We start from the raw sequence: 72,089 nt of genomic DNA, 5'->3' as shown, positions 1-72,089 counted from the left end.
AATCAACTGCGGTCTTAGCCCAAAGGGTATTATCCATAATTGTGTCCGGTAGTGTTCTCCTCTCATGCTGAGGAATGGTATTGACCGGTAACTGATACGAAAGCCAACTCTCATCCATCATATCGGGCACGTGAGGGGGTTTATCAATATGTCGACATAATATGCCATGTGAATCGGGCTCTTGAACGGTGGGAGGAGCCCTCTTGAACGATGAGAGGGGCCTCTTGAACGGTGGGAGGGGCCTCTTGAACGATGGGAGGGGTCTCTTAAACGATGGGAGGGGTCTCTTAAACGATGGGAGGGGTCTCTTGAACGATGAGAGGGGCCTCTTGAACGATGACAGTTGAATCGGGATTACTATTACGCAGTCTTTGAACTATCGGGGTGAAAGGAGACGTAATGGCACGTCCACGACGTCTGATGCGTGAACCCCGTCGTGCAAGAAAAATCCGACGTAAAGCATCTACCTTATCGGGCCGCTAAAAATAAATTAATACATTAATCAGTAAATAAATAAATAATGCTGAAAAAATGTTTTTTGCATTTTTAGTATTAAACAAACTTACCTTATTGCGTAGAGTATGAACCTCATTCTGCAACGATGAAACAATATCACGTAGAGCGGCTACCTCATCACGTGAAGTAGATACCTCACCACGTAAAGCACCGTTGTCATCACGTAAAACATCTAACTCACCATGTAAAGACTGTACCTCATCACGCCATGCACCATTGTCGTCACGTAAAGTACCGACCTCATCACGCAAAGTACTGACCTCATCACGTAACTCCCCTAACTCATCCCGTGGAGGTAGAGAACAGGGAGATAAATGTCGTGGCATCTTTGTCGGTCGCCTATCATGAGGTGATGGTGAAGAAGAGGCTCGATGATGTGATGGAATAGGTGATGGCTCTCGTTGTGGAGGTGTATAATCGACTTGATCAGGTGATGACTCTGGGTGTCGAGCTGTAGAATCGGCTCGATCAGGTGATGGCTCTCGAAGTGGGGGTGCTCATCATCCATCCCATCAAAAAAACGCTTATTAGCTTGCCACCAATCTGTAGCAAGCTTAGCCTCTGTGGGTGTCAGCCTCTGTAATGGATAGTTGGCCTCCTAACAATATAAAAGCTCAAACAAAGTTAAACGTCTACTAGTAATAACTTGTTTATATATAGTAGTATTTGTGTTAACTTACATCATTCATCGTCGTATATGGTAGTAAATCTTCCCAATCCAACAATCGGATCCTCCTCCAGGTAATAGCCCTAGGAATATCATTTGATTTTTTGATTGCATATGTCTGCATGCTGGGAAAAGCCTCAAATATCCAAATCTACAAACAATATAATACACAAACATTAATTTTAGTAATTATTAAATTTAATTATAATTTTGGAAACATTATATAGAAATTCTTACCTTAAAGGCCCAAATAAAGTCTACCAAAGTGTATTTGGAACCATGGCCATGCAAACTACGACGGTACTCAAAGGCAGATGACAACTTTTTCCAGGTAGTTTTCCATAGATATGAACCCCACGGAAACACGTTCCATGTATTTAGGTCATCTACCAATAATATTAGGTCCTCAGAAATAGGTTGTCTGGCCTCTTTGCCTAAAAAGCCGGCATGCAAAAGCAATAAAAGACATACTTGGACAACATTGAGGTCATTCATCCGAGTAAAACCATCTTTAAGAAGTAATCTTTTCAAGTCGTCGACGTGTAAACTGGGCTTCGCCTTTGCGTGCTTAGGAAAAACCCGAGATAACCATGATGGGCGGGCGATATTACTAGTGTACCGACCTACTTCATTGTGTCCGAAACATAGACCAGTAATTAAACAAAACTCCTCCCACCCAAAATAAGTATACGCCGGTGGAAAATGAAATCATATCTCTTCATCACCACGTTGTATCCTCTCAGGTAGATCGTTAGTTATGGTCTGAAGAAACAAATGAGTCAACATAGCATCTCCACCTGGATGTTGTACTTTCATCCATGGCTCGAAGCAAGTATCCTCAAACAATTTTCTTTTTACAGGTGTAAGTGTCGACGCAATTGTAGTGGCTAGGCTTAATTTATTCCTTAGAGTCAATGAAACCGAAAAAAATTTCTATCAAAAACAATAAACATACCAAGTTAGATATACCAAAAACTACAAATTATACACTATAAACAGACATGATATTAAACAGTGAAAACAAAGCTAAATATGTTTCAAACTAGCACGATATTCACCCAAGTCATTATTCTATCATAGTTCACAAAATGCATCAGATAACATTCTAGAAGTAAGCACTTATATAAACATTTAAAAGGACAACATATAGGTTTAGTGCAGGTTCAAGGACAACATAAAGAGTAGTAGTTTATTCTTGAAATTTAAATTCGCAACACTGTGAAGTTAGTATTTTTCTTTGTTTTTTTGTTGAAGTAATTCAATTCATTCAAGTTTCAATTTGCAGAAGAATAGTAGTTTCTAAAACTTAAAATCACAACGCGAAAAAAATCGCAACTCGTAACACGAAAAAATAGCGTTGCGATTTTCATTTTCGCGTTGCGAATTTAAGTTTCAAAAACTATTATTTTGCAAATTGAAACTTGAATGAATTGCATTACTTCAACCAAAAGATAAAATAAAAACAAATACTAACTTCACAGGATTAAAGACTAAACAGTTTAGCAGTATTGGCAGCAACCAAATGAATTTACTAAGCAATCTAAGTGAAATGGTTAATCTATATATTGAAATTACCAGTAAATTTATCATCAATTTAAATATGAAAAATCTAATAATAATACAAAAATTTCAAAATAAAAATAATTAAAAAAAACTAACCCTCGGTGATTGATTTTCCATTTGTGGCCGTGAATGGTTGTGAGGGTGGCTCTAAGAGATGGAGATAGAGGGGGGTCGCCGGATATGGGGACGGATTTCACCGGAGATGGGGACGGATGTCGTCGTAGAGAGTGAGAGATGGAGATGGGATTGAGTTGCGAAATTAATATTGTGTTTCGAATTCGAAAATAAAATTCGCGTTGCGAAAATAAACGCGCTTTGCGAATTTGACTTCTGTGTTGCGAATTAAAAATTAACGTTGCGGTTTACATATTCGAGTTGCGAATTTAGAAAATCGCGTTGCGGAAAAGAAATTCGTGTTGTGAATTTCAAAGTTGAGTTGCGAAATTGGAGTTCGCGTTGCGAATTTGTTGGTCATTTTCGTAAATCCAAAAAAAGTTGGTTAAAATCGTATATTATAAGGCATTTTCGACCACTGAAATTATTTTCTCTTTTTTTAATGCATTTGTCATTCAATTTAAAACAAACTTCCCCTGTTAGTGCTAGCAACCAAGCAGCCTTCATTGATAGCCATGGGAACCGAGAACTCTCTTCCATTAAGCAACAACAGCCCATCAATTCCCACAGAAATCTGCATGTACCTGATCGACATCTCACAATGGAAACCCCTTCCTATATATCTACCTTACGAACCTTCTTCTCGCCAAGGAAGTTACGGATCTCGATGGATTTGTTATCATTAGTGATGGAGGCGTTGATCGGAAAGTGAGCATAGATGAACCTCATTTTGTAACGATGTCCCTTAACATTCGAGCTTCCGAATAGGTTATGTATGGCACCAGTATACTGCGCAAATTTCACCACATCTCTCTGACCATACGGCCTTGCAGATTGGACAATGATGTCCCGAGGATTCTCGATAGCAACACTTAAGCGAGCAATAAGCTGAAGTTTCTTCCAGGTCTTGCCATGGTTGATAATGTAGATTCCGTCATTGCGAGGCTTAGCTCTTCGGGGTCGACGGTCGACGTTGGGGCTTAAAGTTTGGAGAGTATGGCCGGCCGCATGGTTAGAGAGGGAGAGTATCCGAGAAGATGAACGTGGGTTTTGTTTGGGAATAGAAAAAATGTCGAGATTCCGAGCCACCCCCAACGACGAATATTGCCATCATTCAAAGTCCTAAACATGGACTTGTAGGACGAATAAGGTTTCACCTTAATCTTCTTCAGTTTGGAAGTACGTGGAGTCATGAGCTTCCTCCTCTTTTGCTCGCTCCCTTGACGAAACATGTCAGACTTGGACCAAAGAGAGAAGCAGTGGTGAATAAGGAAAGGAGTTGATGGCTAGAATAGGTGATCCGACATTGCTATTCAGGAAGGGTTTAACGCTCCATTTGGTGGAACAAAAATGGATAGGAGGAGTGGAGTAATGGAGAAGGTGATGAGAAACGGAAAGAGAATGAATATTTTGGGTGGATTGGAGAGCCAAACAGCTGTGCTTGGTGCCCCATCTCTGTATCGTTTTAATCCCTGGTCTCTCCTTTTGTGCAGCCCCCCATTTTAAATGAAAAAAATATGGGAAGTGCTCCCCGCTTTTTTGGCATTTGTTGAGAGTGTTTGGAATATGGAAAGCTAACCACCAGGTGATGTCGTGTTGCTGGGATAGTTGGGGACAACTTGCAACCACCTTTGCTGCATGCTCACGATAAAATAGGATAAATGGATGATATGGACCTGAAAATACAAATAAATAATATTAATGTATATATATATGTTAAGTATATTATATATAAATATTATAGATGTATAATCGGACGAAAATGAGTTTCTACAGTATGCAACACATTTTATCTATTTATTTACTTTATAAAGTAATGTCAATTCATTCAAATATCAATAGTGTTAAGAAGTACATCATTCCTTGCAAAGAAGAATAATCAATAGAGTAAAGGTATGTTGATCCATCAAAGTCGCAACTTCCTCCAGCTATTCCTTGCAGGATGGAACTATCAAGTGCATAATCGAGTTGCAGAGACCAGACATGGAAAGAATGGACTGAGACTTTGGACAGTTTTTAAGTGCATGGATGAGAGCTTCAGATTCCATATTACACATTGGGCACGTGTCACTGCCAAGGTTTACTGCAACAAGTTTATCCCCGGTTGGCAAAGCGTTGTGACAAACCCGCCATCCAATGATTTTTATTTTTGGGAGGGTGGGAAGGTGAGTCAGTTGTTTCCGTATTTTTTACCGATCTCAAGCACTACCCTTTATCATTAACAACCAATTGTAGCTTGACTTCGCCGAGTAATACCCTGAATTATGATGCTCCCACACAAGACAATCGTCTCTAATGGGGGAGATGAGAGATCCAAGTATAGTTTTTGCATCGGCTTCGAGGAACACCAATCGAATTTGAAGCGTCCCAAGAATGTCTTTCTCCGATCATGAAATCTTTGCACCGAATTGGGGAAGAAAGACTATCCACATATGAAGATATAAAACGAACCGGCTTGGATCCTCCCCACCAATCAAAATGTATGCGAGCTTCCCCATTAAACCCAATTCTCCAAAAGTAACAGTCTTTGAGGGCCTCCATTGCTTTGAAAATGCTAGTCCAAGCATAGGAGGGCCTCTCCCCCAATTTGGCATCGAACCAATGTGAACGTGGAAAAAATTTTCTTTGAAAACTCGGAAAAGAAGTAAGGAAGGGTTATGGACAAACCTCCACGGCTTGTATACAAAATAGGCCCGGTCTTTTAATTCTATGAAAATAAATAAGTGTTTAGTTTAAAACATAGACAAGTTTTTATTTTATAAAAAGTATATTAATGAATAAAACATTTTTAATATATATTTCTTTAAAATTATAAATATAAAAATATTATTCATCAATATTGAAAATCAAGTCAAATTTGACTATAGCAGCCGGCTGCTTTTGAAAATTAAATAGCATGCTTTTGTGGAAAATTGGCAAAGGTCAATTACTAATTTAGTCACTATAATTTAGGATATTTACAAGATTAGACCTTAAGCTTCAACTATAAATACCCTAACCCATTTAGCTTCAAATTCATCCCAAAGCAAAAACATTCTAGCTTTCTTCCAATACTAGAGAGAATTTAGAGAGTTTCTTGAGAGTTGTTTTCTCCTTTTTATCAAGAGAGAATTATCATTGTTTTCTCCTTGGTAGATCGAGAGAAGTTGTAATTCCTATTTTCTCATAGTGAAATTCTTCTACCGTTGTCCGTGGTTTTTACCCTATATTATTTAGGGGTTTTCCACGTAAATTTTGTGTCTCTTTTATCTTCATTTTTATTTTCTCAAATTATCAATTACGATTTTGCTCTATCCGATAGTCGTCTTCCGTAATAATTGATATCTAAGCCAGATTTGAGTGTGTAATATCTGCTTATTGTCTTTGTGGTTACCACCAAAAGGTGGATCCTCCAACATAAGAAAGTAAGAAGTTATTACCCATTCTTTTAAGGTTCCAGAGAACTATTCACGATAGTGAAATAGTAGGAGCTATCCGTAAAAGAAGCTATGGAAACGAAATTTGATATTGAAAAATTCAATGGGAGAAATTTCTCATTATGGAAATTGAAGATGAAGGCCATCCTGAAGAAAGACGGTTGTCTAGCAGCTATCAGTGAGGTGGATTTCACATATGATAACAAATGGATCGAAATGGACGGGAATGCTACGGCAAACTTTCATCTAGCATTAGCAGATGAAGTATTGTTAAGCATCGAGGAGAAGAAGACAGCTAAGGAGATATGGGATCATCTCACCAAATTGTATGAGGTCAAATCGCTGCACAATAAAATTTTCCTTAAGAGGAAATTGTACACTCTCCGGATGCCAGAATCTACTTCAGTGACGGAGCACTTAAATACACTGAACACTTTATTTTCTCAGCTTACATCCTTAAGCTGTAAAATATAAGAACAAGAACGTGTTGAACTTCTACTTCAAAGTCTACCTGATTCATATGATCAACTCATCATCAACTTGACAAACAATAATGTCACTATTCTAGTCTTCGATGACGTTGCAGTTGCTGTTCTAAAAGAAGAAAATAGGCGCAAGAACAAGGAAGACAGACAAGTAAATCTGCAACAAGTAAAAGCGTTGACAACGATTAGAGGGAGATCAATAGAACGTGGCCAAAGCAGCAGTCACAAACATGGTAGATCAAAGTCGAGAAGTAAGAAGAATTTAAAGTGCTATAACTGTGGAAAGAAGGGTCACTTGAAGAAGGATTGTTGGAGTCTGAATTAAAACTCCAATCCACAAGGCAATACCGCAAACACTTCAGATGATAGAGATGCTCTATGTTATGAAGCATCAACCACCGTGGAAGGTAGAAAGAGATATGCAGATATATGGCTCATTGATTCGGGAGCAGCATATCACATGACCTCAAGAAGAGAATGGTTCCATCATTATAAACCTGTCTCAGGAGGTTCTGTCTATAGTTGCAATGATCATGCCTTGGAGATCGTTGGCGTGGGAACCATCAAATTGAAGATGTATGATGGAACAATTAAAGTTGTTTGATATGTGCGACACGTGAAAGGCCTGAAAAAAAATTTATTATCCTACGGATTGTTGGATAATAATGCAAGCAAGATTGAAACACGGAAAGGAATCATGAAGGTGTTTCGTGGAGCGCTTGTGGTACTGAAAGGCAAAAAGATAGCAGCAAAATTGTACATGCTGAAGAGAGAGACTTTGCTAGAAGCAGAAGCCTCTGTTGCCTCATGTAGTTCAGATTCTGCAATGCTATGGCATCAGAAACTTGGACACATGTCAGAACAAGGAATAAAAGTCCTTGCGGAGCAAAAGCTACTTTCAGGCTTAACAAATGTATCACTTACTTTGTGTGAGCATTGCATAACAAGTAAGCAGCACCGGTTGAAATTTAACACATCAAATTCTAGAGGCAACGGTGTTCTGGAATTGGTTCACTCTGACGTATGGCAAGCAACAGTTACTTCCCTAGGCGGAGCAAAATAATTTGTCTCATTCATTGATGACTACTCCAGGAGATGTTGGGTGTATCCTATTAAGAAGAAGTCAGATGTGTTTTCAACTTTCAAAAACTTCAAAGCACGGGTGGAACTTGATTCTGGAAATAAGATCAAGTGTTTCAGAACAGATAATGGAGGAAAATACACAAGTGAAGAATTTGATGACTTTTGCACGAAAGAATGCATCAAAAGACAGTTCACAGTGGCGAACACTCCTCAACAAAATGGAGTGGAAGAGCGGATGAACAGAACCTTGTTAGAAAGAACAAGATCAATGTTGAGGGATGCATGCCGAGAAAAATCATTCTGGGCAGAAGCAGTCAATACCGCTTGTTATTTGGTGAATCGAGCTCCATCAACTGCAATAGAGCTGAAGACACCAATGGAGATGTGGACTGGTAAACCAGCTGATTATTCAAACCTCCATGTATTTGGAAGTATAGTGTACGTGATGTATAACTCCCAATAAATTTCAAAGTTTGATCCAAAATCCAGGAAATGCAAATTCTTAGGGTATTTTGATGGAGTAAAGGGGTATCGCTTGTGGGATCCCACTGCCCGCAAAGTGATCATCAGCAGGGATGTTATCTTTGTAGAAGATAAGCTACAAAGAAAATAAGACGATGATAGCACTGAAAAGTCAGAAACTACACAGATACACGTGGAAAAGGATTTTGAACAAGGAGATTCTTCTGAAGCAGAACCAGCACATGATGAACAAGAACCAGAGAGTTCTGAAGCTCCAACAAATCTTCAATCACATCGTGTGAGAAGACGTCCCAATTGGCACTCAGATTATGTTATAGAAGGTAATATTTCATATTGCCTTTTAACAGAGGACGGTGAGCCATCAACATACCAGGAGGCAATAAACAGTTCAGATGTTTCACTGTGGATGATAGCGATGCAAGAAGAAATCGAAGCCTTTCATAAAAATAATACATGGGACCTTGTGCCACTACCACAAGGAAGGAAGCCAATTGGTAACAAATGGGTCTTCAAAATCAAGCGAAATGGTGACGATCAAGTAGAGAGGTATCGTGCAAGACTGGTGGTCAAAGGATATGCTAAAAAAGAAGGTATTGATTTCAATGAAATATTTTCTCCTGTGGTTCGACTAACAACAGTTCGAGTAGTCTTGGCAATGTGTGCTACATTGAATTTACATCTAGAGCAGCTAGATGTTAAAACAGCTTTTCTTTATGGAAATCTTGAAGAAGAAATTTACATGCTCCAGCCTGAAGGTTTTGAAGAAAAAGAAAAGAAGAACTTAATTTGCAGGTTGAACAAATCTCTGTATGGTCTAAAGAAGGCGCCGAGGTGTTGGTATAAGAGATTTGATTCCTTCATTATGTGCCTTGGATACAACAGACTTAATGCAGACCCTTGTGCTTATTTCAAGAGGTCTGGTGATAACGATTTTGTTATATTACTGTTGTATGTGGATGACATGTTGGTTGCAGGACCCAACAAAGATCATATTGAAGAATTGAAGGCATAACTAGCTAGGGAATTTGAAATTAAGGACTTGGGATCAGCAAACAAGATTCTAGGGATGAAAATTCACTGAGACAGAAGTAATAAGAAGATTTGGCTTTCACAAAATAATTACTTGAAGAAGATCTTGTCAAGATTCAACATGCAAGATTGTAAGCCAATTTTTACCCTTCTTCCTATTAACTTCAAATTATCCTCCAGTATGAGTCCTAGCAATGAAGAAGAGAGGAAGGAGATGTCTCGAGTACCGTATGCATCAGCAGTGGAAAGTTTAATGTTCGCTATGATATGCACAAGACCAGACATTGCACAAGCAGTGGGAGTGGTTAGTTGGTACATGGCGAATCCAGACAAAGAGCATTGGAATACAGTAGAGAGGATCCTGAGATACATCAAAGGGACCTCAAATGTTGCATTATATTACAGAGGATCAAACTTACTAATCAATGGGTATGTAGATTCTGACTATGCAGGGGATTTTGATAAAAGCAAATCTACTACAGGATATGTGTTCAAAGTTGCTGGTAGAGCTGTAAGCTGGGTTTCAAAATTGCAGTCAGTTGTGGCTACATCCACAATAGAGACAGAATATGTAGCAACTACATAAGCCAGTAAAGAAGCAATTTGGTTGAAGATGCTTTTGGAGGAGCTTGGGCACAATCAAGAGTATGTCTCTCTATTTTGTGACAGTTAAAGCGCCTTGCATCTAGCAAGGAATCCAACATTTCATTCAAGGATAAAGCACATACGAGTTCAGTACCATTTCATTCGTGAAAAGGTGGAATAAGGGATAGTAGATATGCAGAAGATTCATACCAAAGACAACATAGCAGATTTCATGACGAAGGCAATCAACGCTGATAAATTTACCTGGTGTCGATCCTCCTGTGGCCTGTCAGAGACATAAGCAACATGAAGGTACAAGGTAGAAAGAATGGTGTGAAGATATGATTGTTCCATTCAAATCTTCAAGTGTGAGATTGTTGAAAATCAAGTCAAATTTGGCTATAGCAGCCGGTTGCTTTTGAAAATTAAATAGCATGCTTTTGTGGAAAATTGGCAAGGGTCAATTACTAATTTAGTCACTATAATTTAGGGTATTTACAAGATTATACCTTAAGCTTCAACTATAAATACCCTAACCCATTTAGCTTCAAATCTATCCCAAAGCATTCTAGCTTTCTTACAATACTAGAGAGAATTTAGAGAGTTTCTTGAGAGTTGTTTTCTCCCTTTTATCAAGAGAGAATTATCATTGTTTTCTCCTTGGTAGATCGAGAGAAGTTGTAATTCCTATTTTCTCATAGTGAAATTCTTCTACCGTTGTCCGTGGTTTTTACCCTATATTATTTAGGGGTTTTCCACGTAAATTTTGGGTCTCTTTTATCTTCATTTTTATTTTCTCAAATTATCAGTTGCGATTTTGCTCTATCTGATAGCCGTCTTCTGCAACAATCAATATGTACTATCGCTCAAAAAATTATCTTAAAAAAATATAATCAATATATTTTAGTATTATAAATAAATATAAAAATCACTCATGAAAATTACAAGGCCAACTAGATATTAAAGTTTTTTATTTATTCTTCATCAAAATCGCGATTGTAATATGAAGCCTTCCAAAAAAAGTAATATCTATATATATCTATTGAAAGCATTCGAACATGAACAGAATTAGAAATTTACTGTACCGGTGGTTAAAGTATTTTTTATTTTTCATGAATTTATTTTTTAATTGAGAAAGACATGGTAAAATTTTCTTTATTTGTTTTTCAAAAATATATATTTTTTCAATATTAACTAACACTTAAAATATAATTGACGAGGTCAAGGTTCCATTCTCATGATGTTCCGCCCATGAATTCGAACCGATATATGAATTCTCAAATCAATCGATTGAAGTGGAGGGATCCATAACGTTACTCGTAGCTTGACATATTATAAAATTTTTGTCACATTCTTTTATATATATATATATATATATTAAGAAATTGATTCTTAAAATATATTTTGATTCCTATATTAATTCTTTTAAATGTTTACTAATCAATATACAATGAAGTCAGTTTACCAACTAGATACTGATATATACAGAACCATCAATACTAGAATTATTGTGAGTTATGGAAAAGGGACATTAACATGTTTTCATGGCAACCCTGACCTCTACCTCGTAACAAGTTAACAAGATGCTAACAAGTTCAAATACATGTATGTATATGTGCGACAACTTAAAGTCAAATATATAAAATTCCATGAAACCATTAAAAAACATAGAGGGCCAAACCCTAATTCCAAAAGGAACTTGAGATCAAAATTCAAATGTATGGTGCAACCATGAAAAACTAAGGTAAAACTCAAAAGTATTTATTAGTTTTGAATGGAGATCTACACAGAGGGCAATCCTGTTTCCTCTTAGCCCACATGTTAATGCACCAATAATGGAACTTATGGCCGCAAGCAGCCATGGCTCTGACTTCCTCACCTTTCTGCATATCTTCAAGACAAATCCCACAAGCTCCGACATCTTCATCTTCTATTTTCACACCTTCACTTCCGGCGAGCGCGGGGTCGATAGCTTCTGACAAGATTTTAGCAAGTTCAATCGCCACCTCGAACTTGACTTCCATGAACGTAGTTTCAAAGTCTCGGCTGGTCAAACAAGCCCTCGACTTGGCCAGCCTCCTTTTCATGTAGTCAACCCGCATGAACTCCTCTCGTCCGTCGTTAAATTATATATGAAGTCGGCGTTGTTGGATCGTCAGAATCTTCATCGGAATCGGGAGTTGAGATTAATCGACCCCAGTTGCTTAACAGGTCCAGGGTTTCGGCTTCGAGTCTTGCTATACGTTTCACGAGATCCATGGCGGCGATAATGGTGAATCAAAAATCGATACGTTAATCGAAAGAGTTATTGAAGAAGAAATTGAGGAAGGCTTTAGAAACAAGAAACGGGTTGTATTTATAGGTATTGGCATCTGTTCTTAGCAAGCGTTAATTACAAACCGGCATTGGCAAGTTGACATATACATATATTTTCTTATCAAAAAATATATACATATATTTTTTTATAAATATAAACATACAAATTTTTAATGTCAAATGGATAACAATTTGATATATTTTGAGTTTGAATTCTGTCATTTATTATTATAATAATAATAATTTATTTTAATAATTATTTAATATTTTTATAATCACTTAATACTTGAGTATTTAATCTTTTTGATAAAATAAATATTTAATTTATCAATTAATTAAATTAAATATTAAATGCTATTTTAAAAAAACCTGACATTGCACTATAATTTACATGTTATGCTATATTTATACTAAATTTTTAACTTAAAAGAAATATTTTTGAAAAGTGGATTGTTGATCCCTCAATAGGCTTGGACATGAGAATTCGATTACCAGATTAAATATAATATTAAAGGATTAATTTGATAAAAATATAATTTTATTGTTAAAACGAGGAATTAAAGTTATATGAATATTCTATTGAATTATAGATATGATTTAACATTGATAGAAAATAGTCTCTCTCTCTTTTGTATTCCTTTTTTTTCCCTTCTTTGAGTTTTGTTTTTCATAGATCAAATCAATTTTTTTCTTTGATTTTCTTTAGCCGGAGAAGATATCGACTTTGATGTTGGTTGTCGACCGTTGTTTCTCTTTTCTCTTTATTTTTTCTTTTGTTTTTTAATAAGAATAATATGTCTGTTTTGTACATTTATCTCTGTATTTGTGGCACGTTTATCTCTGTCTTTGTGACATATTTTTTGGGTTTTTTCTTGGCAGTTTGTCCGTCCTTTTATTTATGTTTTCTTAGTGTTGGATTTGACGACGCCACGATTGATCAATATATTTCTTATTCGAAATCTTGTTGATCTTCTCTGCTATGGACCTTTAAATTGAATTTGGATGCGTGATTTTGCATTTTTTGGATAGTTTCTCATGACGCTCAGCTCTGATTTGCAATTCTCGATGGTCTTTTAATAGTTTAATTCTCTTTTGTGATTCATTTGTCGATTCAATCATATTTATTCGTATATATTTTTGTTCAAGTTTCTTGGTTAGGTTTTTAAACTTTTACATGTATAGTCCTTATATAATCTAAAGTGACTAGTTTCAACGTTATAAGAAAAACCCAAATTATATATTTAGTTTACGATGATAATTGTAAGCTCTTATTGTAATTTCGGATATTTCATTTTTTTAATCGTGTAGATATGTAAGCTTAAAATATTTTAAATTATTATTTTAGCCTAAAATCGAACAAATGGCTAACATGTGAATTGAAAATATATATCTTTTTCTGATTTAATATGAAATTTCTATATTGTGCTATGTCCAAACATGTTAGTATATGTAACTGATATATAAAAATTATATCTTGTATAAACGACTGAGTTATCATGTCTAATCAGTCAAAACGAATTAAATTGTTCATTTAGAATTAATAATAAGTTGTATACTAATCTGATAATAAAAACTGACAATTTTTTATACTTCGATTATGTGATTAATAATCACCTTATTATAGTGATGGCTTAATAAATGAATAATTGGTTTGGCTGTGCTTTGTTTGTTGGGATCTTTATATAGTAGAGTTTATTTTTATGTTAAAATATATCATATGTGTTCTTCATTGATTACGAAAAGGAGATATATAGGGAAAATCATAGCAAAGTTTGATGGACAACCCTACCGTATTTTCCGCGTCTCCTATTGCTTTGGAGAATGATGGCTTTCATGGAAATCGAGGAGGATGGGGCCTTAAGAAATAGGGAAGATGGGGACCCTTTTCCTTATGAGGAGACGCCTCAGAATGTCAATATGGAGGACTCGACGGACTTAGGTGCTGCGGTTGGCAATGGACTTGCGAATGACAATGTTCAAGTGATTGGCGAAGGGGAAGGTTTGCCATCGAGAGATGGTCAAAGTGTGGGAACACAGAGGGCCCAATCCTAGAGATTCAGTTTTCCAACCGAGTTCACGACCCGATTGACATGAAGCTTGCTAAATCTGTGATCATAAGGCTTCTAGGTAAGTCGGTTGGTTATAAAGCACTTTTGAATAGGAATTAAAGCGCTGCGGAGCCCTAAAGGAGGAATTCTCCTTATTAATCTGGATAATAAGCATAGTACATTACACACGCAACAGAAATAGTCTAAAAACAGTGCATTTTAGTGGGTGCGTTCGTGTGTGGGTGCGCGTGTTGTGTATACACGTGTGCGTGTGTATCATTTAAAATTTTCTTTTAATTTTTAGATATCAAGTATAATTATTTTAAAAAAAATATATCCAAATAATATAAGCTATAATAGTTCAATGCGTAGAAGAATCAATCATTATAAATATAAATTAATATTATTATCTTTATTTATCAAATCTATCGTTTCATTACCTTATATATATATATATATATATTGTTTATTGTAGACACAATATTTTCGTCCCATGTGTCACACATTTATAATATATAGTAAACATATATTATATTAATTATTTCATTACAACTACAGGTAAACAGCCTGCTACACGCGGCCCAGCAACGCCCTAGTGGTCCAGACCCAACAAGCACGTAACCCTAGCATTCCATCAGCGTCGTTCCTCACGAGTCCTCGCACATCACGCTCCCTCCTCGTAACAGCCTCCGCCAAACACGTAACTCGCCGGTCGTTTCGCTCACCACCAACGAACGTGAACACGTGAAACTCATAGCAACGTTCGCGTGTTAGTCAAAAACAATAAACCGAGTTTCACTCCGAATCAAATAGGCTAAACTTAGGGTATATTGTACTATAAATAGAACACAATATCATACGGATAGGGGACACACTACGATTTACAGAGGAAATACTCGAAAAGTTACGAGGCAAATCGGAACTATTGTAAACGCTTTGAAAGAAAATAAGAGAAAGGTAACATTTTTTACCTTATTTCCGTTTGTTCTTCGCATACAGTCGACATTGTTTTACTTTCTTCGACCCACAAAAGCTTTGGTCAATGAGTTTTTAGGGGAGGGACTGAGACTTTGATCTCAGATCTACCCTCCCCTGAGGCTGTTTTGTTAAAACCGTTCGGATATTTAAAATGGGAGCGGAAAAGCTTTTAAAAAATCAAATTTTTTTCGAGTTTTGCCGCCGATGAACGGCGGCCGACGAGGCGGTGCGGGGCGGCATAAGGTCGGTTTCTGGAAACGGGCGGCGGTGTTCTTGAATCTCAAGAACACTTGAGAGAATTTAAAACCCAAGGTGGGGCTTCTGTTTGAAACATGAGAAGAATGAAGAAATAATTTTTTTTAAGTTTTATACTAAGACTCGTTGGACCCGCGTGTTGGCTCGACCAGGATCCCATGATCCGCACGTTTTTAACCCAAAATGGGTAAATCCTCGTTCAGTCCCTCTGATTTTTCAAAGCTCACGTTATCACCTTAAATCATCATTTTTCCTTTGATTGGCTTCGCATTTGTCCCTCTAATTTGGATTTTATTTCAATTTGGTCCTATATAATTAATATATATGTTCCTATTTATCTTGTCACTTATTTTATTTATTGTTTTTCTTTTTATTTATTTATTTTTTATGTGTTTTCATTTCATTTTTTCCCTCATGTATATATATTATTATTATTATAACTTTTTTTACTACATAATATTATATATTTACCATTTTTTTATTTCCATTACATTATTCAATTCTCTTATTAATTTTTATTTCATTTATCTTTGTTTCTATTTACTTGTTCATTTTATTATTATTATGGTTTTCATTTTATTTATTTTCCTTATTATTGCTTCTTTTTATTTTCGTTTCTTTTATTGTATTTATCTCATTTATTTATTTCTTTTACCTTTTTATTTACTTTTCTACTCATTTCATTTTATTTTCCTTATTTTAGTCATTTTCATTACTTTATCATCTAGTATATTTCTCAGCTTTAAGGGTACATTTTTAATCATCTGAGGTAAGTAATAAGGATCAAATTTTACCTTTTAATTTTAACTTTCAATTCTCTTAATTAAAGACAACTGGAAATTATATAGTACCGAAAGGACAGTTCAAGGGTGTTAACCCTTCCTTGACTGTAACTGACTCCCGAATTCGACACATCTTTGGTAAGACGCAGATCAGGTAAGAAATAAGGTATATGATCAACCCGTTTGCTTTAAAATAAATGATCGATGGTGACTCCTAATCCATTTTCCTAAGTCGAAGCCCAATTTCGGGCCCAACCGAAAGACGGTTGCGAAAGATTGGCGACTCTGCTGGGGACCGGTAAATGAGTCAGGCTAAGGTAATTTTCAGTTGTCTTTTTAACGAAAAAGGTAAGTTTAAATTTTAAGGTAAGTTTAAATTTTAAGGTAATTTTCCGATCCTTATTACTTACTTTTGATTTTTTTTTTCCAAATAAATAGTTGTACTAACTGTTTTCTAATGATTTCATCCTTTCAAATTCGTTTTTCATCTAAGGTTCTATACTCGAGCTCCAACCCTATTTAAGTGGGGGTGAAAACGACGCCTTCGTGTGAATTTATTCACCGTGCGGGCCTAGCATGTAGCCTTCGGGAGTCATATACCTTATGTCTTCGTGTGAATTTATTCACCGTGCGGGCATAAGAGAATTTTCCTCTCGAGTTTAACTTAGTCCACATAAGCATGTAATGGGCTTAGGACTAAGGGTCTGGCAAGCCCAAGGGACACCGACAATGAGAACTCGGGTTCCGTTTTTAGAACCTAAACCAGGAGACTGTGGAGAATTAGAGCCTACCCCAAAACCACATTCCAAAACCTAAGATATTTTTACCCTAACCGTGTTGTTTGCCTTTTTCTTTTTACTTTCATTAATATTTTTCTTATTTTACTAACCCTTTTGTTTTCATGTGTGTTTTTTTATCATTCACATCATTCGACAGAGGTGTTGATCCACCAAAAACGTGTTTGTTAGACATAAATAACTTGCATTAATGGACAAAGGGGTTATAATACAAGGGATGAAAATACAGAGGACAGTCTACAAGGCGACTATGTGTCACATTTAATCCCGAAGACGTGGCGCTCACAATTGAAGAGTATATCACTCTGTTACGTTATAAAGGACTCAGAATGAATCGAGTCTACATCAAGCACAATGAAAGTCTATCTTGGAAGAACTGTCTGGCAGAGGTTACAGGGGTAAGATTACTAATCTTGGGAGTCCCTTCAAAAGAAACAATGGCAAAATGATAACCGAAATTGGAGACCATTACTGACAAATTCAAGAAACAGACAAATGAACTTCACATAGTTCCTATCAATTGAGGGCTCCAATGACGTATTCGTTGGGAACATGCTCAACAAAAGATAAATGCCCAAGATGTAGTCATTCTAGACTTCTTGGGCTAATACAAAAAGCAACTCAACATTTGCACGGTTCATCCAGAGAAGCCGGAGCAGTACGACAGGTTATTCAACCGGAGACAGACGAACGCAGAAGAATAGAAGTTGTCATGATATTTTTGGTCTCTTAAAAGATAAAACACTTTTGTCCCCAATAAGGATTATTCATAATAACATGCACATTTTTTGGATCAATGCCTCGGACATTTCATGCATCATGCATTTAGACATATTTTGCATTTTGTTATTTTCTTTGCATTCGCATTAACTAATGAAAGAATGCTTCAAAATAAAGGAATAAATACTGGATACACCACATCAAGCGTTGGACACACCTCATCCGCATAACACTCGCTTGAAAAAGAGGCGAATGGAGGCTAGAATCATACGAATCAAAGAGAATATGGCAAAACTGCAGAAAGAACTGGAGGATAAGATGACTCAGAACAGTCAAAGTACCCTGGAGCCATCAAGAAGAACCAATAGTCCTTGGTCGATCAAATTATGGCCAAGTTATCGGGTCTCCAATAAGCCAGTATACCAGGGGCAGGTTCATCTGAAAGAGTCACTATACCACCAACCCCACAAGTGGTTGTCTCACCCGGGATCTTACCTGGATTACAAGTGTACTCATCTGCTATCAAGGGGAAAGCCATATATGGTGCAAATATAAAAGCATCCGCAACCAACACTAACAATCATCCAGAAGACTATCATATCCCGGATTTTGACGAGGAGGATAAGGCAAAGAATATGGAAGAGAAGATCAAGATGTTAGAAGATCAGATGAAGATGGTCCAAAGGTACCATGATTATTATGGAGTGGACGCAATGGAGCTAAGCCTGGTTCCAGATTTGGTGTTTCCACCAAAGTTTAAGGTCATTGAGTTCAAGAAGTTTGATGGGAATACTTGTCCCTCAGCCCACATCACTATGTTCTGTCGGAAGATGACGGGATATAGGGGAAATGATCAACTCCTGATTCACTACTTTCAAGAGAGCTTGTCCGGTTCAGCTATCCGGTGGTACAACCAGCTCAGCCGAACTCATATCAAGACATAGAAAAACTTAGCCAAGTCTTTCTTAGAACAGTACAAGCATATCAATGATATGAGACCAGACCGAGTTATGCTGCAGAGCCTGGAAAAGAAGCATAACGAAAGTTTCCGACAGTATGCACAGATATGGAAGGATCTGTATGTACAAGTTCATCCACCTTTGGATGAAAAGGAAACTAGAAAGTTGTTTGTACAAACCTTGAAGACGCTTTACTTTGGGCACCTGGTGGCAATTACATCGGGAACTTTCTCGGATCTAGTTATGGCTAGTGAGATGGTCGAGCTAGCTATAAAACAAGGAAAAATTGAGGGAAGTGACTCCAGTGAAAAGCCTCCATGAAGAAAAAAGAGTGAGAGATCAACAATATCAACACCTACAACGCTAACAAAGGTGTTACGATCTCAACCACTGCAGTTGTATCATCCGATACTTCTAAACGAACTCAAAGAGAACCAAGGACCGAAAGAGAATCTTACCTGACTAATTTGGGGATTAGACCTCATAATGTATTCTATAAAAAGACTCGCATCAGTCCAATCCCAATGACATACGAGGAGTTGCTCCCAAAGCTAGTTGAGAAGAATCTTGTGACTCCGGTTCAGTTCAAACCTAGAGAGGCCTCATATCCTGAAGGCCATGATATTAACGCCATATGCAGCTATCATATTGGGAGCTCAGGGCACACAACTGAGAACTGTGGGGTATTGAAACGTAAGGTCCAAGATCTGATCGATTCAGGGGCATTGACTTTCAATGTGTAATAAGGCATTCTGATCGAGTTGATTGGGGCATCCATCCGGAGTTTTGTTGTGTTCTCATCTTGTTTGAAATTGTTTTTCTTTTGTGCTTCTTATGTTCAAAAGTCACTTGACGTTCAAACATTTTAAATAAAATTCTTCCTTCTGAGGAAATGAGCAAATTTTAATCTTGAATTCCTTGAATATCACCTTAATTAAAAATATGTTTAATAATTGAGGTTGTAAATCTTTGACAAATGATAAGATTGAACCCTGCAAAACAAAGACCCATTGGTCATAATTTAAAAGACACATCAAACTACATACTCTTCTCTTATAGTGACCGAGCTAGTTTTCTCTTCTCATAAAGAGTCCATCAAGGAGCAGATAAAATGGGGCATCCAATACCTGAAATTGCAAGGCTAATTGGTTTCTACTTCTGTTAATGACGTTCAATGATGATCATGATCTTCTCAGATGGAATGGTCAAGTATGTGAATCTAGTTTAGGTCAGTTGCTTGGGAATTGAACTCTAACGATGAGAGTTTCTGACTTTTAAAAACACCTAGACTATAACCAGTTCTTCTTAACAAACTTAAGAAATTTGACCTGTATACCCACATTAGAATATTATACTATACAATAAAGCTTGAGTTGTCCCTATAAGTCAATTGGTTAAACGCCTCGGCTTTATGGATAAGATTCAGCTAACCTGATAAAGGTATTTACATATTGAGCTGCCCCTCTAGAGAAATTGGTAAAACGCTATGGCTTTATGGATCCAGCTAGCCATTTAATGACAAATTTAAATAAGGAGTTTCAGTAAAAATGGACTAAGGGAGTTAAGAAACATCTGTTATAGTCAAATACACACGAGCACTCAAAAATCTCATTTTTAGACCGATATTTATGTACTACCTTTGTTAGAGGAGCTTACAAAACTTGAACAAATGGAAGATTTCAGAGAACTGAAATAGAAGTGTTCTGAAAGGTCTAGCCATTGATTTTGCTAGTTGTTTCATTTTGTTCACCTCCGATCAAAATGCCAAATCAAGAAAGAGGGGCATGCCATGGTTTTCGAGATGATCGAATCGATGAAACAAACCTTAATAACCCACCTCTAAACAAACTTTTCGGTCTTGATATTTGTCAAAGATTTGTAGCTATCAAAGCTTAAAAGAGAATTTGATTCTTTTGATATCCAATAAACTCTTGTTTTATTATTTTCTTCAATTGTGAAACCTAGAATGAGGCAATATTTTTCAAAACTCCTTTTGATAATTTTCAAAGTTTTGAAAATTCAAAGAAAAAAGCATTTTTAAACAAGATGGGTTCTCTGGAAGTATATCTTGGAATTCAACAAATATCTCTCCGAAGCTCAAAATTGTAGCTGAGGCAAAAGAAGCCATTTTTAGGGCAAAAATTGGTAGGGGAAGGAAAACAAATTGTCTTAGGCTGAGGTTTGCAAAAGTACACCCTGGTGGAAATGAAGACAAACTGAGTCAGGGATAGAATGAAGACTGCTCACGCGATTATTCCTTTCACATATCAACATTATGTACATCATATTTAAGCATGTTGAAGAATTCAAAAATCAAGAATTAGAAATTCAAGATTCCAGCATCAAGAGTCATCGAGATTGACAACCAGAGATTGAGATTTCTCTCTAAACCCTAAAATAACATGTTTCGCATATACATTTTAGGCATACATAAGAGCATCGCATCCATAGCATCGCATATGTGCATAACTTTGCAGATTCATGCTAGAGTCAATTTCAACTTCTCAGTGAAAGATATTGAACTCAAAAGAAGTGCAATTTACAAGTGTGGATATGAACTTTACAACGAATGACTCAATTTCACAGCGAATAAGCCATCCACGATTTCAAATTCACGAAGAATGATATTGTGCCCGATGAAGTGATCTAGTGTCACAACAAACATGCTATCCGCAGATTTGACTTCCTTAAGTCAACGATTAAAGCTTCTAAAATGATTTATTTAACATGTATGAACAAACAGATTATCGATCACTTTTGAGATTGTTTCTCTCGAAACAAGGGGTTGTCTCGCTCAAGACTAATTTACTCAAAACAAAGTTTCGTCTCTCTTGAGATAATTTCTCTTAAAAAAATTTATCTCTCTTGAGACATTTTCCCTTAAAACAAATTTTGTCTCTCTTGAGACGGTTTCCCTTTAAACAAAAACTTTGAATTTGTTTTCCTTGAAACAAAGTTTTGTCTCTCTTGAGACAATTTCTTTTAGAACTAAATTTCGTCTCTTTTGAGACATTTTCTCGTAAAACAAATTTTGTCTCTCTTGAGACAGTTTCCCTTGAAACAAAATCTTTGAATATGTTTTCCTTTAAACAAATTTCATCTCTCTTGAGACAGTTTCTTTTATAACTAAATTTTGTCTCTCTTGAGACATTTTCTCGTAAAACAAATTTTATCTCTCTTGAGACAGTTTCTCTTAAAACAAAATTTCTGAATCTGTTTTCCTTGAAACAAATTTTGTCTCTCTTTAGACAGTTTCTCTTGAAACAAAATCTTTGAATCTGTTTTCCTTGAAACAAATTGCGTCTCCCTTGAGACAGTTTCTTTTGGAACTAAAGTTTTTCTCTCTTGAGACAATTTCTCTTGAAACAAAATCTTTGAATTTGTTTTCCATTAAACAAATTTCGCCTCACTCGAGACAGTTTCTCTTGAAACACAAAAAAAACCTTTGAAAATGTTTCTCTTGAAACACCAAACCTCCGAGTTCGATCTCATTCAGCTTGAGTGCCTATCAACCACTTAGAGAAGTCAAAGAATTATTTTCCATTCGAATTTTCAAACCAAGGTCTTTAAACCAAGAAGAAGACCGGAGTTGATTACAATTTGGCAACGAGAAGCCACATTCCGATTCAAATTCTGAATGTGGCTTCAATTCCATTTCAAGATGGACCCGACTCTGCAACTAAGGAGCCATTCACAACTCAAACTCACGACGAGGGAGTCATTTCAGGATTCAATTCAAATTAACAGATCAGTCATTACATCAACTCTACAACAGAGGACATCCGATATGGACAAAATTTGTGTCTTTTAATCTTTGCTCCATTGTCGTTACACGATAATGAGCAAAGATTGGCAGCTGTAGACACAATATTTTCGTCCCATGTGTCACATATTTATAATATATAGTAAACATATATTATATATTATATCAATTATTTCATTACAACTGCAGGTACACTGCAAAGTATTCGGCCCAAAAACAAACAGCCTGCTACAAGCGGCCCAGCAATGCCCCAGTGATCCAGACCCAACAAGCACGTAACCCTAGCATTCCATCGGCGTCGTTCCTCACGAGTCCTCGCACATCACGCTCCCTCCTCGTAACAGCCTCCGCCAAACACGTAACTCGTCGGCCGTTTCGCTCACCACCAACGAACGTGAACACGTGAAATACATAACAACGTCGTGTGTTAGTCAAAAACAACAAACCGAGTTTCACTCTGAATCAAATAGGCTAAACTTAGGATATTTTGTACTATAAATAGAACACATTATTATATACAGATAGGGGACACACTACGATTTACAGAGGAAATACTCGAAAAGTTACGAGGCAAATCGGAGCTATTGTAAACGCTTTGAAAGAAAATAAGAGAAAGGTAACATTTTTTACCTTATTTCCGTTTGTTCTTCGCATACAGTCGACGTTGTTTGACTTGCTTCGACCCACAAAAGCTTTGGCCGATGAGTTTTTAGGGGAGGGACCGAGACTTTGATCTCAGATCTACCCTCCCTCGAGGCTATTTTGTTAAAACCATTCGGATATTTAAAATGGGAGCAGAAAAGCTTTTAAAAAATCAAATTTTTTTCGAATTTTGCCGCCGATGAACGGCGGCCGACGAGGCGGCGCGGGGCAACATAAGGCCAGTTTCTGGAAATGGGCGGTGGTGTTCTTGAATCTCAAGAACACTTGAGAGCATTTAAAACCCAAGGTAGGGCTTCTGTTTGAAACATGAGAAGAATGAAGAAATAAATTTTTTTTAAGTTTTATACTAAGACTCATTGGACCCACGTGTTGGCCCGACCCGGATCCCCTGACCCGCGCGTTTTTAACCCAAAATGGGTAAATCCTCGTTCAGTCCCTCTGATTTTTCAAAGCTCACGTTATCACCTTAAATTATCATTTTTTTTCTTTGATTGGCTTCGCATTTGTCCCTCTAATTTGGATTTTATATCAATTTGGTCCTATATAATTAATATATATGTTCCTATTTATCTTGTCACTTATTTTATTTATTTATTTATTATGTGTTTTCATTTCATTTTTTCCCTCATGTATATATATCTATTATTATTGTAACTTTTTTTACTACATAATATTATATATTTACCATTTTTTTATTTCCATTACGTTATTCAATTCCCTTATTTATTTTTATTTCATTTATCTTTGTTTCTATTTACTTATTCATTTTATTATTATTATGTTTTTCATTTTATTTATTTTCCTTATTATTGCTTCTTTTTTTTCGTTTCTTTTATTATATTTATCTCATTTATTTATTTCTTTTACCTTTTTATTTATTTTTCTACTCATTTCATTTTATTTTCCTTATTTTAGTCATTTTCATTACTTTATCATCTAGTACATTTCTCAACTTTTAAGGGTACATTTTTAATCATCTGAGATAAGTAATAAGGATAAAATTTTACCTTTTAATTTTAATTTTAAATTCTCTTAATTAAAGACAACTGGAAATTATATAGTACCGAAAGGGCAGTTCAAGGGTGCTAACACTTCCTTGACTGTAACCGACTCTTGAATCCGACACATCTTTGGTAAGACGCATATCAAGTAAGAAATAAGGTATCCGATCAACCCGTTTGCTTTAAAATAAATGATCGGTGGCGACTTCTAATTCATTTTCCTAAGTCGAAGCCCAATTTCGAGCCCAACCGAAAGACAGTTGCGACATTTATTAATTATCTCATTTAGTCGGTGTCATTAAGAGTGAATAATTTGGTTAAATTAGTGTTATTAGAATTTAGAAGCGAGTAAAATTTAGTCGAAATTAATTAATTTAACTGAACTGATCTAATTTGTTTTCTTATTCAATTTTTACAAAAAAAATGATTGAATTAATTTTATCGGTTTAATTTCAATTTTTGAAGTTCAAAATCGTTTCAATTTGACTAAATCACTTTAGCAGTTAAGAGTTGTAGAATCTAGTGACAGGTATAATTTATCAAGGGATAAATATTCATCTTAAAAGCTGATTTTTTTTTTATTGTTTGTGTTTAAATTAATTTTACTTGTGTCTATTTGTATTGTTAATCTATAAATTCACTTTAAAAAATAAAAATATTTTTAAATTCGTCACAATTATCACCAGTATAATCGATATTCACACGTTCATCATTGAACAGCCTTATAATCTCATTCGGAGGTCCTGAAAACACATGCGGTCTGCCGAGTAGACATACTCCACGCCATTCTAGCCAAAACATGCGCAACCTTATTCCCAGCACGAAGAACATGCACACCACTGTTATAGACCAGTCCCAACGTAACAATCACATGCAAAATTGAGGAAGGCGACCAGATGAACAACCTCAAGACTAAAACCGACTGACTTATTAAATATATATGAAAGCATGGACGTTGGTAGTCGCACGCCGGTATGGGAGCCAATGGCATCAGCCGCCGTGGTGTCCGAGCAAATGATGGGAGTTGATGCGGACTGCATGCGTGGAACGGCTTAGGGAGATGCCACACGGACGGAGAAGATGACATGGTAAACCCAACACACCATGGAAAAGCAACACACATGATATCAACACTTCAACACATGAAAATGTCAAATTATATATATATATATATATATTATATATAATAAATAAATAAAAATTATATAATAGAGAGACAGTCACGGAGACGGAAGGATGTGAATTTTCCACAATAAAGATTAACTTCAGACAATGGGAATCATACTAATAGGGTAAAAGGGAGACAGGTAAATTATGTACTTTGCATCAATTTACATTATTCATTATTCTAGTTAAGCTTAAGTATAATACCACTGAACTCAGTACACTTTAAATACAAATGAACTTTAAGACATTGTTACATTTATTTAAAGGCAAAACCCGCCTTCGATATCCTGATATCCTCCCCAGTCCCCCCTTACAATCACCGGTCACCTAAATAAAAACAAAGAAAATAGTGTTACTAATAAAACTAACCGACATCTAGGTCTATACAGTAGGATGACTTGAAAATAGCATACGGGATTTCCGACAGAAACAGAGACGAAAAATTAAAACAGAAAAAGCAACATAATTATTGATAGAGAAATCAAACACAAATTTCCCCAATGTTTCAAATCTTGTGGTGATGGGGTTTTTGGGATTCAGATGAAGATTTTCTCTTTCATCCAGAGACTATTAGTCCCTAGAGTTACACATTAAATTGTCAACCAGTATCTGAATAGCACCAGATTGTAGTAGAATACTAGCAAAAGCATGTATAATAGACAAAGGACAATGGAAAGAATATTCAACTTTACATATCCCCAAAGCTACATAACAAAGCAACCCATATAACTAATTACACATGCCATTACTATGCTTCAATTTCACTAACTTATTTTAACATATCTCCTCGGCTTTGCTTGATAAAGTGGAAAGAAAATTGGAAGGATGGAAAATTAAATGGAATAGAAAAGTGGAGAGACCGAAAATCTATCTTTCCTTCTATTAGTGTGCTTGGTAGGAAAGATGGAAAATTTGAAAGAAAATTACATTTTCTTTATATTCATTATTTCGTAGGATTAAGAAATGAGAGTAACGAACATTAAACTTGGAAAAATGTATAGTTTTGAACTAGTTCACATTTCTCTTGCATTCTATCGCCTTTTCTATTTCCAAATTGGAATGATTTGATTTTACGCATGAGATGGAAAAAGATCTTCTCTCTCATTTTCTTTCCTCTCACTTTTCCTTCCTACCAAATACACTCCATTTATTTTCTTTCTACTTTTTCATTCCGTCCATCCTTCCACTTTTCCAATCAACTAAGCAAAGCTTTCAGGTTTTAGTTATTACAGTCTATAACCAAACAAAGGTTTCCCATTCCTTTCATTCATCCAAAAGTGTGAACTCTATTTGTTGGTCATCATTGCCTTCAAGTTCACATACATAAACCAACCTTTACGACTCGGATTATTTCCCAAACTGTTATAATCATCTCTAAACACTATTTATCCTTTTGGTGTTATAAGTTCATTCTTTTGCTCCTTGCATACTTCACGCTCTGTCCCAACTCCCATACTTCACGCTCTGTCCCAACTCCCTAAGCCTCAAATGGATTTTGTGTTAAACGAGATCAAACATAGAAAAACTTATCCTAAAAGTCCAATATCCTTTCCTTAGTTTATACTCCGAGAAACTTAATTGGCCTATAAGAAAGTATATTAATGAAGCAACAACATGCACATGCACAAACACAAGAACAAGCAACCAAACATTGAAAGGAAGAGAAAAAAAACAACTGTTGTTAAATCAACTGAATCCTAACAAAAACTTGGCAAAGTAAGTCCCAATCAACAGTTCAAAATTCAATTTTGATGAACCAAAGATAACCCAAATAATCAATTTGTTTTCCAACTCTAAAATTTGTGGGTGTGGGTTGAGTTGACATTCAGACTTGGTTGAATTAATGAATTCAAATAACAAATTTAAGAACAGGGCTGAGCATAACCTCAAGCGCAGGCGGTGGCATCGCCAATAAGCTTGAAATCCTGCAATTCCTTGAAATTCATCCATGGCTTCTCCCACACCTTGGCTTCATAAACTTCCATCTTGTCACCATCCACCGCCTCCAATGTTATGTAATACATAGTACCGGAAACCACCTGTTGCTTCACGTTCGTCACTTTCTTAAACTGCAGCATCGCATTCTATAATTCCAAACACCCCCCCCCCCAAAAAAACACACACACACACACACAAAAACCATTAATTGACAATAATTTGTATAGAATTCACACGTAAATTGAAATTAAAAGGAAGAAGAAACATACCCCCTTCTTGTTGTGTTCATCGACAGCAAAACGAGCGAGGTTTTCAACCTCCAGGCTATTGGCGCTTCCTCCAACCTGGCTAATTCCACCTACAGTAGCCATTTCTCTCTTCTTTGGGGGGTTTTTTTTTTCTTGTGATGATACGATAATTGGTTGTTTAATAATGAAATTCGTATACCCCAAGCGTTTGTGCTTTTATAGAACAAGAGTCGGAGAAATGACAAAATGATAAACACACGTAGTGCGGAATTGGGATTAGTGTTCGATTAAGGTTAGAATTAAAAAAATCAAGTTGATTGAATTAATGAGTTTTATTTTATTATATTTAGTTTACTTTTTATTATTTATAATATTATGATATATATAATTTTAATTTAAATGATTTTTTTTAATAATATAAGATATAGATAGATATATTTTTACTAGTATAAATAAAATTTATAATATCATTTAATAAATTAAATTTCTTTATAATATTATTTTTTTAAAATGATTTTGAGGATAAAATATCAAAGTTAAAAGAGCATGAAATTAAAAATAAAATATAATTTGTAAAATTACAATTGAATAGATTAAATTCTAAAAGGAAAAATAGTAATTTCCGCTGAGGAAAATATTTTTGGAATCCAATCCAAGGACCTTTCCTTAACACGTAAGGTCTATAAAAGTCAAAAATCTAGAATAAAAGGAGTTGTTCAGTGCGCAGTGGCCCATGGTATTCCCCAATAGTTTACTTAGCTTCAGGCTTAAGCGCCGTGACTTGTGAGTGTAATATATCCTTAAGAAAATGAGCTGTCTAAATACTCATGCATTGTTATCCTACCAATATTGGTACAAATAGTTGAGATTTAAAAATTTAAGTTTATAGAATTAAGTTTGAATTCTGTCATCGTCATTTTTTATGAGTAATTTATAAATTCTTATATAAATTTCAATTGGATTTCAGGTATGCCTTGATCCTGAACTAAGAAATTACATCGTATACTTATAAGTGGACAATATGATCTTTACTAGAAACAATCTATAGATATTCAATATTCTAGGGAAAGCTATTGGATTTAAAAGGATAGATATATTGAGATTTCACATTTTTTGAAATTGAGAGAGACAAAGGAAAACGAAATATTTATATCTCAAAAGAAATACCTATAACAAATCTAAGTAAATTCAAAATAAAAGATTACAAACGGGTACTAAATCTTAAAGAATTATACATAAAATTAAGTATTGATTCAACGGGAGAGTCGATAACCTCGACATTATTTGAAAACGTTGTTGAAAATTATTCAAAATAAAAGATTACAAACGGGTAGTAAATCTGGGCTAAAGGCTTGAAAATATTACTTAGATGCATCTAAAAGTTTCATGTTAATTTAATATAAATATTACATGGAAAATGTAAATATATTGACATTTCATAAAAGCTTTAGAAAAAATTTAGAAGTTTATCATGCTAGAACAAAATAAAAAACTCATCATATGGGTTATCAGTGCCTGTGTATATGAGTTATATATTTTAGGGTAAAGTATATATAAATAGTCACCGAATTTTTAGGGTGATTATATTTTGATTACTCAATTTTTGAAATTTATAATACAATTATTGAACTTTTAATTTATTTTCAGTAATTCCTGTTGTTACCTCTGTCAGTTTTTGCTGACATGGTAGTTAACTCCGTTAACCACCTCTGCTTCTTCTTCTTCTCTCACAATTCTTGAGAGGAAAACTCTCACAAAGCTTGAAACTTTGACATGAGACCTTCAAAGCTTCAAGCTTTAACCCCTTTATACACTTTTTCTTATTCTTCTTCTTCTTCGTCAAAGTCCATGACTATGGGAAGATTAATCAGGTTTAGCAAGCCGGTCCCGACGTCGGAGATGGTGGAATGTTGGAGAAACATGATTTCGCCGCCACTAATTTACAAGCTAAAGGAACTTTAGATTTGAAAAGTGGACAGAGCACCACTGGTTCCGAAGGAAACAATAAGCTTAAGAAGAAAAACACGAGTTTCCCTTTCAATAAATTGTTTGAAATCTTAAATTGATTTGGGTTTTCGATGAATTTGTTGAAATTTGACAAAAAAATCACTAATTCCATATTCATGGGATTCTAAATGTTGTGAGTTGGGGAATTTTGTTTCCACTGGGGGCAAGAATTGCACGTTACATAAGAACATTCGAATCGGTAGATCCAACTTGGTTTTAGGCTTATGCCATTGAAGTTGTTGACTGGGAACTGGTCTTAAGCTTGGAAGTGAATCCCAAGGGATCACATTTTCAAATCATAGAAACATTGGAATTGCCCTTTTCGCTCGCGCTACTGTTAAGGTATATTTCTTTGAAATTTCTATAATAAAATGGGAAATTTCCTTAGATATATTGGTTAAATTTCTATAATAAAATGGGTTAAAGTTTGAAGCTTTGAAGGTCATCAATGCTGTCAAAGTTCCATGCTTTGTGAGGATTTTTCTCTCAAGAATTGTGAGAGAAGAAGAAGAAGAAGTGGGGGAGGGGAGGGAAACGGTGTTAACTATCACGTCGTAAAAACTAACGGAGGTAACGGCATAGAATTTACTGAAAACAAACTAAAAGTTTAATGATTGTAATTAAAATACAAGCACCTTAAAAATTCGGAGACGGTTTATATATGTTACCCTATATTTTAATTATATACTTTACCTTATATTTTAATTGTATCTAGTGTTAAAAAAATATAAACACTTATAATTTATTTTATAATAATATTTATGAATTATAAAGTTATATATAGTTTATACATAAGATAATAATATTTATGAATTACAAATTTATATAGTATATACACTTCATGTTTCTACCATCAATTTATACAAATTTATATAGTATATACATAAGATAATAATATTTATGAATTACAAATTTATACAGTCTATTCTTATCCAAACTAGGGACTTATACATCTCCATCAATGCCCCCAAGAGACATTAACTCAGAAAAAACCATCGATTTCGTCGTAAACAAAGGAAATAGAATTAAGGGTCGACACAGCTATTGAAACCGTCCCCGAGCTTTATATTCTACCACTCGAGGAAAGATTGTACCCAAACAACATCTCAACTTACCACTCCATTCCGGTGATCGATGTTTCCAATTGGGACGACCCGAAGGTAACCGATTCGATCTGCAAAGCTGCCCGAGAGTGGGGTTTCTTTCAGATAATTAACCATGGAGTTGCCTTGGAAGTTCTCGACGCCGTCAAAGAAGCCGCTCATAGGTTTTTTGGGTTATCGAATGAAGAGAAAAACAAGTACTGGGGTGGGAACTCGCCGACTGAAACAGTGGCTTTGAAAACGAGCTTTGTTCCACAAGCAGAGACTGTTTTTGAGTGGAAGGATTTCCTCTTATGTCCCCCTGTTTGCAAGTAATTTGTGTTTCACCTAGGGATTTTAATTACAATTGTGACTGTTTTCAGTTATGTTACATTTATCACAGTTGTAGACATAATACTAATGTGGTCCTTGGGATATCAGGGTAATGCATTTTTTTAAAGGAATTGTTTAAAAAAAACTATTTTTTTGAAAAATAGAATAGCGGGCCAAATAAAGGCAGCTATTGATACAATTGGCCTTTGCGTATTAAATTGCGGCCGCCATCGTACCAATAACATAATTGGTACGACTCTACTTCACACCGCTGCTTTTCACAGTTGCAGTTTTGGCCTGCGCCGTTATCATTATACAGTGACTGTTATTTAAATCCCTACTTCTAACCCTTTTGCTTTAATTGTGCATTAAGCATCTACAACTGTTTAATTCAAGCTTCCATAATGGTTATGGGTCTGTTCTTGCTTCTCTTTTGGGGTAATCATCTTCATCTAGATATAGGTTTCTTAGATGTTACTTTTCAGCAGCTTCCTAAGACATTTGCGCCATTAGCAAACGGGGTACTTGAGGAGATTGGATGGATCTATGCTTATTTTCAGGGATGAAGTGGTGAAATATTTGGAGTGTGCCAAGCCTGTGATAAGGAAGCTGCTGGAGATCCTATCGAAGGGACTGAAGGTGAAAGAGAAAGACAAAGCTAGAGAATATCCATTAATGGTTTCACCGGCGGTTAACCTAAACTACTATCCACATTGCCCGAACCCAGACCTCACTGGAGGCGTATTCCCTCACTCCGATATATCGACAATCACTATTCTCCTACAAGATAACAATAGCGGGCTTTATGTACGAGCAACCGATGACAAAGTTGGATTCATGTTCCACCGATCAATGGGGCTCTCGTAATCAACGTGGGGAGACACGCTACAAATAATGAGCAACGACAAGTACAAGAGCAGTGAACATCAGGTGGTTGCCAATGGAAGTAAGGACAGAGTTTCGGTGCCCATTTTTTCGAATCTAGGAGCGGATGTCATTTTTTGTCCTTTGCCAGAAGTGCTAGAAAGTGGGGAGCAACCATTGTATAAGGAAGTTGCCTTCTCCGATTACTCCAAGTAGTTTTTGAGCAAGAAACATGAAGGCAAGAAAACAATAGACTTTGCCCGAATATTGTCAATCCCTCTGTTGCAGTTTCTTTGCTGATGTTACAATGATTACGGAAACAAAAACATGAAATAAGCTTAGTGTAAAGTAACGTGCAATGAGATTGATTTATGCTCAAATATTGAGAAACAGAGAGCTATTATCTTTTTTCTTACTAGTATAAGTACATCTAAGTGAAAAGAAATTGAAGAGAACTTTAATCATGCGGTTTGTTTTATGAACATGATCAAGTGAGAGCCTCGCCTAAAAGAAATGTTTTTGTTGTATAATCTACTAATATACTGAAATTGACATGATTGTTTATCCTCTTATTGAAAATTTGGAACCAAACTACGTGGTATTGGTAAAAAAAGAACACAATTTGAACTCGAGCTTGAACGTAAATAATCAAGTTGAGTTCGTTCTTGGCTATTAAACAAGCTTAATTGAGCACAACTTAATCTATTCAATTTCTATCTCAAACCAGGCTTCAATTTTAGAAATGAAGTTTAATTAAGATCAGGCTTCAAATAACTTGGAACTACTTTTAACTAAAAACTCAACTTGGCTTGATTGAGAACCTCTACGGACAGACTTGCAAAACAGTTCAAATTTATTGCTTATCGGAGTCCAGAGCTGCTATCTTTTGCAAGTAAATCCCTGAAAATCTTGGAATAAATTGGATTTCCTTGATTTAGACACATACTCTATCTAATACTCTACCTAAATCCAAGAAACATGATATTATCCAACTAAATTCATGGATAACAGGAAAACTATGCACCAGAAACTTTGATGGACAAAAACAGAGCATTCAATAAGACTGCGATCCAAACGGCTTTCCATTTTTAAAATTAGTAAAATAAAAACATCCAAAACATAAGCCAAAATTGGGATAAGTTTATATATCATTTTTAGTCTTGTGAAAAATACACAGCGGGATGACTCCAAGTTTAAAGCAACATTCAAAGAGAGAATAAAATGGAGAGCAGAAAAATACAGTCGTTAACATTGTCTTACCTTCACTTGTTAAGGATCGCATATTATTAGCACCAGTGTTTCAGCAAAGCACGCCCGAAATAGCACCATGAAAATGAAATGGGTAGAGACAGGCATTTTTCTTGCAATTCTGAGATACAACAGCCTTCACTCATTTCTCTTTTCTAGCCAAAGATTCTCCCTTATACTCGTTTCCCATGGTAACTACAAAACCTGCCCCCACCTAAAAGAAAGAAAAAATTAATAAAACTAGACTCTTCACATGTAAGTAACGATTACTTGAGAGAGGGAATTACTAGGCAATCCTTCAATACAACACGCTCTTGAAGCTGTACATTGTTGCAAATCACAGAACCTTGAATTATGCAGCCATCGCCAATTGTAACATGGTTCATTACAACGGAATTGACAATCTGCACACGCATGGAAAGAGATTTTGAGCTACAAATTGAACAAAAATCTAAACTTCATACTTTTATTTACAAATTTGTGAATGACAAGATCATTTGGGATAAGCTTTACTGACATCATCAAATTTGCATTTTGCTTTATCTTACTTGCCTATTATGATTAGAGAAATCACCATACCTTGACATGGGAACCAATCCGACAGTGACGGCCAATCACAGATCTTTTTACTTGGCATTTGTCACCTATTTCTGAACCTTCCCCCAGAATACATTGTGGTCCCACCTAAAATCATAGAAAGATAAGGCCAATTTTGCAGGTATATAGCATATAAGTCAAAATCTGCATTTTTATTATATTATTCATCATAACACCAGCAGTTGTTACCCTAAACCCTAATTGATTCTAAATAATTCTGAAAGTTTTGCTGATGATTTAGGCTTACGGTAGTTTTGGCTCCAAGCTTCGGTGAAGGACCTATAATATTATCACGATCTGAGGAGGTATCACTTAACAGATGATCTGCCTCACCAGTGACCTGAAATGTTTGAGATAGAAATAAGTTAATGAAATACAGTGAATTAGAAAAAAGCAGAGTGCAAAATGAAAAATAGATCTCACATCTCGATTGATGTCCATGAATGCTTGAATGGAATTTAAGCGAACACAATAACTGCTGTTGCTTGCAATATAAGCACAACATTTATGGGTTTTCCGACTCTGGGAAGAACCATCAGGCTCCATAGAATAGCGTTCATGAAAGCTCGGGGTAGATGCATTAGCAAGGATTTGGTAGACCAAAACTTGATTGTTCAGGGAACTAAGCTTCTCATTACCATTTTCCTCTGCTTGTGAAATTCCATTTAACAAGACCTCTGATTTCTGATAGTTATAAAAGAATCAGGAACAAAAATGAGATACCCAGTTATAAATGTGGCCTGTGAACATCCTAAAATGTAGTGATACCAACCAACTGACTCCGGACTAGATAAGGAACTACGTCCTGTTTCAAGCTTTGGAAAGTATCCTTTTGATCTAAAACTTCTTGCAGGGCAGACCTGAGCGGAAATATAACAAGGATTTATTCAAAAACAGAGTCAAGATCTAAAAGCTGATTTCAAAGCAAGTAGGGCGAGATGGGGAACCAACCTCTTGAATGCATACATGTGTGCATCCATCAGATCAGATCGAATTTCCATCTATATAAAATATAGAAGGAAAATGAGAATAAACAATAGAATGTCAAACAAATATAAACCATTTGCAAAAGGAAAATTTTAAATGGATGGATGGATGGATTAAAATATTACTGACAATGGAGGATTAAAATGACAAGCTATGTTACCAAACAGACATTTTATTGTAATAATATGAATGCTTCTCATAAGCATTAGAGTCAATAGTAGTATATAAACTATTGGCCATAAAGAATATCATAAGCCTTTAAATGGGCAGATTGACCAATCGGTAAAATATGTTTTGCTTTAAATGAAAAACCAAGCCTCTAAACCCGTATGCAGTAGCACACAATTGTATCATCACTGAACTCCACCAAAGAGGGCATTAGTAGTCATTGGCTGAAGTGTGTAAGAAAAGTAAATAGACTGATTGCAAGCATTACCTGGCCTACTGCATGGAGTATGTGCTTCTGAAGTCGAGAATCTTTCTCAATTTCATCGCCTACATTGTAGTAAAAGATTCTAAGTAAAAAGCCAGCCCAATTAAAGCACCAAATAGAACGGAATGTTAAAAGTCTAACCTGTTGCTATGTGTAATAAAAACTGTTTGCAAGGGTCCAGTCCAATGATGTTGTATCGTCCTGATTTTTTGGTTTTGTCTTTTCCACCAGAAGATCCCGAGTCCGAAGATCCACTAACAGGAACAGAGCAAAGCATTGCAGTCAATGCAGCATCATGTCGCCTATGGGTGGCAGCAACTGCACCAGGAGGAACATCAGAAACAAGATCACCACTCACAACCTACAGGAAAATGAAGAAGGCTGTAAAGAAAGAAACTAGTTCGTTTGGTAACTCAAACACAAGTAATTAAAAAATTCTAACCAAAATGTCTTTTGCAGTGAGGTGGTGTGAGATTGCCCTAAGTGCCCCAGCTGTTCCAATATCCTCAGGGACTGCAGCAATCTGCAGCATCAAATAAAAAGAAACCAGTTAATCATTATCGTCAATGTTTCAAGGATCATAATAAGTCAATGCACAAGATCTGCTAAAAGGGATATATCTCAAGACTATTCCACCGCATTTCATAGTTCTGTCATCTAAAGTTACAAAACTTGCTTTGTTGCTCCACTTAACTTCCTAAAGCCTGATCTAATTATACGTGAAACAATAGAATGGTGCAAAACTAATTCCCTTTATACCATAAAAATATTAAAGATAAAAAAAAAACAGTTTAAGTACCTCAACATGTAGTCCATCTACAAAAGTCTTAGAAATCCAACCACCAACAAGAAGCGCTGCATCTTCTCCTTCAACCACCTATGTGCCGCCCCCAAACATTCACAGCAAAAACAAAAACCCTAAACTATAAATAATGATAATACCCATTTAAAACATCACAACCCTTAGAAGAAAATAAGAAAAATTCTTTCTTACCACGATGAGATCTTTGAGGTTGCTTTGCCCCAATTGGTGTAGAACATAATAAAGAACAGGGCGGTTGGCTACCGGAAGCAGAGGTTTAGGCACGTCCTGCAAGCAAGCATTTCAAGTAACAAAAATAAGAGAAAAAAGGATTAGTGAAATTAACAATTCTTCTTCTTATTTTTTGAAATCCAAACAACTGGGATGAAAGACCTTGGAAACTAGGGGATTCAGATTCTTCGAATTGCCACCGGCTAAAACAACCACTTGGAAATCCATTTCCCAATGGATAAAGCTTAAGAAATGAAGAAGAAAAAACGGAATTATAGGAAGGGTTTTGGTGAATCTAGGAATGAATAAAGGATTCAATTATTTAATCCGCTCAAGGAGTTTCATGCTCTTGGGAGTTGGGGACCTTTTGTATGCGTTGTGCTTAAAGCTACGACCTAAGACTTCTGTATGCAAAATTAGGGGAAATTGTACTTTCTAAGGAAACGTAAATTCTATGTATTGTAGGTAGTAGGGCTTTAAATGAAAATAGTTGAAATTGAAATATTGAACTCGATTTAATGTTAAAAAACTAAAATTAAATTTGATTTGGTCTGAAAATTCGTGGCTTTGAAACAAAAATTGAAGTTTGATTCGAATTTGAAACATTATTTATATTAATTTAGGGATATAAAATCAAATAATCGTTCAAGTTTCATTCGAATCCTATCAAGTTAAGTCAAATCGGATGCAGGTCATGTCAGATTAATTTTATGGTTCGACTCAGATCAGGTCGGGTTCTGGTCAAATCAATTCAGGACATTTTTAGGTTGATTTGAAATCAGATTCAATTCATGTTCGGATTGAGTTAATTTTAGTTTGGATCAATGTTAATTCAGGTCAAAACAGTTCAGGTCCAAATAAGTTAAATTCCAGGTTAATTCAAGTTCGGATGGACTTCAGCCGGATCTCATTCAGATCGAGTCACATCATTAACAAACAAAATTCAAGATCTTACTTGGTACGGATTAAGTTTAGGTCGGGTAATTTTTAGGTTAATTATTTTTCGTTATTCATGAACAACAAATTGTAATTTATAATTGTATATAATTTGGAGAAAATTACAAACAATATAAACAATTATGAGTCAATTTTAATAAAAATATAATTTTAAGGACTAAATTAAACAACATGAGATTACAAATTGAAGTTTAAATAATTAAACACACATGGATGAGGGATCAAATTGAAATAATTATAAAATGTTAAGTTGAAATTAATATAAAAATGGACTAATTTGAATCCATTTAAAAGTTGATGAACAAAAGTTTATAAGGTTTGGTTATTATAGTATAATTTTAAGGACTAAATTAATTAAACATGAAATTAAAAAAATATTGTTTAAATAGATTAAACAACATGCAAGGATCAAATTAAAACAAATATAATATATATAATATATTATGCATATATAATATAATACGATACATGTATATATAATGTACATTACACTTATGCATCCATTATACTTATAATATATATATATATATATATTTATATATATATAATATTTATGCATATAATATTAATATATATATATATATATACATAAATAAGTATATATGTAATTATGTATGATCAATGATGCATGAGTATGATATATATATATATATATATATATATATATATATATATATGAATATGTATGTATGTATACTATATGTACATAAGTATATATAACTATATAACTATATATATATATATAAGTGTAAAGTATATACATAAATATGTGTGTGTGTGTGTATATACATATAAGTATATATATGTGATGTTTGTACACAAGTATATATACATATACATAAGTGTGTGTGTGAGTATATATATATATATATTAGTGTATATATAGATATAGATATATAGATATATAAAAGTTTATATATACGTAAATAATTAAATATGAGTGACTAAAATAAAAGATTCTAAAATTAACATTCATATTTAATAATTATGTTAGAATATATATAGGATTAAATTGAATTTAATTAAAAATTCAAAAAGAGATCTACAATTAAACCATGACTAAAATGAAAGAATTAAAAACCAATTTACAAAGTGAACGTGGGCCTAATTAACCCAAAAAATCTTATGGACACCAATCTTGACGCCAACTTCTAAATTTTAAATTTCCAAATAAAATCAAAATTTCCCATAAGAAATACTTTCTTTTAAAAAGTTTTCTTCCTCCACTCATATATATATTTAATCTCAAATAAATTCATCTTATATATTTTTTTAAAAAATTTACATTAAATTATATTTAAATTATGAATTAATTATTACATGAAAAATAAATTAAACATATAAATATTTAGATTAATTTTATATAATCAAATAAAGTCATATTTAGTAAATAAATTATTTAATGAAATTAATTTAATTATTATAATTAAGATTTATAATATAAGGATTATAATTAATATAGAAAATAAATTTATTAATTTAATTATTATAACTAACAATTTGTTGTATCTTTTAAAAAGTAATCATATTAATTATCATAATTTATTATAAATTCAAAATATTACAACTTCAACTTCATCAACTGTAACTTATAAGTCAGGTAAATATCAGATTAGGTCAATAACAAGTCGGATTATTTACAAGTTGAGTCAATTATAGGTTGGGTTGATAATATGTAGGGTAATACCAATTATTTACCAGGTTAATCTTGGGTTCGGTTATCATATTATCGGTTCAATTCGAGTTTAGGTCGTTCTCAGATCGGGTGCAGGTCAAGTTCAGATCCACAATTTCCAGGTCCAACTCGGGTTCAGGTCAACACCAGTTCGGACTCAAATCGGTTTCTGATCACCACCACTTAGGTCACAAACAGTTTTGACTCAAGTCAGTTTTGCAAACCGGGTCAGCTATTTACATCCCTATATTAACTCAATTAAAGTTTAAACTCGAACTTGAATCCTAAGTACATAAAAATTTTGTAATGTATTTTTAATAAAAAAAATAATATATATAAATTTTAATATTATCAATAATTTAATTTAAAAATAAAAAATTTAATATATATTTTTCATGTTATCTGCGATTTTTAGGTTGTGAATCAAGTAGCTCGTTTTGACTCCTTAATAACTTGATTCGAGTGACCAAGCTCAAGTAAGTCATAATCTTTCTCGTCTCATCTACAACCGTATCTACAACCATATACGCAATGGTGAATCTAGAAATTTAGAAATTAGGGTCTAAAAATTTTAATAGTCTTTTTTTCAATATAATAGGTATGCAAATTTTCTTTTTTTCTTATTCTTTTAATATATTGAAGTATATAAAATATCTAATCTAAAATAATGGGTGTGCATTTGGCCTCCTATGTGGCCATATGTGCAACACCCCCAACCCGTATTTGACCCGGATACGAGTCTGAAGTGTCACATTGACTTTTCAAACATTTATTCGTATAAAATAGTGAGTAATTTAAAAACTTTTATAACATTTAACTTATTCAAAACATTTACAAAACTATTCAGAGCTTATACAATATATTCTTTTGATTACATGTCAACTAGAACTTTATATACAAAAATACATATTATTCACCTCTCTTCTGATCTGACATTCGGTAAGGAGAACTGACCTGTCTTGTTCCTCTTTACTTCTCTTTTCGCTTTCCAAACCTACATGTGAAACAATCACACGCTAAGTCGATGACTTAGTGAGGCATATAAAACATATAATATTTCATATAACATAAAGCATACATAAACATATACCATCATTATCATAATCTCTATCATTATCATTAAGAAACACACATAACATCATATGGTTCATGTAACACATTTCAAACCACTTACCTTTGATAACCATTTATAAACCCATCGTATACATATCACATTCAGTATGTTTGTTTAACCTCTTTATTAACCCATGTACACTAGTGAGAACTTAAGGTATGTGATTACATTGAGGTTGTGCACACATATACTGTCACCACAGCTCGATCAATGTCCCGAAGGACCTATCTAGAGGTCATAAAGATCCTCGGTAACTATCCAGAGGTCATAAAGATCCTCAGTAACTATCCATAGGTCCCGAATAACCTAGGTAAACTATCCATATGTTCCTTAGAACATAGGTATACTGTCCATATGTCTCGAAAGACATAGGTAGTTCTTTGACTCTTGGCATGCCAACTATACCTACAGTTCTCATAACTCATAACATGGGCATTATCATTATGAATACATTTCTCATCACTTGTTCTTTCTCTTCTGTCACATACCACATGTATGTGTAACCATGTATTTCATATCATATATCGTATAATAGATTCTTATATCATCATTTGTTTCCTTCCTAACTATTCACAATCACACTAACATGTAATGCAAGCAATATGTATTAATACATACATGTAATCACATAACTTATATCATATCATTTCTCTTATAAACACATATCTCTTCTTTTCTGTCACGTATCACATATACGTGTAATCATTGATCTTATAATCTCATGTTCCTTCTCTTCTGTCACATACCCTATGTATGTGTAAACATATATCTCATAAACATATATTTATGAATCTCATATCGTATCACATATTCACATAAACATGTAATCCACTTTCACATATCACTTAACATATTTTCTAATATGATCACATAACTCATATTATCTATCTCATGTCATATTCTCATGTATTTACTTAATTCAATTTCACATATCTTGTCACATAGACATGTATTCTCATATATTATAATTTCATATAGTTCAATATCACATATCACATATACATATAATCATGTACTCATACACACATAAGCATCATATCATTCACAAATCAAATAACATTTTAGGAGTCACTTCTTACCATATTAACTCTATCACTGGCTCATCATAAGCCAATGTTTATTAGATAACATAAGTACAATTAAATTGCACTCACCTTAGCTTTGCTTTGATTCGATTCTAATCCTTCAATTGTTTCTGAATGGGATCACGTTCTATATTTACATAATCATTCATAGATCTATATCAGTATTATAACTAATATACTCTAATGGTTCACTCCTTAGACTAAGAAAAATGCCAATTTCATCTTTCAATGAAAGTATGCATCGATGCACTACTGATGCATCGGTGCATAAAATGCATTCGATGTTGTATTATCACTGGGATGCATCGATGCATGCCTTATGCATCGATGCATGCCTTATGCATAGATGCATGCCTTATGCATTGATGCACTAATTGCATTCGATGTTTCTATTTTAAAAGAGTGCATCGATGCACTACCTGTGCATCGATACACCTTCAAACAAATTTTTGGGTTTTAACCTTGATGCATCGATGCACTATGAATGTGCATCGATGCACTCTGCCCAGAACCTCTTTTTGAACCTGAAAATCATCAACTCTTCACTCAAATGCTTCATATTTCATCCCCTTTCATATTCCTAACTTTCATATACATGTTTAAACTCGTTTATAATCAATTATCTCTTCTTTAACCTTAATATCCTCTCCTCTTTATTAACTTCAAGAATCATACCAGATTTTTAACATGTTTTAAATCTAATTCTAACACTCCATATTTCTTAATTACATTGATGACAAGTCAAATTCCTTCTCAAAATTCACTTACTAACTCTTTTCCAGAATTTCCTTTAGAAACTCATTTTCTTTAATCTTTCATAACTTCTTTATCTTTTGATTTTAGGACACCTTAAGCTTTCCATAAGCTTAAGTATTACCTAATGATCAAAACTCACTCTTAAAATTAACAAATAATCAGCTAACAATGAATCTTACCTTTGCAAGCTTGGCTCTTTCTTTCTCTCGTACATGAAGAAGAAGAAGAAGAAGATGAAGAGAATATCTCTTCATCCTTATCCCCTCTAACATATATATCCTTATCATATCTATTTTTAATTCATTTATTAGTCAAATGACCATTTTGTCCTCTACTTCATTTGATAATTACTAACAACTTTTAGGATTTATTTCCAGATAAATCATTGAACTAATCCATTCTTCTACTTTAATCACCAAATTCTGAAAGTTTACCATTTAGTCACTAACCCATAGTTTGGGGTGTTACAATATGCATCCGTCCATGCATAAAAAAAATTAACTCCCTCAAATTTGATACAGTTAAATTATATTCTTTAAATTTTAAGTTGAATAAAAAAATCAATTCAAATCAAAATCGAATTTAACAGGATATCATCTCATTGTTATATATAAAATAATTACAAAAATATTACACGTCTCATCGTTTTTCGAATTACCATAATTGTTTTGTTTCTCAATTTATCTTAGTGATTGGGGATTCGATTTTCTTCCACACAGAAAAGGAATAAAAGAGAGAGAGAGAGAGAGAGAGAGAGCAATTTGCAGTTGACTAATTTGACTTCAGAAAGAACGTATATTTGAAGTTTTTAGGAGTACTTCATGAAAATGGTTTGATGGCTTTAATGATCGAAATTGTCATTGTAAAAAAAAGTAATGATTAACAATGATAAAGTAAGGTTGAGGGAGAGAATGACAACACAAGACAATGAGTAAAATAGTTGGATCAAATTAATAATATTTTATGTTAAATTTCTTGAATTATTTAAAATTATAAATAAATTAATTGAATGTGCAAATTTTAGAGATTAAATACAATATTATACAAAATTCAAAACAAAATTCCATTAACTAATAAACGAAAAGTGGTTTGATTGATATGAAAATGAAAATATAATGACCAAGCTAATCAAATATTTTAGTAAGTGATCAAAATCAAATTGATCATATAATTCAAGGACCAATAAATTAATTACCCTAATAAGAATTGTATTTCAGCCCGACCCAACTTTTTAAGCCACATAACCAGGTAAAATTGGCTTAATACAGTACACAGGCTTTTTATTTAGCTCAATATGACACAGAGCACTTTATTTAGAGAACTACAATATTTTCTAAAATTTTAATGGAACTCATGATGCCGATAAACGAAAAAAGGGCAAAAAACTGTAAGTTGTCAAAAGATAGAGATAAATGTGTCATAAAGGTAGAAAATATGTCACAATGACATAATTATTCTTATTAAAAAATTAAAAAAAATGATAACCAACAGGTGACAATCAACATCAAAATCAGTGTCAACGTCGGTTAAATAAAACTAAAGAAAAAAGTTAAATTGATCAATAAAATTGACACAAATTGTAAAGAAAAAAAAAAGAAAGATATGAGGAGGAATAAAACAGCTAGCGTTTTGGTTGGGATTAAATTTGTGTATAATAAATTATTAAATTTAATCTCTCACAAAACGTGTTATTAAATCTATTGTCTTAGACTTTTATCTATTTTCATTATAAATCCATTATGCAGCTGACAGCAGCCAAAGAAGCTCAGATTGTGAAAGGATGGAAGGGGTTGAGCACAGAATAGTTAAAGTGAACGGCATCAACACGGACGTAGCTGAGAAAGGGCAAGGCCCAGTCATTCTTTTTCTGCATGGCTTCGTTGAGCCATGGAACTCTTGGCATCACCAGATTGATGCTTTGTCTTCCAAGGGTTACTGAGCCATCGCACCCGACCTGCAGGGCTTCGGTGACACGGATGCTCCGGATTCGGTCACCGAGTACACCTGCTTCCATGTAGTGGGGGATTCAATCGATCTTTTAAACATTGTCACCCCCGAACAACAGGTGTTTGTAGTAGGCCATGACTGGGGAGCTCTCATAGCTTGGTATTTGTGCTTGTTTAGGTCGTACAAAGTGAAAGCCTTGTTGAATCTGAGTGTGCCCCTTTTACCACGTAATCCACAAATGAAGCCCGTTGATGAGTGGAGAGTTGTTTATGGGAATGATTATTACATCTGTAGATTTCAGGTAAATTTACCCTTTCTAATAACTTTTCAAGCATAATTTGTCCATCCCAACTGAGAAATATCACAACAGGAACCTGGAGAAATAGAAGTTGAGTTTGCAGAGATTGGCACCGAGACAATAATGAAGGAAATGCTGGCATACAGCGTTCCGGCTCCAATAATGTTAACCAAAGGGAACCTATTCGGACATTCATCGGATATGTCGACTGCGTTGCCTTCCTGTTTATCAGAGGAAGTCTTTAATTACCATGTCACTAAGTTTAACAAAAGCCGCTTCACTGATGGAATCAACTATTACCGGAGCTTTAATCGGTATTTATATTATACATACGTGTCTAATGACAGAAACAGGGAACTCACGACAGCATGGGATGGTTGTGAGGTAAAAGCAGCCACAAATTTCATAGTGGGTGATATGGACCTGGTTTACCATATGCCTGGCCTCAAGGAATACTTCCACAATGGCAGATTCAAGAAGGATGTGCCATTGTTGCAGGAAGTAGTGGTAATGGAAGGAGTTGGGCACTTCATCCACATGGAAAAACCCGACGAGATTAACAACCACATTTACGACTTCTTCCGACGGTTCGATTGACATTTTCTTTTAAATCCTCCCATGTTCCATCTATGTTTCTGCTTGTGCAATAAAATTTGGCTACCTTAGGACCCTAATAATTATAGCTGATTTGTGGAGCCTCCCCTGCCCCGATCTTTTATTCTACTTCGAAGTTTTCGGGTAGAAATGCATTCGGAGATAGCGACTGAAACTTCTAGAGCTTTGTTATTTCAAATGCAAGTTCCTAAATGTTTTTGGTTGACGTTGTCTCTATCGCTTGCTTCCTCATTGATTGTATCTATTCATCTGTTTGTCTGGTAATACCTCTTTTTATACACACTTTCCTAATAAATTGTTTCTATCGTACCTAAGATATTTCTACAACTTGAAACCATACAACAAAAACACACACGTACATTTAATTTGGACAAAAGAATCTCAAAAAAAGCACAGCATATCAAAGTAAGATTATTTCAACCAGATATCATAACACACATCATCCCTCAAAAGGAGATCCAGTTCATGCATGGGACACACACAGAGGGAAAAGTGGGAACCAATTCTGATAAGCCAGAATTTTAGTGAAAAGATAATATCAGTTAACCTGCCTCAAACGCAAGAGCTGCAAGATCTTTCTCGTCCTTGGGTGCATGGCATTGATACTGAAAATATATAAAATCTGAAAATGTAACCATTTAGAAATTAGATTCTTAAATCAATGATATGCCACAATAATCACATACCCTCGGATTCGAAATATAAACAAAAGCTTAGCTTCTGGATCAATATAAAATCCTCCTTTCAACTTTGCTTCACGCTTCAATCGAATCAACTCCTTTTCCTGAGGATTGCACACCACATAATACGAGTTGAGACACTTCTAAGATTTGATTAAAACAACAATGTATGAAAAAATATGAACAGAACAGAACAATTACCTGAGCCTCATACTCCTTTGCATACAGCTTGAATAATATCTTTGAGCATAATTTCGGCAATTCTGAAACGTCCATAAAAAAATTCTATAGTTTCTTTCCTGCCACAAGGTGTAGATAAATGCAGTCCAAGAAATCTTCAATATGATGGTGATAAGAGACTTCCCTTTCCAAGATGAACTTGCCCGAGAAACCATTTCATCCCATGTCAAGTAAGAATAATTCATCCCATTTAGGCGCAAGATAGATTTCCATAGGCCAGCTGCCAAGGAACATTGGGAGAATAGATGATCCCTTGTCTCTTGAGTGCTGCTGCAATTGACACAAATTCCTTCAGTGCAAATCCCCATTCTTTGAAGTCGATCTCTGGCAGTTAACCTGTCCAAAAGTGACATCCAAGCAATCATGCTATGCTTTGGGATATGCATTGGAAACCATATAAGTCTGTGTCAAGAAACCTTCTGCCCTTGCAGTCGAATCATGTCCCAAATTTCCTTTATCTGCAGTGAACCAGTAGAAAGGATAAGATAAGCTGTAGTCCTCATTTTTAGAATTCTTTTGATGCTCCAGCTAACATTGGCACCAGCTTCGAATTGCCAGAAATCTTAATCCTTTAGAACATAACTTTTAAGCCATGCAACCCATTCTTCATTTCTCTTATTCTTCTTCAGGAGTGACTCGGGGACTGCAGTCTTAACTTCCTCGCCCATCTCTAATCAAAACTATATCAAACCAAAATCAATAAAATTTTGTAACAAAATCCATTTCATTCTTTTGAGTTTATGTCAGCTTAACAGAGTTTGTTACTGACTAAAGACTACAGAATCTGAGTAAGATGAAAGATCCATTAAATAAAAGAACTGGAGTTAAGCAAGCAGAAAGGGTTAGTAAAACGGAATCAATGTATAACAAAACATTGTTGATAAAAATCAAGACAGAGAGATAATCATTGAAAACACAGATTTCTCACCTTAGTTTTTTTTTAAATGTTAAATAGGATTTTAATGATTAAACGAACGGATGGGATTTCTTTTTCCCCACTTTCAGGAACAACTCAGATCGGGTTTAACCCAGATGGGCCCATATCCGAAAGAGGGACAAGGAAAAAAATAAGATCCGAATTTCAGGAAATTGATCCCGACGTGAATCGATCACGCTACCTTCAGATGTGGAGTCGGAGGAGCTACCATTGATGACAGGGCTCACTGAAATCTTGATATTGTATTTACTCCTAAATAAAATAAAATGTTCAACAATAAAAAAAATTATATTAATTAAATAAAAAAAATCAAAAGATCATTCAAGAATTTGGGTCGGAAAAAAAAAGCATAGGGTGAGAATTATATATATATTTACCCTATGATCAATACAATCACAATACTAATTTACTAAATCTAGAATTAATTAGAGACCCTATATATATAATGTACATTAGATGAGACTCAATTTAGGGTCTCAAGGATTACAGGGAGGAAATCAAGTGCAAGTTGGGAGGGATCCTATTCGATTTTTTTTTTGTTTAATTGAAATTTAGGTCCCGAAAATGAAAATATTATTCAAATTAAACCTCAACTACTTAAATTTGTTGATTAAATATTATTTAGGTCCCTAATTTATTTGGCTCCCTTGCATATTATTTTAGTTCCATTCTTTAAGTACTCTTCAACCTAACCAACTCTATCAAGGTGTTTTATTGATTTTTTTTTTACTAAGTAGTTAATTTTCAAATTAAGGAATTTAAACATTGTTGATTTTATTTAGGCAAAAGGATACCTAAGGCCCTTGTAATTTTCTAAAAAATCAAAGTGGTCTTCGAATTTTTTTTTTGCACTCAATGTAACCATTTACCAACAATTTTCATCATTGATCGTTACGATGCTGATGTGGTACTTCACGGTGCTAATGCAGCAGTCCACGGTGTTGATGTGGCAGTCCACAATGGCTGGTGACGTGGTAGATGGGCTAAATTGATTTTTTTCAAGTTTGAGGGCCAAATTGAATTTTTTAAAAGTTCAAGGGCTTTTCTTAAAAAATAAACATATTTTAAATTTAAAATATAAAATATTAAAAAGTTAAATATAAAAATATTATCAAATATTTTTATATTATTTATTAAATGAAAAATAAGTTATATCTAAATTTAAAATATTATTATTTATTTTAATCTACTATTTTATTTTTCATTGAAATTACAACAAAAAAGCCAATCAAAATGGTTGTTCGTATACCAATAGAAATAAGGATAATGGGAATTCACAACTACCGGAAGGAGAGTATAATATATACTTTCATAACTTTTCATACAATTAATATTTTAATAAGTCGACTGTCAAATATTGATATAAATATACTTGTCATATATGTAACTATGAATAAATTTAATCTTTATCATATTGGTCTGAAACTCTGTCGTTTATTGATGTATATTTTAAGTGAATAGAATATAAAATTTGACCAACAAATTATCTAAATATTAATCTATTAAAATTACAAAAAATATATAAAATTACTTTAACTTTATACTAATTTAAGTGAATCACACCTCATATATGATTGGAGTAATTAATAGGGTAAACTATGTGAATAGTCTCCTATGTTTAGGGTATGTCCGACTTTGGTCACCAATTTAAAAATTAAGGAGAAATGATCCCTAATTAAGAGGAAATGATCCCTAACATTATCTAACCGTTCGATTTTAGTCCCTCGACCATTAATTTTTGTTAACCCCTTTTGTTTAAGTCTTTTTTGTTGAAGTACCTATCATGGTTGAGGTACTAAAATCAAACGAGAGTTAACGACTGAGTGATTAAAATCGAATGGATCGATAATGTTAAAGACTAAAATCGAATGGACCGATAACGTTAGAGACCATTCCTCCTTAATTTTTAAATTGGTTACCAAAGTCGGTCAGACCGAAAACATATAGGACTATCTGCATAGTTTACCCTAATTAATAAAAATATAAAATTTTGGATATTTTCTTTTATTTATGAAGCGTATGAAAAAAAAGTAAAAAAAAGTAGTAAAAATAAGATCATCGGGCCACTAGGTGTTTCATGCCTTGGACAAAGCTGAAACAATCGCATGGAAACCAAAAGAGATCGTTGTCGTTATCAAGCGCCACAAAAAATTTCAAAGTTGGCTTTTGTAATTTAAATGGAAAATAAAATAGTAAATTAAATTGAATAATAATATTTTAAAACTAAATATAACATATTTTTTATTTAATCAATAATTCTAATAATTAATGGTATTTTTATATTTATTTTTTTAATATTTTTTAAAATTTAAATATAAAATATTTGTATTTTTTTTAAATTAAATAAGCCCTTGAACTTTTTAAAAGATCAATTTGGCCCTTAAATTAAAAAAACTAATCTAGCTCATCAGTCACGTCACTAGCCACCGTAGATTGCCTCATCAGCATCGTAGACTGCCATGTCAGCATCGTAAAGTGTCACGTTAGCATCGTGGACTGCCACATCAACATCGTGAACGGTCAACGACATAAACCATTGGTCAAATGGCCACATTGGGTTCTTTTTCTAAGTTCAAGGACCACATTGAATGGAAAAAATTTCAAGTGCCACATTGATTTTTTTTAAAAAGTACAATAGCCTCAAGTACCCTTTTGCCTTTTATTTAACTATTGGGTAAAGTACACAAATGGTCCCCTAACTATAGGGCAATATTTTATTGAGTCCCCCGATTATTAAGAACTACAAAAATGGTTCCTTAACTATAGGGTATTGATTTGTTAAGTATCTCAACTATTAAAAGCTACAAAATGGTCATTCGACTATTCATATGTTTCAAACTCATAATTTTGTGTTAAAAAATTGGCGTTCGTCTAAAGTGAACGTTAACTTGTTAATTGTGATGTGGTAAAATCTGATCATAGAATCTCAAACGACTATACAATTCAAATGATTTAAGATAAGATTTCATCTTATATTAGTTAGCAAGTTAATGTCCAACTCATATGACTGTCAATTTTTAACAGAAAAGGGTGAGTTTGGAATATATGAATAATCAAGTGACTATATTGTAACTTTTAATAGTCGAGTGACTCAACAAAGCAACACTCTATAGTAAAGGGATTATTTTGTAACTTTTAATAGTTGATGAACTCAACAAAGTAACACCCTATAATTGGAGAACTATTTGTGTATTTTTCGCTTACTATTTTAATTATAATTTTCAAATAGACATGTAGTATAAATTAGGGTTCGAAATACATGAGTCAATTTGCCCAGGTCTAGTTCTTCTCTCTGCCTAACATTGAATTATTGTTATAGCTAGTGAGCAAGCCTGTATGATAGCCTAATATAAGGATAAGGAAATGTGCAACCATAAATGTTAATATTTTTTAACATTTTCGGTAGAGCGCTACCTAAAATGTTATTTTTTTTTACAGAAAATGTTAATTTCTCTACCTAAAATGAATATTTCGGATATTAATATTTTCGGTAGAAAAAATAACATTTTAGGTAGCACCCGATATTAATATTTCTGGTAAAAAAAAATAACATTTTAAGTAGCACTCTATTAGAAATGTTAAAAAATATTAACATTTTCGATAGTGCTTTTTCTTGGCCTTATATTAGGCTGCCTTTCCTTAGGTATCCCAAGCTCATTCGTTTTCCTTCCTTTGCAAATAGTGGCAATTGGTGAATTCATGAATATTTTTTAGGGTAGGCGCACACACACATATCACATAAAAATTTAATAAATGACACAACTAGAATTTCAGGGTAGACAAAATTATTAAAATATATAATTATTCGAAGAAAATTCGAATTTCAAAGTGTGCACTTACTCACCCTAGATCGTTAATGGATCCACCACTAGGTAGAACTGATCATTTATTAAAATTAACACAAGTAAACTAATAACTTAAAACAATCTAAGGTTTAATCGGGAAACTTATAATTACAAGATAAAATAACACTTTTATTAATACATAATATAATTCTCTATCAATAAGTTCTTTTACTCTAACACACTTTTTACATTCTTCACTGCTCTAGTAACAATGATAAATTTCATCTTATATTTATAGATTTTAGTGTTCATTGGATTGTTGACACATGTCAATATTTTAGCTATTAAACTTATAAATGTTGAGAATCTTTTATAGATAATTCTAGATGTAATATCAAATATTACAAATATCTAGATTATTTTATGAATAATTACACACACACACATATATATATATATATATATATATATATTATTTTTATATTATTTTAGAATATTCTCGAGATATATCTCGTAAATGATAATTATATATTTATATAGTGACTTTTCAACATTGGTATTTTTTAATGATTAAAAGAGAAAATCTTTTATTTTAAAATAAATAAATAAAAAATTTAGTTAATTTGTACAAATTACTTTTAATTTAATACTATTATTTTTTTCTCTATCGTTGCATGCAACCGCACGCCGATAAAGCTTTTGTTTTCGTATTCGTTAAATATCTGATATGACTTGACGGTATATCCTAGTGCAATCCCTCTAACTTAGCTTGAGTTTATTCTCATGCTTTTCCAGTTGGATGAGACAACAATGTCGACCTTATAATGTAATCAAAACTGGCTGAAGATGCCTCGTACAAAACAAGTTGCCTATAATGGGAATTTTAGTTGTGAGACGCCTAAAATAAGGTTAATAAACGATGTGACTGGTAAAAAATGTAATAGGTTAAAAGTGGAGCACAAAATGTTATAAATTAAAACCGAAAAAGTTATCAGTTGGAGTAACATAACATGTTGCACTAAAATGTTATACAGGGTAAGAAAATGAGTTATAATCGGGAAATGTTATAGATACTATAAATATTTTAGGCTTCACCTAAAAAGTTATTAAAGTTTAAGTTGATGGGGCCTTATACATTCTCACGATAAGAAAATAAGTTAAAAGCCAAAAATGTTATGAATATAAGAAATAAGGTTGCGCCAAGAATGTCATGATTCACTAAGAAATAGGTTGTGATCTGTAATATTAATATTTTTATCAATCATTCAAAAGTATTTATAGATTTTAATCCTTTGATTGATTCAAATATTTTTTTACTTTTTAAATGTATTTATTAATTAATGTTATGAAATATAGATTTGATTTAGTGATTTGATTATATGTTGATTTAGTATTTATAAATTTTAATTTTTTTAATTTAGTATGCATAAAAAATTTCTTTGATTATATATATATATATATATATATATATATATATTATTGTGATATTATGTTTGATATTTATAAATATATGTTTGATATATATTAATTAATTCAAATATAATATTTTAATTTTTGAAAATTTGCTCACTGTCGTTTGATTCATTTGGTCTCAGAGAATCTTTGTCCACTCGCCATCGTGAAGTTGCTCATCGTACATATTCACGGTCGGAGATATTCGGCGTCACTGAAAATTTCAATTAATGTTTGACATTTCTTTTAAATTTACTCTATTTATTTTAGTTTCTTATGTTAGTTCTTTATTTCTTTTTGTTTTATAAACTTTTTTTTTGTGTGCATATTTTTAGGTTATGTTATAAGTTATTTTACATATTATAGTCGTATCATGTTATTGTAGTTTTTCTAGATTAACCCTACTGAAATCTTCGAATAGATAATTATTTTGTCGTTTTTTGGTATTGGATTCAAAATGAATATGGAGGGAGTTGGGGTTAGGTTGACCGATTGCTATTTGGGTTAAGAGTATTAAATTTGGATTGTATATTAAATTTGAGTTAATATTAATTTTTGATTTTTAACTAGATATATTTTTAATTTTTTTATTAAGGCTTGATGAATAGATTTTTAAACTTAAACAAAAATAATGTTCATAATAATTTGTTTTTATCTTTTGAGTATAAATAAATTTAACTTAATAAACTAATTTTAAATTATATAACGGAAGCATATGGATAGGCCACTGCTTGCAAAAGCAGAACCCTAACTCACTTTTACCCTTTCAAATCCCCAATTTCAATTTATACATATTTGTCTCTCTAAGTCTAATAGTGGTGAAAATGTCGAAGAAGAAGCAAGAGCCGAGGAATCAGATGGAAGCCGCGGATGACAACCGATTCACCATTAAAAATATTATGAAAGATATTCAGTTTCTTGGTATTTACTCCCTTTTTTTTCAAATTTATGTTTTGTAATCCAAGCAACCTGAATCAATGTCAGTGAAGATTTACGGTGTTGCCTTTAGTTGCTGTTAATCCTTTTCAGCATCTTGTTTTGATCATAACTATAGGTGATATTAGTATTAAGTTTGGCTGTTTTCGTTACTGTTTTTGTAGTTTCTATTGTTTATCTCAAGTGGGTTTGATTTTGTTTTGAATGATCTGCCTTAAATTACATGCTTTTTGGAGAAAGCTTTCCAACGTTTTGGTTCCAGAAATAACAATGAGAAATTCCATCATTGCTTCTTTTAAGTGGTTGCAACGAAGGTGAAAAATAGATTTTTTGGACTTGAAGATTTTTTGGACTTGAAGCTTTCTTGTGCTTGATAATAATGCTTTAAAAAATTTTTATGCTTCTGTGTATTTAGTTTTTGTTCGAGAGTTTTAGGGTGGAAGCTGTTATGCCTCAAATTTTTGGTGAAAACTTTTAGTTCTTTGAAGACTTCTTTTCAGAAATGGTTGGAATGCTTCCTGTGAATCATATTCATATTGAAAAATACATGTCTCGACTGAATTTGATATCGAATATGCTTAGCTCTATTGTATTGATATCTGGATTTGGAGTGAGTTTTGGGTACATAATTTGTACTGCACGGTTTGCTCAATCTTTTAAAAGTTAGTTTTCTTATATTTAGAGTCTTAGACCTACATATGTACATCCGAATATGGGTTAGACATGGATAGAAAGTGAGGGATACAGGTAACATAAGTTCCACATGGTGATATGAACGTAGCTCTATTTCGAAACTTTTACCCCTTCCAGTTACATATTAACATTTGCTATGTAGTTTTATAGTGGTTTTGTCTTCCTTTTTTTACATTTTAGGGTCCTCACACATGACATGGAAAGATAGGAAAGATATGGAGAATAGGAAGGTGGTTTCTTTGGGTGGAAAGGTAAGAACTTTTGTCTTCAAAAAGATAAACCGAGAAGACTGTGTAATGATTGTGATTTAAAATTGTATTTAGCATTGGCTCTTGGTTTTCTGAATGCAGCCTCCTAAGAGACAGAGACTACCTCTGAGTGTAGCTAAGGCGGTCATGAAGAATCAAAAGAAAAGAGGAGAGAAAATCCTGCAAGAGGTGATCTACTTTCTCTTCCTTTTTACCATAATTTATGTTATCTGGGCTCGGAATATACTTAATATTTTAATATTTTTTTCATATATTTGGAAGATCTTTTTCATGCCAATGTATGAATTTGTAGGATACAAGTTTGGGAATGATTACTTAAAAAAATTCTGGGTTATATAGGTCATGATTCTTTTAGCTGATACAAAACCTTTTGTGGATTGTTGTCCTTTTCTTTTTTGAATCTAGAATATGATTCTTAGCCGATTTGGAGGGAAGCTTGTTGCTGGTGGTAGTTCTAAAGGATCGGCAGACAAGCGGAGGCCCGAGGACAGGGTTCTTAAGTCAAGTGAAGGTCATTTTAAAAATGGTGTACTTGATGTGAAGCATCTGTTCCAGAAGTCTCCTGCTAAAGACAATGACTTTGACAGTCACCCCGTTGGCAAAGGGAAAAAGAAAAGGAGAAGTGGTAAAAAGAACGGAGGGAAGAAGAAAGGTGGTCGTGGGGGCAGAAAGCGCCACTGAATGAAACATCCGATATGAGTACGGCTCGCCTCAGCAATGCCGATTTTGGATCTATAACTTGTTATTGTCGGCGTATGATCTTCATCTGTTACTGTATATTAAAGCTCTTGCCGGCTTTGATTGAGATAACTGCTCGAGTATGTAGGAACATCCAGTATTTTACTGATTTTGATGAGAAGATTTGTAGTCTTCATGGTTTTGTTTGCATAATTTGCTTATTCTCTCCCATATTTATTTTCATCATTTTGTTTGAAAATTATTTACATTTATCAACATAACATCATCCTCGTTTACATATTGCAAATACAGGTAATTATAATAATTCAACGTAAAAAGAATTTGATGTATTTGTTTTTTTAAAATACTACAGCTGAACCAATATAAAAATTTAATGTAATTGAATTAAAATAATGATTTTTTGTGTATAATCGTATTAAATTAAAGTTTATGTACAAATTTAATATTTGAATCAAATATTAATTTCATATATATAATTATATAAAATTAAAGTTTATGCGAATAATTATACAATGGGTAAATTACACCTGTTGAAAAATCAATAAAATTTCATATATTTTATTTATCTAGGGTAATATTTATTCTAAAAACTATAAATTATTTAACAATGAATACTTATATATCATGCAATCGTTGGTACTAAAACTCAAAATCACTAAAAATAGATCGATACTAAAACTCAAAATCACCGAGGATAATAACCATCATTTCAACCCGTGTTGTTTGGTTGATACCAATAAAATTTTATTTGTTTGACATTTAATTAAGTTAAAGATTTGCTTAAACTTACTTTCCGCGTGTAAACTCATTATATATTCTTTTATATAAAATGACATTAAAACATAAGGTAAATCACGTGATTAGTACTCGAACAATTAGTTTTGGTCTATTTTAGTATTTAAACTTTCATTTTTTTAATCATATCTAAAGTTTAATTTTTATTTCATTTTAGTTTCCCACCATTATTAGTATCCTATTTAAAATTTAACATTAAGTTTTGAAAAAATAAAATAAAAGTTTAGGTACTAAAATAGGCTAAAATAAATAGTTTAGGTACTAAACGTGTTAAGTTTTTAACGGTGAGATACTAAAATGAAATTAAAACTAAACACTAGACATGATTTTAAAAAACTATAAGTTTAAGTATTAAAATAAATCAAAAGATATTTTAATTACTAAATGTGTAGTTTAACGTAAAACTTATCACGATGTTTGTGAGTTCCTAAATCATTTAAATTCAATCACATTTTTCAATTTAACATATAAAATAATAATATTGTAATGATAGTACGATATCCATTGAATAGAGATATATCAAATTAATTTTAACTAAATAAATAAACAAACACGAACAATTAAACGAACAAAATTTTTTATTCGTGTTTGTTCATTAAGAAATTTAGCTTGTTCTTGTTCGTCCATATTCATTTGTTAAAATTATAAACGAACACAAATGAACAAACATAAACAAACGAACAAACATAAACAAATGAACATAAAATTAATTGGGTTTATATTTGAGAAGAGTTTTTTTCTTTCCAAATAATTCTAGTATTTATATTTTCTTTAATTGATTTGAGTATTTTTTTATTTGGGTGTAAAATTAATTGAGTTTAAAAATATTAATAAGTTTAAGGTTAAAATTTATGAAGTCTTAATATTTTAATGGTCTGGAGAACATAAATGAATATAAACGAACGAACATAAATGGACGAACATAAACGAACATAAATGAACGAACATAAACGAATAGATTACCGAACATTCACAAATATAAATAAATGAATGAGCCTTTTGATCGTATTCGTTCATTTAATTAAACATACATAAAATATTGTTCATGTTAATTAATTTAATAAATAAATGAATATAAACAAACTTTCTACCAAATAATTCGCTCAATGTTCAATTCATTTACATACCTACAATTAATCAATTAATCATGTCTTCATCACGCATGATACCAATAGGTGTTATTTTTTTATAAATAACTGGAAATAAAAGTTTAATTTTAAAAAAAAGAGAAAATAACCTCAGTGACCGAAAATGCCTTATAATATACGATTTTAACCAACTTTTTTTGGATTTGCCATAATAACCAACAAATTCGCAACGCGAACTCCAATTTCGCAACGCGAATCTGTAAATCGCAACGCGAATTTGTAAATCGCAGCACATAAGTCAAATTCGCAACGCGATAGCCAAATTCGCAACACAAAAGTCAAATTCCCAACGCGAAAGTCAAATTCGTAACGCGAAAGTCAAATTCGCAACGCGAAAGTCAAATTCACAACGCGAAACACAATATTAATTTCGCAGCACAAATGTAAACAGTATTATCGCAAATCATAACCTAAAACCCTAAATCACAACTTAATCCCATCTCCATCTCTCACTCTCTACGGCGACATCCGTCCCCATCTCCGACGAAATCCGTCCCTATCTCAGGCGAAATCCGTCTATCTCCATCTCTCAGAGCAACCCTCACAACCATTCACGGTCAGAAATAGAAAATCAACCACCGAGGGTTAGTTTTTTAATCTCTTATTTTTATTTTGAAATTTTTGTATTATTATTAGATTTTTCTTATATTGATGATAAATTGACTGGTAATTTCAATATATATAAAGATTAACCATTTCACTGAGATTGCTTAGTAAATTCATTCGGTTGCTGCCAATACTGCTAAACTGTTTAGTCTTTAACCCTGTGAAGTTAGTATTTGTCTTTGTTTTATCTTTTTGTTGAAGAAATGCAATTCATTCAAGTTTCAATTTGCAGAAGAATAGTTTTTGAAACTTAAATTCACAACACGAAAATAAAAATCGCAACGCGAAAATGAAAATCGCAACGCGATTTTAGTTTCGCGTTGTGATTTTCTCGTTGCGATTTTCATTTTCGCGTTGCGAATTTAAGTTTCAGAAACTACTCTTATTCTGCAAATTGAAACTTGAATGAATTGCATTACTTCAACAAAAAGACAAATACTAACTTCACAGTGTTGCTAATTTAAGTTTCAAGAATAAACTACTACTCTTTATGTTGTCCTTGAACCTGCACTAAACCTATATGTTATCATTTTAAATGTTTATATAAGTGCTTACTTCTAGAATGTTATTTGATGCATTTTGTGAACTATGATGGAATAATGACAACATGTGAATACCGTGCTAGTTTGAAACATATTTGGCTTTGTTTTCACTGTTTAATATCATGTCTGTTTATAGTGTATAATTTGTAGTTTTTGGTATATCTAACTTGGTATGTTTATTGTTTTTGTAGAAATATTTTTCGGCTGCATTACCTTAAGGAATAAATTAAGCCTAGCCACTAAAATTGCGTCGACGCTTACACCTCTACAAAGAAAATTGTTTGAGGATACTTGCTTCGGGCCATGGCTGAAAGTACAACATACGGGTGGAGATGCTATGTTGACACATTTGTTTCTTCAGACCATGACTAACGATCTACCCGAGAGGATACAACGTGGTGATGAAGAGATATGGTTTCATTTTCCTCCGGCACCAGCGTATACTTGTTTTGGGCGGGAGGAGTTTTGCTTAATCACTGGTCTACGCTTCGGAAACGATGAAGTAACCCGATACACTAGTCATATCTCCCGCTTATCATGGTTATCTCGGGTTTTTCCTGAGCTGGCAAAGTCGAAGCTGAGTTTACACGTCGACGACTTGAAGAGATTATTTGTTAAAGATGGTTTTACTCGGATGGATGACCTTGATGTTGTCTGAGTATGCCATTTATTACTTTTTCATGCCGGCTTTTTAGGCAAAGAGGCCAGACAACCTATATCTGAGGACCTAATATTATTGGTAGATGACCTAAATGCATGGAACCTGTTTCCGTGGGGTTTATATCTATGGAAAGCTACCTGGAAGAAGTTGTTGTGTGCCTTTGAGGACCAAAAAAGTTTGCGGGGCGATGGTTCTAAATACATTTTGACAGGCTTTACTTGGGCCTTTAAGGTAAGAATTTCTATATAATGTTTCCAAAATTATAATTAATTATTTAACAATTACTAATGTTTGTATATTATATTGTTTTGTAGATTTGGATATTTGAGGCTTTCCCCAGCATGCGGACATATGCGATAAAAAGATCAAATGATATTCCTAGGGCTATTACCTGGAAGAGGATCCACATGTTGGATTGGGAAGAGTTACTCCCATATACGACAATGAATGATGTAAGTTAACATACAAATAATACCATATATAAACAAGTTATTACTAGTACAAGTTTAACTTTGTTTGAGATTTTATATTATTAGGAGGCCAACTATCCATTACAGAGCTGACACCCACAGAGGCTGAGTTTGCTACTGATTGGTGGCAAGGTAGTAAGCGGTTTTTTGATGGGACGGATGATGAGCACCCCCACTTCGAGAGCCATCACCTGATCGGGCCAATTCTACAGCTCGACACCCGGAGCCATCACCTGATCGAGCCTTTTCTCAACCTCCACCATCACCTATTCCATCACATCATCGAGCCTCTTCTCCACCATCACCTCATGATAGACAACCGGTAAAGAGGCCACGACATTTATCTCCCTGTTCTCCACCTCCACAGGATGCGTTAGGGGAGTTACGTGATGAGGTCGATGCTTTGTGTCATGAGGTCGGTACTTTACGTTAAGATAATGGTGCATGGCCTGATGAGGTTCGGTCTTTACGTGGTGGGGTGGATTTTTTACGCGATGACAATGGTGCGCTACGTGGTGAGGTATCTACTTTACGTGATGAGGTTGTCGCTCTACGCGAGATTGTTTCATCATTGCAGAATGAAGTTCATACTCTACACAATGAGGTAAATTTGTTTAATACTATACTAAAAATGCAAATAACCTTTTTTCGGCATTATTTATTTATTTATTTACTGATTTATGTATTAATTTATTTTCAGCGGTCTGATAAGGTAGATGCTTTACGTCGGGTTTTTCTTACACGACGGGGTTCACGCATCAGATGTCGTGCACGGGTCATTACGTCTCCGTTCACCCCACTAGTGCCAAGACTCCGTAAGAAGAAGTCCGATGCACCTATCATCATTCAAGAGGCGTCTCCTATCGTTCAAGAGGCCCCTCTCATCATCGAAGAAGCCCCTCCCACCGTTCAAGAGGCCCCTGTCATCGTTCAAGAGATCCCGCCCGCCGTTCAAGAGCCCGATTCATATATCGTCATATGTCGACATATTAATAAACCCCCTCCCGTGCCCGATATGATGGATGCGAGTTGACTTTTGTATGTGTTATCGGCCAGTACCATTCCTCAGCAGGAGAGGGAAACACTACCAGACACAATTACGGATAATACCCTTTGGGATAAGACCACAGTTGATTTTTATCTACATGACGGGAGCAAGGGGTGTTATTCTAGCCTATGCCAACTCGACGATGTTATTCATTTGTTTCTTGATCGGTCTTGGTGGGGTATTTTATTAGGGGTTGAAGATAATGGCTATCTCGAAGGGGTGGTAAGTCTTATATTCTTCTTATATTGCGTTTTGATTAATTTTTTTAAATTATTAATATATTCACTAATATATGTATTTTTTATTATAAAATAACATATTGATGCATAGGTGTCACGTCTTCTAATAATAAGGAAATTGAGGAAAATAAGAAATACTCGATGGACTATTATGCCGACTTCTTTTCACGTAGCTCACTTAAAGGATCCGAGAGATGCTTCATATACGTTGGGTAATGGAAAAGCTAAACTTTATCCTGCGTGGTGGGATATCGATAAGGTTAGTATTTATTTTTTGAATATTTTAAAGGTTTTCATAAATTTTATTTGATGTACACAATTATTTATGATTGCAGATGTTTATCCCTGTTTTGGAATATCGTCATTGGCTTCTCGTCGAGCTTCAGCTCCCATCCCTGAAGATAATGGTATATGATAGCATGTTGAATTACATACCATTGTCTGATTTGAGAGATATTATTTGTAAGGGATCGAGTGCTCATTTGGCAAAATACTTGGACGCGATTGATTATTGGACTAATTCTGGAAACAAGAAGCCAAAAAAGTTCAAAGTTACAATGATCAGAGACGATACCACGCCACAACAAACGAAGGGAGCCAGAGGAGATTGTGGTCCTCTTGTATGCATGTGCTTGGAGCGTTTGACGACAGGAAGTAAACACCTTCTACCTCCTACAGATAGAGACAGAGGTGCAGTAGGCTTATGGTTTCGACATTTTATAGCTCGAGCGATATATGCGAGACGTTGCCTACCTGCATCCGCGTGCTGAAAGTTTGCATAAACAATTGGTAAGTTTGAGCAAGTGTTGTTAACATATATACTCTTTGTTGGTTTGAAAATGTTTGGTTAAGTACCTACAATTCAATAATTTGTTGTTTGTTGGTTTTAGATGTGTAGAAAGTGTTGTTTGAGCAAATGTTTGGTTTCTGCATGTTATTACTAAAGTGAGCTGCGTGAAATTGATGTATTTGTGCATAAAAAATAGTATGGGGTACACTTTTTTTGCTTATTTAATTGAATTTTACATTGAAAGTTGATTTGTTTAATTGATGAGGAAATAAGAATTATTTTTGCTTGTTTAATTGATTTGTAAAAGTTGATTTGTTTAATTTGATGTGTAAATAAGAATTATTTTTTTGCTTGTTTAATTGATTTGTAAAAGTTGATTTGTTGTTTTAAATTCAATCAGCATTATGTTGAAGGCAAAAAAGACATGTTGAAGGTACAAATTCGCAACGCGAAAGTCAAATTCGCGTTGCGATTTTTGGTTTGTGATTTCGCGTTGCGAATTTGACTATCACAACGCTTATTTCGCGTTGCGAATTTAACTTTCGTGTTGATCGCAACATACAACATCAAGTTATATACAACATCAAACACATTCCAAGCTATAAATACAAGCTAAGGACACTTGAAGAAGCAAGAGAACAACTATCCAAGTAATCAAACACAAGAGAAAATCCCAACATGATAACAACTGAACAGATCATAGCAATGTTCAAACTCAAGTTACTAATGAATGTCTAATTGAAAATGTATGCATTCACACATAAAATACATACAATACAACGTTTACATTTAAAAATCACCTAAGTTAATAAGTCCCAAAAGGTGAAGCCAGTTGTGATTGGGATTTTGATTTTGATTGCGATTTTGATTTCCTTTTGCTTGGCACCATATGAGCTTTGGATTTTGATGAGGATCCATATTTTGGTAGAGGAAAAGATGATTGTGATGGCACTGGTGATCCACATGTCGATATCCAAACATGATCAACATTAGATGATTTCATTCTACAAATTGTAAATTAATTTACTAACAAACTAGCTATAAACTATATATCATCACTAACTTAGAGAAGAACATACCTTTATTAAGTTGATAGTTGATAATTTGGGAGAGAAATCATTGAAAAATTATATAGAAATAAAATTATGTAAAAAAACTGCCTTTCGAATATTATCCATTTCATTTAGCTCATGAAGATAGGATAACCGTTAACCGAAACAGTCTGAGAGAAACATAGCTGATGTAGAAGAAGCTGCATATTTAAAATCTCGAAGGCGATATATTTGGTTCTCAAACATTTAAAGCATCAGAAGCATTTCAGACTTATGATTTGGGTGGTACTCAGAAGCATCTCAGACTTATTATTATTATTTTATTATCATTAGAAGTTGTAGCCCTCAATTATCGGGATTTTTAGTTGCCATTTGTTACATTTCTCGTATACCACCCAGATCATACGCCTGAAACGTTTCTGACGCTTTAACTGTTTGAGAACCAAATGCATCACCATTGAGATTTTAAATCTGCAACTGCTTTTACATCAAGTATGTTTAGCTAAGATAGTTTGATTTAGGGTTAAACTACCTCAGTGAGCTGACTGAAATGGATAATATCCGAAAGGCATTCTTCGGATATCCAATCTTCCTGCTTGTTAACCAAAAATTATGATGGTCGGGATTTCCCTCGCGTTTAAAGTTGAAAAAAAACAATGAAAATTAGGAATAATCAATGATAACATGCATATTGGCTAAGTTATTCCATTGAGTAAGTTGTTGTTTGGATGGAACAAAGGCTTGGGCTAATATTTATAGTGGAGTCGAAATTTATATTGAAATTCAAACTCAAATTGAAATTTAAATTCAAACTCCAATTACATATGAAATGAATTTGAAATGCAGTGTTAAATTGAACATGGAAATTGCATAATTGATTCATACTGTTCAAGTAATGTGCTTTATGAACCATCAAGCTAAAAGACAATATTGATTGAGTTCAAAGCTGAGTTGTGAGTTGATGGGGTTGTCACATGGTTGGAATAAAGTTCTCACATGTAAGAGATATATTTTTTTGTTATGCACAACACATCTCATCTGAATGAAAATATACATATAATATAATTAAACCAAAACATACATACACAAAAAATTTATACATAACAATGTTCAAATAATGTACCCACAAAAACGAAATTAATCTGATGAAAAAGGGTTATTTCTAATTAAGTCCGGAACATTATTTTCCAAATAATGTACCCATAACAATGTTCAAATAATGTACCCACAACAATGTTTAATTGATTTGTTGTTTAATTTTCAATCTGCATTATGTTGAAGGTAAACTTTCGCAACGCGAAATAAGCGTTGCGATAGTCAAATTCGCAACGCGAAAGTCAAATTCTCGTTGCGATTTTCGGTTTGCTATTTTGCGTTGCGAATTTGACTATCGCAACGCTTATTTCGCGTTGCGAATTTGACTTTCGCGTTGATCACAACATACAACATCAAGTTATAGACAACATCAAACACATTCCAAGCTATAAATACAAGCTAAGGACACTTGAAGAAACAAGAGAACAACTATCCAAGCAATCAAACACAAGAGAAAATCCCAACTTGATAACAACTGAACAGATCATAGTAATGTTCAAACTCAAGTTACTAATGAATGTCTAACTGAAAATGTATGAATTCACACATAAAATACACATAATACAATGTTTGCATTTAAAAATCACCTAAGTTAATAAGTCCCAAAAGGTGAAGCCGGTTGTGATTGGGATTTTTATTTTGATTGCGAGTTTGATTTCCTTTTGTTTGGCACCATATGAGCTTTGGATTTTGATGAGGATCCATTTTTTGGTAGAGGAAAAAATGATTGTGATGGCACTGGTGATCCACAGGTCAACCTTGTATGACCACTTTCCGTGTACCGACTACATATCGATATCCTCTTCTCTTCACCCTTAAACGGTATACGATCGTGATTTTTTGGTCGGCCAGGTAGCCTGCTGTCCATGACTGGTGACAAAACTGTTTGTAAGTCATCTGGTATGTCCCTCTCAGAAGGATGTGGACATTGGTAGACAATCTCGGCATAAGTCTGTCGATATACTTCTGTAGTGTAGCAATCCATAGCGTATGCGCTTGAATCATCTTGGTTTAGATGAAGAGCAACTTTTATAACATGGCCACACGGATAACCAGATGTTTTCCATTTCTTACAACTACACGTCTTTGCATTTAGATTGACAAGCCCATTTAAGTTATTATCCAATACTTCGAATAAAGTGTTTGAACATGGTTCAACTCTCCATGATGTTGACTTCACAATACATTTCGTTATCTTTTTTTCAGTCCATGGTGTAACACGACGTTCCAATGTTCCTGTAAATTTAAATAAATAATACTTAGTAAAATATATTATAAGTTACTAATTTAAAGAAATAATACCTGCATGGTTTCTTTTCTTGTAGTACCACTGTTGAATAGAAGCTCGAAAAAACTCCATTAACATAGTAATGGGTAATTTTCGGGAATGACGACTTAGAGAGTTGATTGATTCTGCACTATTAGACGTCATGAAACCATATCTTGCTCCAAGTTGATGTACTCTTGACCATCTTTCAAACTCGACATATTCTAGTGTTTGAGCACATTGAGGCAAAACACGTCTTAAACAATTTATATGCTTATTAAAATCCACTTCCCGATAAGTTTTTACAGCCTTCTAGTATGTCCATTTGTGATTTTTTATACCAGCAGACCTTGATTTTAGATTTCTGTACAAATGAACACCACAAAGTCAATGAAAAACATCTGGGAAACACCTTTTAACAGCGTTGTCAATTGAGTTTGCCCTATTGGATATGATTGTTAGATTGCTAATAGGACCTATGCAATCCCTAAGATGCCCCATAAACCATGACCATGAGTCAGAGGTTTCGGATTTGCCAACCCCGTAAGCTATTGGCAGTATCTCATTATTAGCATCTATGGCTACTGCTAATAAGTTTACTCCAATGTATCAACCTTTCAAATGTGCTCCGTCAACTATAATAACTGGGCTCATGCAAGTAATAAACGAACGAATCTACAAAATCATATACACAAGAAATATAATCATTTAAATGTGAAATGCATGCAACTAACAAAAATGAGTCAACAAAATTATAATTATTTACTAACCGCAGCACCAATGGCGATAAACAGCAACTCAAAGCGTCCATCTCTATATGTTTTGATATGAGTTACCAACCCAGGATTTTTCAGCTTTAAATTGTGACAATAAGCCGACAGTTGGGCAAACGATGCTTCTGGCGACCCCCTCAACAATTCCAAGGCATAACATTTGGCTCTCCAAGCTTGAGAATATGAGATACTAATCTTGAACCGAGCATTCATGTCAGTCATTATTTCATGTCCCCGATATACCCTTTAATTCAAAAAGATTAACTCAGCTAGAAAACCACCCAACACCTTTTTGTTTGTCTGTCTATGGTGAGGAAAAACTTGGGTTCTTGAACTTGTATGTTTATCAATAAAAGTCCTAACTTGAAACATTTCGCAATCTTTTATCCTCTTTGCAATCATACGCCACATACATTTTTTGTCAATCATACACCATGTTTCGAAACGATTTTTGCTTGATTTGTTAACTTTTAGTTGATAGCCATCTTCCACACATTTTGTATACAAAGCTATCTTCAAATCTTCCTTTGTATCAAAACAATCATCTTTCTTGATATGAATAACTTTTGTGTAACAATCAACTGCTATCTTTATCAACTCTTCTTCTAGTATCTGAAGTAATTCTGGCATATTCCAATTACACTTCCGTGGCATTTTCTTCTTTTTCTTTTCTTTGGGGACTTCTTCTTCTTCTTCTTCAGGGTTATATGAATTACAAAATGGATATTCAACATGTTCATTCACAGTCGTAGCTTCCTCCTCATTATCATCAACAACATCTTCCTCGGCAGCGGCTGTTTCATCATCAAAATTCGGGTATTGACCAATATCAAAATCATTACATGCAGGGTCTGTTTCTTCTTCCATCACATCATCAAAATCTAAGTATTGACCAAGATCAAAGTCCGGGTATTGACCAAGATCAAATTTCGAATACTGACTAGTACTCACAATTTTTTCTATTGGCTCATAATCGTCTAACTGGTCAATACGAAAACCGAAATTTGGTGCTGAAAGTTGATTGAGATTTGGATTAGGAAAAGGTTGTGGGTTTTGAGATTGTGTTTGATATTGTGTTTTGTATTGGAAATGTGGTGAAATAAAATTTTCTTGGTGATGAAATTATGGTGGAACCATTAAATTTTGAGGTTGATAACAACGTTGTACATTGTGAGCACCATAAACTGGGGTTGAAGAACTTAGTTGATTACTACCCGCTATTGACCCAACTTCACTACTTCTAGGTTCAACAACATACAATGTAACATCATCTTCTTGCGAAACACTAATGTAAGCAATGAATCGTTCAACATCTTCATTGTCGGTTAACAAATAAACTTTACTTTTTCTCTGATAAGATAGCCTAAATCCACTTAGAGGCTCTAAATTCAATTTCTTTGCAACACGTAACATTAGAGTTTCATAAGTTAACTTTTTTAATGACAGTTTTAGTTGAAGATTCATGGGTAAGGGCACATATTGTAAAACACCATGAACATTCTCCCATGACCCTCCAAAACACAAATCTATCCAAACATGATCAATATTAGATGATTTCATTCTACAAATTGTAAATTAATTTACTAAACAAACGAGCTATAAACTAGATATCATCACTAACTTAGAGAAAACATACCTTTATTAAGTTGATAGTTGATAATTTGGGAGAGAAATCATTGAAAAATTATATAGAAATAAAATTATGTAAAAAAAAATTAGAGATGGGGAAGGATGTCGTTGGATATAGGAACGGATGTTGTCGGAGAGAGTGATAGATGGAGAAGGAATGCGTTGCGATTTAGGGATTTAGGTTATGAGTTGCTGCTGCTGCGTTGTTATATACCCAAAACATTTGTGTTGCGAAACTAAAACCTGTTGCGAAATTAAATTCGTGTTGCGAATTCGAAAATCTAGTTGTGAATTTGAAATTCAGTTCCGAATTTGAAATTCCGTGTTGCGAATTTGAAATTCCGCGTTGCGATTTACAGATTCGCGTTGCGATTTACATATTCGCGTTGCGATTTACAGATTCGCGTTACGAATTTGGAAACTGGGTTGTGAAATTGGAGTTCGCGTTGCGAATTTGTTGGTCATTTTGACAAATCTAAGAAAAAGTTGGTTAAAATCGTATATTATAAGGTATTTTCGGTCATTGAGGTTATTTTTTCTTAAAAAAATATATTTAAGTGAAAAAGCCTATTATTATTCCAAGGTCATTTTGGTCATAGTAAATAGTAAGAATCGTACTTGTAAGTTACCTCTAGTCAAAGTGAGAAGTTTTACCGTAAGACAGTCTTAATATACTACTAAGGAAAGTAGTTATATGTTTTGTTATTATTTTTTAATAAAATCGGTAAAAATTACCTAAAATATTATTATTTATACTTAAAACATTATTTTTTTAACATTTCCGGTAAAGTGTCCAATAATAATAAGATCAATAGAAAAAAATAAAGTTTTAAGTAGCATTTTATTAGATATGTTAACAAAATCGATAAAAAATCTAATAATAACAAAATCGATAAAAATAATAATATTTTTAATAATTTTTTACCCATATTTTTAAAATTAATAATAAAACTGATACCACCTTTCTTTTAACTGTATATTGAAACTTCCTCACGTGATACTTTCCCGAGTCAAAAGGAGATACAAAAGCTCAAGGATTTGTCCCAAACAGCTGAGAGAAATGGATGAACAAGAATTTCGGCGCCTTCTCGATCTCTTCCCTGTTGTTCGATTTCGTGATTATCACGTAAATAACAAAACCCCTCTTTTTTATTAATTTTACTTCTTCACCATTTTCTCTAATAATTCCTTAGTTATTCATTTATCTGTGTGTCTGACACCGATATTTTGATTCAATTTGGCTGTTTTTATCTCCCCACCGGAAAAGATTAGTTGAAGGATTGTGAATTTCTTTAGTTTCCCGTTGTAAAACGTTCTGAAAGATCATCTCTTTTGTTTCAGTGCTATAATAATCTTATGTTTTTGTATCTTTAAATCGGTGTTTTGTTGATTGTGACTTTTCTCTGACATGGTTGATGATCTGTATTTTGTTTATTGTAAAGCTGTTTTTGTCTCTGTGTGTGTTTCATGCTTCCATAGAGTGTTGTGATAGATACTTATGGGTTTTGTGGGACTTAAGAAAAGATTACAATTCTTTTAGGCTCTGCTTTGTGGGAGTGGGGATGGAAAATTTGTTAAATCTAATGGTTAAACTACAAAGTGGGAGTGTGGTTATGAGTGTTAACCATTTGATTAACTAATTTTCCATCCTTCAAACAAAGAAAAACCTTAGTGCTAGGTGCTCAAAGTTGGGAAATGATGCTTTTTAAATTTTAATGGTCTCACTACTGAATAGGAAAATATCTGAATTGATGCTTGGTTTTAGTTACATTCACAAAATGTTTCATGGGTGGTGATTTTCTAGTTTAACAATCTAGTATACGATTTTGATAACTACTAACGGCTGATTCATGCAATAATGTTGATGCTTACGACTGCATTCATTCTGATATGAAGTTTTTACTTTCATTTTTGTTTGAAATTATCTTCAAAATTTTCAGGCTGTGTCAAATTCATCGAGACAAGCAGCTTCTTGTTCGGCGTCAAATGAGGTTACCATAACTGATTGATCCTCCTTACTCCCTTTTCTATAATATGTTAGCTTATCCTGTTGAATTGTATCTGTTATGTGTTTTCTTGTAATGTTTGTCTTTTGCTAAACAGATCAAGGATTGGCAAGATGCATGGCATGATGGTGAAAGAAAGGAAACAGAGAATCAAGTAACGGATCTGCATGGTAAGTTATTATGCGTTCCCTAGAACAAAGTTGTGAAATTGTATGGATAAGAGTATTAATCTGTCATCAATTGATCAATTTGTACGTCAAAGTTTGGAGAAATAATAGATCACTTATTATTATTTTGAAAAAGTCTCTTACAACTTCCTTTTAATTTACTTGCGTATATTCTTTTTGGCAGATAAATTTTGGCAGAAGCTAAAGTTGGCAGCTGAGAAGAAGGTATGCCTAAAGTATAATGACCAAGTTAATTAAAATTTTCAATGTCTAAATTGTGTAGGTTTTATTGAATTTGTTTTCTTCGTAGTCTAGTAGTCTCTGTGATGCTGATGAAATTATCTAGTACTGGAATATAAAACTAAACTGGTAATTTGAATGATTTACTGTGGATCCTGTGGGCAAGGTACTTTTTGAGTCATTTTTTCCTTCCACTGAAAACATACCTTGCACTTGTTGTGCTTAAAGAAATTTTAAAAATTGTAAAAGTAGTACCCACAAGGTTTTTGTGTTAAGATACAAAAAGTACAGCGGAATGTGTCACACTCATTACCAACATGTAACTAAAATATGTAGAAGTTTCCTTCCATATGATTTTGTCTGGACTTATTGATCATCCCTAACTTCTTCCTAAAGCCTTTAATTTCCATGATCCTTCGATTTTTGGTTCCTTGAAACTTCAAATAAGTTTTTCAAATGTGTTAGCTTTATCGATCAACCGAATAATGTCAAGAGGGGGTGAATTGGCCTTTAAAAACTTCAAGGTGGAAACAATCGAAAAATGAAATTGCAAAAAGAATTTAGAGTGGTTCGCCTTTCTAAAACAAAGTCTACATCCATTACCTTAGCATCCACACTAAGGATTTCTCAAATCCACTAGATTTGCTAAGCTTTGAGGACAAGGTGTAACCTTGAAACAACACACAATGTTTATACCCCAAAACCTTTCTTACACACTCTCCACAAGAGCGATTACAAATTTAGCGAATAAAAGAAAATCTCACAAAGGGTTAACGTGTTTGCAACTAATTAGGCACACACCCAAATTACACTTGAGCAAGAATAAACAAGGAGCTCACAAGTGTATTACAAAGAGATATGCCAATTTTAGCTCTAAAACTCTTTTGATGTTGGTTTGATCTTGCAATTTAGTTTCTTGTAGTTCTCCATTTGAATCTTGGTCCATTCTAACATAATTCTAGCCATTTGGAGTCGTTGGGGGATTGATTAGAGCCTTTGGATTCAATAATTTTGAACATTTAATGCTCACTTGCACATTTGGTATCGATACCGAGTAGTGGGTATCGAAACCGACCATCCTAACGATAAAAAATATGACCGTTGAACCTTTGGTATCAATAATGTTTATCAGAGTATCGATGCACACCCACCAATATCGATACCAACACCATGGTATCGATTCGAAAAGCCTACTGGAATTTTGGTATCGAGAATGACATGGTCGTCTCGAGACTGACAATGATTTTTGGCTAAAATCAAGTGTTTTGAGCTTTAAAATAATATTTATAAAAGGTAAAATTACTCAATAACACATATGATTATTTTTCACTCTTAAAAAACGATTTAAAATAGTTTATGACAAAATATTTATAAAATCGTAAAATACAAATTTTAACAACTTAAAACATTTGAAAAATCATGTTATATCAAAATCAAAAGTTGGTTCAACAAAATACAATAAGCCAATGTAGTGAGATTGCTTTTACAACACCAATAATTTGATTCTTGAGGGGTCTTTACATTATCTCAACCATTGTTCTTGCACCATCTATTTTTCTCTCTTCCAGCCATGGTTGAAGACCTTTTCTGTTAGCTACAATGGACAATTCTCAAACCTCTTTCTGATGATAAATATTGAATACTTTGCATTTTAAAAAGTTTGGTTGGTTATGAGCTTTAATGTTAATAACTGATGGTGCAAAGTACCTTTCATTCTCTTCAATGGAACTGCATCAAGAGATACAGCTATCCACTATTGTTGTGTGAAGCATTGTACCTTTTTTTAGTTTTGGGGCAATATGAATCTTTTTGTGATGATATAGAGGAGTACGTAGTACTTGTACATTTTTTATCATTTGTGTGCTTCAAGGATAAAAAATGGTGGAAAGCATATATAGTTCTAGTGACTCACATTGAGAGCTCCAACATATCAGCTATTGTCATGGGGCAACCTTGCTGATGCCTTTGATTTTTTTCCTCTTTTAATGGAAGCATTCTCCTTCAAAGAAGATAAACAAAATTTCAAGTATTATGCTTAGATCTTGTAGTTAATTTCATTGATTTTGTTGCTTTATATTGTTTCTTAGAGTGAACATTTGATATCACAGAGAACCTTTATTGTCCTACTGTTCATAATGCATTGCAGTAATTAGGTTTTTAAGCTCAATGTGCTCTTTTAGGAAATATTAATTGACAAAAAAATACATTTTGAATAACTGTTGGTGCATTATAGCAATCCGTTGCTTGATGAGAGAGAGAGAGAGGGCTTTCCTCTTGAGCACTCTTAAAGGTAGGTTATAACCTGCCTCTACGGTAGATATGTACTTCATACGTAGCACCTGAATGTCATATGGATTGAACCTGGAGTGGTAAGAACGAAAGCCCTACCCGTGGTTGCTGGTGTTGTACAATATATTTCTCGGATAGAAATTAACAGGGGAAAAAGGTTTGGAACAAACCTTGTCTCCGGCTGTGCATTAGCCAGAAATTAGTTGTGTTGCAATTTCATGCCGAATCAACCATAAAAGAGCTTTTGCAGCTTAAATGGTCCTTGCCTGTAACCCCAAATGTTATCACTTTTTTTTTAGATTTTGAGGATCTTATGGGATATTTTTGTTGAGCTGTTGGTTGCAAATTAAAGTTCTCATCATAAGTGCTTGTTTTACAGTGATACAGTTCCTATGCTTAATGACATAGGTTAATGTCTTTTTGTTGATTGACCCACGTTGGTGCAGCAGAAGCGGAAAAATTTTGCAAGGCTTTTCAACACGTTCACAAGAAACTTGTATGTCTATTTTAGTTATCCGAACATAACCATTGAATATCTCTATTATCAATTTCCAAATACCAATTTCCGTTATTTGATTGGACTGGATTTTAATGATTTTCAGGTGTATAAGGGGCTGAGTTTTGAAGCTGCTCAGAAGTTCCTGAACTCATGAAACTCCTGAAAGATGGTCCCTGAATGACTAGTGCCTATTCTTTATTGTTAGGTTCTTTTCTGTCTTTTCTCCCTGATCTTGTTAATGAGGTTGAGAATCTGTTTTGGGATAAGTTTGTTATCAAAACCATTCTTGTTGTACATTGTTAGATTAGTCTCATCATATTTCAGTCATTCGCCATGTAACCTACATTCAAAAGACTGTAAATAATAGATTTTCGATGTCAAACATGCTCGTGGAAAAACGAGGAAGAGCTTAGTTCTAGCTTTAGCCATCCATTTTTAGTTCTCCATTTGTTAAATTAAATGCATCATTGCCATG

At 33.8% G+C, this 72,089-nt stretch overlaps 4 protein-coding genes, 1 long non-coding RNA gene and 2 pseudogenes across 6 annotated transcripts; 3 read left to right on the top strand and 4 right to left on the bottom strand.

Moving 5' to 3' along the window:
* Positions 1-11,692: 11,692 nt before the first annotated feature.
* On the bottom strand, positions 11,693-12,043 carry LOC120168059 (probable E3 ubiquitin-protein ligase ATL44). Its single transcript, XM_039176904.1, has one exon. It carries the CDS (start codon positions 12,041-12,043, stop codon positions 11,693-11,695), a length of 351 nt encoding a protein of 116 aa, XP_039032835.1.
* A 13,468-nt stretch (positions 12,044-25,511) lies between these two features.
* Positions 25,512-27,773, bottom strand: LOC120167916 (cysteine proteinase inhibitor-like). The gene is made up of 3 exons (XM_039176798.1): positions 27,598-27,773; positions 27,276-27,474; positions 25,512-25,717 (listed from the first exon to the last, which is right to left on the bottom strand). The coding sequence occupies exons 1-2, from the start codon at positions 27,697-27,699 to the stop codon at positions 27,277-27,279; spliced, it is 300 nt and encodes a 99-aa protein (XP_039032729.1). The 5' UTR covers positions 27,700-27,773; the 3' UTR covers positions 25,512-25,717; position 27,276.
* A 2,771-nt stretch (positions 27,774-30,544) lies between these two features.
* Positions 30,545-32,162, top strand: LOC120168058 (annotated as a pseudogene).
* An 822-nt stretch (positions 32,163-32,984) lies between these two features.
* LOC120167984 (translation initiation factor eIF-2B subunit gamma-like) lies at positions 32,985-41,989 on the bottom strand. 2 transcript variants are annotated; one of them, XM_039176858.1, is made up of 14 exons: positions 41,962-41,989; positions 36,323-36,425; positions 36,122-36,217; positions 35,927-36,004; positions 35,570-35,650; positions 35,266-35,488; positions 35,131-35,186; positions 34,659-34,708; positions 34,480-34,567; positions 34,131-34,391; positions 33,955-34,047; positions 33,690-33,794; positions 33,398-33,514; positions 32,985-33,324 (listed from the first exon to the last, which is right to left on the bottom strand). In XM_039176858.1, exons 2-14 carry the CDS (start codon positions 36,386-36,388, stop codon positions 33,253-33,255), a joined length of 1,386 nt encoding a protein of 461 aa, XP_039032789.1. In that variant the 5' UTR covers positions 36,389-36,425; positions 41,962-41,989; the 3' UTR covers positions 32,985-33,252. The 2 variants fall into 2 exon arrangements, with proteins under 2 accessions (XP_039032789.1, XP_039032790.1); XM_039176859.1 differs by lacking the exon at positions 41,962-41,989 and having other exon boundaries at positions 35,131-35,189; positions 35,269-35,488; positions 36,323-36,572.
* Positions 41,990-43,527: 1,538 nt separating this feature from the next.
* Positions 43,528-44,589, top strand: LOC120168057 (annotated as a pseudogene).
* A 535-nt stretch (positions 44,590-45,124) lies between these two features.
* Positions 45,125-45,541, bottom strand: LOC120168013. The gene is made up of 3 exons (XR_005520095.1): positions 45,489-45,541; positions 45,294-45,391; positions 45,125-45,212 (listed from the first exon to the last, which is right to left on the bottom strand). It is a non-coding gene; the product is annotated as an uncharacterized LOC120168013 (long non-coding RNA).
* A 6,911-nt stretch (positions 45,542-52,452) lies between these two features.
* Positions 52,453-54,509, top strand: LOC120167974. The gene is made up of 4 exons (XM_039176852.1): positions 52,453-52,622; positions 53,511-53,581; positions 53,681-53,767; positions 54,005-54,509. Exons 1-4 carry the CDS (start codon positions 52,526-52,528, stop codon positions 54,278-54,280), a joined length of 531 nt encoding a protein of 176 aa, XP_039032783.1. The 5' UTR covers positions 52,453-52,525; the 3' UTR covers positions 54,281-54,509.
* Positions 54,510-72,089: the final 17,580 nt, after the last annotated feature.

The sequence above is a fragment of the Hibiscus syriacus genome, unplaced genomic scaffold, assembly GCF_006381635.1.
Source record: "Hibiscus syriacus cultivar Baekdansim isolate YM2019G1 unplaced genomic scaffold, ASM638163v2 tig00111708_pilon, whole genome shotgun sequence".
Taxonomy (NCBI): domain Eukaryota; kingdom Viridiplantae; phylum Streptophyta; class Magnoliopsida; order Malvales; family Malvaceae; genus Hibiscus; species Hibiscus syriacus.
This window is presented reverse-complemented; position numbering and strand designations above follow the sequence as displayed.

What these genes read in the sequence shown, in the direction of transcription:
- LOC120168059 (XM_039176904.1), bottom strand. Translation starts at nt 12,043, where the DNA reads ATGCGGGTTGACTACATGAAAAGGAGGCTGGCCAAGTCGAGGGCTTGT.
- LOC120167916 (XM_039176798.1), bottom strand. Translation starts at nt 27,699, where the DNA reads ATGGCTACTGTAGGTGGAATTAGCCAGGTTGGAGGAAGCGCCAATAGC. An exon ending in ATGAACACAACAAGAAGGGG is followed by an intron (nt 27,475 to 27,597) that starts GTATGTTTCTTC and finishes TTGGAATTATAG; the next exon opens with AATGCGATGCTGCAGTTTAA.
- LOC120167984 (XM_039176858.1), bottom strand. Translation starts at nt 36,388, where the DNA reads ATGGATTTCCAAGTGGTTGTTTTAGCCGGTGGCAATTCGAAGAATCTG. An exon ending in ACCTCAAAGATCTCATCGTG is followed by an intron (nt 36,005 to 36,121) that starts GTAAGAAAGAAT and finishes GGCGGCACATAG; the next exon opens with GTGGTTGAAGGAGAAGATGC. An exon ending in TACTCCATGCAGTAGGCCAG is followed by an intron (nt 34,709 to 35,130) that starts GTAATGCTTGCA and finishes TATTTTATATAG; the next exon opens with ATGGAAATTCGATCTGATCT.
- LOC120167974 (XM_039176852.1), top strand. Translation starts at nt 52,526, where the DNA reads ATGTCGAAGAAGAAGCAAGAGCCGAGGAATCAGATGGAAGCCGCGGAT. An exon ending in GAAAGATATTCAGTTTCTTG is followed by an intron (nt 52,623 to 53,510) that starts GTATTTACTCCC and finishes TTTACATTTTAG; the next exon opens with GGTCCTCACACATGACATGG. An exon ending in GAGAGAAAATCCTGCAAGAG is followed by an intron (nt 53,768 to 54,004) that starts GTGATCTACTTT and finishes TTTTGAATCTAG; the next exon opens with AATATGATTCTTAGCCGATT.